Below are 72,089 nucleotides of genomic sequence, written 5' to 3' on the forward strand. Positions count from 1 at the left end.
AAAAAATTACAACTGTCTTTGTTGGGAAGAATAGCAGTAGTTAAAATGAATGTTCTGCCCAAGTTTCTATTTCTCTTTCAAATGATACCAATACTTAAAAAGGATGCAAATTTGGAGGAATGGCAGAGAGACATTAATAACTTTGTTTGGGTAGGGAAGAGACTGAGAGTTAAATTAAAAATAATGCAGGATATACGTGAAAGAGGAGGTTTGAAATTGCCCAATCTAAATTTGTACTATGAAGCAGCTGTTTTGTCAGCAATTAGTGACTGGATTAATTTAACAGATGAAAGAATACTGAATATTGAAGGGTATGATTTGCTATATGGTTGGCATGCCTACTTAGTTTATGAGAAGAAGGTGGATAGGACTTTTAAAAGTCACATATTAAGGAATGTCCTCCTGTGTGTTTGGAAAAAATACCAATATAAATTGAATGGCAAGATACCCATGTGGGTAGTACCCAGACATGTGATAGAAAATATAAGTATAGAACAAAGACAGGATGTAATTACTTATAAAGAACTTCTGATTACAGAAAGAAATGTACTACAGTTAAAGCCTCTGAATGTACTAAGAGAGGAAAGGGCAATTCAAACCTGGTTTCAATATGTACAGCTGCAGAATAGATGGAAAAAAGATCAGAAAATTGGTATTACACAAAGTGAAGAAAATTTGATAAAACGAATTAGGGACCAGAGTAAAATGAACATAAAAAGGTTGTATAATATATTGATAGAAATAAACTCGGAGACAGAGTTAGTTAAAGATTGTATGATAAAATTTTGAGGAACCAATAATGATGGAAACATGGGAAAGGATCTGGGTAAGAAATGTAAAATTTACACAAGCTCAAAATTTGAAAGAAAATTTTTATAAAATGTTTTATAGATGGCATTAGGATCCTAAAAAGTTAGCTTGTATGTACCCAAACCTACAACCCAAATGTTGGAGATGTGATTGTGTTGATGCTACCTATTTTCATTTTTGGTGGACTTGTAAAAAAGTTAAAGCATTTTGGATAAAAATATGGTGGATTATTCAAAATATTTTTTAAAAAAGGATAAAATTTACTCCACAGTTGTTTTTGTTAGGTATAATTACAGATTGTACAGTTATAGAGACTAATTTGCTTCTGAACTTAATAACTGCAGCAAGACTCTTGGTGGCGCAGTACTGGAAGAAGGAAGATTTACCTACTATTCAAGAGTAGACATTAAAAGTAGTAAATTTAGCAGAAATGGTGAAAATTTCAGCATATCTAAAGGACCATTGAAATGAGAAATATATGTTAGAATGGAGAAGATGGATTGATTATATTCAAGGCAAATATCGGACGAAAAAAATTTCAAATAGCTTATGAATGATCAAAGAGATTTTATAAAGTACTTAAATTTAGTTTAGTAAAAGGGGAGTTAAAAGTTCAAGAGGGGGATAGGAGGCTATAGATAATTAGCTTATGTTAGCTTATGATTGTCAAATGTTATACCCTGTATTTTGCTCTGGGAAGTGGGGGGGGGAGGGCCGGAAGGGGAAGAGGGAGGGGGAAGGGGAAATGTCTGTAAAACCTTTTAAAACTTTTCAATAAAAAAAATAAAAATAAATGGGTAGACCAGTGCTTCCAAAAAACAAATGAGTAGACCAGTGCCTGCAAAAATAAATGGGTAGACCGGTGCCTGCAAAAATAAATGGGTAGACCAGTGCCTCCGAAAACAAATGAGTAGACCGGCGCCTGCAAAAATAAATGGGTAGACCAGTGCCTCCAAAAAACAAATGAGTAGACCGGTATAGCTCTGCAAGCAGTTAAAAGCCTGGTAGACCAGTACCTCTGCTAAATCCTAAAGAATTGTCACATGACCATCAAGCCACGCCCACAAAATAAGCCACGCCCACAGAACCGGTAATAAAAAAATTTAGAACCCACCCCTGCCCTACACTATTTGCCATGGGATAAAACTTCCTAACAAATGCTCTCTTGTGCCTGCCTCAATATAAAAGCACCAGAGAAGAGGTAGTTAATTCTATCATCCCCTCCAACCAACTGTTGGTGCCAGCACGCATGAGATAGCCACAGAAGAGCCTCCCTCGATCAGAAGGAGACTCACTGATCCAGCAACTAAAAGAAGCCATGGGTGGGGATGAGTGGTTTCAAAAGTAGTGTATTCAATAAAGTATTACTTTTGGGGAAGAACAATGTTTCAGGAGTTCCTTTCTTGGATTCGCTAGCTGGACAGCTGTTAATAAACTTATTATTACCTATTACAATTACTGTATACTCTACTCTACTCTATCGATTACTAGTATGCATCAATATTTTTTTCTTAAATCTATTCTGTCTTAAATAACCTCTTTCAGATTTCTTTTTCTTTCCGTTAATTACTAATATGTAAAGCTCTTGTGCCATTTTAATTTTGTGCTTTGTCTTGCTGGGTATCTAGACTTCATTTTCTCTACCTTCTGACGGAAAAACATCTTTTGTTTTGCAGTTGTACTTTGCCTGTTGCTGCAGAGCTTCCAAAACACAATACTGGTCTCAAACTTATTGACAACTCTATCATGCTAGAGCAGATGTGGAAAGTGGGGGGCAAGGGAGGCTTAGATTATGGGAGGGAATAAGGCAGCACAGGTCCTGCCATTTATCTCACCAGCCTGCTCTTCCACAGGAGTTTCAAATTGTAAAACAGGGTGAACCAGTCTGAAATCAAAGGATGACTCTGCTGTGCCAGGAATAAGTTTAAATCTCCAAATGGAGGTGGTTCTGTTGCACAATAAGCAATTAATTACATACAAGAAGTTTATAAGAAAGGAAGCAGGGAAATTATTTAATCATGCTGTCTGTGTTTCTGGCCTGATGTAAATTGTACTTTTCTAGAAGGGAAAACCTCCAGTTTCTAGTGCACTTGCAAGTCTTTGCTGTTCCTGCAAAAAAGAACTGTCAAATTGTAACCAAAATCTATTAACCAAGCTGCCTGTACCCAAGATATTTGTCAATATGTCTATATCAGGCAAGGTGACACTGAAGTCATTTTAAGGATTTCTGCTAGATCTAGCAGAAGAAAATATATCAGTTTAACAGTGAAATAAACACAGACACTTTAGAATATAGAATTCAGCCAGGAATTCTAAATCTTATTTTTAGATTTATTTCTTATTCTGTACAGCAATACTCTGTTGACTTGACAATGCATGCCTTTCATAATTCATTCTGCTTGATTAGTGTCTTTGATGACTTGGAATATAGCTCCAACAGAATTTTCAGTGTAGAAAAAGGATACTCCGAGTTTTTTGTGTATTTTATTGTGCTAACTGGTTGTGATAGAGGTTAACTGTGCTTTTTTTTTGTTGGTATATAGTAGTATATTTTGAATTTTTTGTCCATGATCTAATACTGGTACCAAACTTTGTTTTCTGTCACAAGAATGTTCATTACTGCTGCTCTTCTGTCTCTTATTAACATAAGAATGTGTTAATTGCTATTTTGTTGACTTATAGTATCCATTTTCTTAATTAAGAGTACTCACTTATTAATTAATGCCCCACATACTTGTTAATTGTTCACTGTGTAACAAGTTAACTATGTTAATCTATAATACTCATATTAGCATTAATGTGACAGCTTTGGATGACCAAAACTATGATAAAGGATGGAAGTCAATATCTATAGGCCTATCAAGTAAAGACCATGGCATATGGGAAATTGTGAGTCGGAATATAAGATAAGGGAGGTAAACAGCATAAGTAAAGAAATAAATGAATTAAAAAAGAATAGATATTTGTGAAATTTAAACAAAGGTGATATGAAAGAAGGTGATATTAACTAGTAGAACAGAGTTAATTAATATATGCAGAGAAGCAAGGGTCTGTGTTTAATTACAGTATGAATGAAAAATGCTATACTATATCTCTGAATGAATTGGTGCCACCTACATTGTTGTGGATACCTATGAGAGACGATGGAGGGTGAGAATTACATGCTATGTAACAAAACAGTAAGCAAGTAAGTTATAAGTAGCAATCCATGTGCTTTCAGAAAAGATAATTCCTCAAATTAAGCCCTGGGCCTTCGGCTGATGCTATGCAATGCCAGGTCCGTGGTAAATAAAGCCCCCCTCATTTGTGATCTTGTTCAGGAGGGGGGAGCGGACCTGGTGGGTATTACAGAGACCTGGTTGGGCCAGGAGGGGGGAGTCCCTCTCGTAGAGATGTGCCCACCCGGTTTCCGGGCATTTCATCAGCCAAGGTCACAGGGAAGGGGCGGGGGGTGGCAGTTATCATTAAAGAGGGTCTTGGTCCGAAGGAGGCCACTGTTCCTCAGACGGCCGGATGTAAGTCCCTCCTTGTGAAGTGGGGTCATGGGGTGCAGATGGGCCTGCTGGTTACGTACCTGGCTCCCTGCCACGTGGCAGCGGCCTTGCCTGAACTACTCAACGTTATAGCCGCGGTGGCGATTGATACCCCTAGGCTTATGGTCATGGGGGACTTCAACCTGCCATCTGTCGGTGAGGCGTCTGAGGTGGCTCAGGAGTTCATGGCTTCCATGACGGCCATGGACCTGACCCAATTAATTCATGGTCCTACTCACACGGGGGGAAACATGCTGGACCTGGTTTTTGTCTCTGGTCAGTGGCTGAGTGGTCTCGAGATAGGGGATATAGCGATCGAGCCCTTGTCATGGTCAGATCACTCCCTCCTTCGCTTTGACCTTCAAACCGCCACACCCCGCTGCAGGGAGGCAGAACCGATGAGGTGGTTCCGCCCCAGGCGCCTGATGGATCCGGATAGGTTGCAGATGGAGCTTGGGCCATTTCCTGAGGCTCTGGCACACGGCTCGATTGAAGACCTAATGGCTGCCTGGGATAGGGTGGCCGCTGGAGTTTTGGACCGGGTCGTGCCTTTGCGGCCTCTAACCTGGCATCGATCTCACCTGGCTCCCTGGTTCACTGAGGAGCTGAGGGAGATGAAACGCCGGAAAAGACGCCTGGAGAGCAGTTGGAGGGCCAGCCGTTCTGAATCTGACCGAACACTGGTAAGGTCTCATATTAAGACCTACCTGGTGGCAATAAAAGTGGCAAAGTGTAACTATTTTTCCGCTCTTATTGCGTCATCAGATAATCGCCCGGCCACCCTGTTTAGGGTGACCCGCTCCCTGCTCCACCAGGAAGCGCGGGAGGACCCCTTGGAGGGTAGAGCCAAGGACTTTGTACAATATCTGTATGACAAAATCGCTCAGATTCGGGAAAATTTGGACTCTGACTGGGTAGATTCAGGAGGGAGGATGGAGGCAAGTCTTGAGAATATTACCTGGGAAGAGTTTGATTCTGTGACTCCGGAAAACATGGACAAGATACTGGGCAGACTGATAGCGGCCACATGTTTATTGGACCTGTGTCCCTCCTGGCTGGTGCTGGCCTCTCGGGAGGTTACATGAGGCTGGCTCCAGGGGATTATAAATGCTTCCTTGAGAGAGGGTGCCTTCCCCGCCGCCTTGAAAGAGGCGGTGGTGAAGCCGCTCCTCAAGAAGCCTTCCCTGGACCCAGCAGTGTTGGCTAATTACCGTCCAGTCTCCAACCTTTGCTTCGTTGCGAAGGTTGTTGAGAGTGTGGTAGCACGACAGCTTCCTCAGTACTTGGATGAATCGGCTTATCTAGATCCATTCCAGTCGGGCTTCAGGCCTGGATACAGCACGGAAACGGCATTGGTCGCATTGGTAGATGATCTCTGGAGAGCCCGGGACAGGGGTTGCTCCTCTGTCCTGGTCCTATTAGACCTCTCAGCAGATTTTGATACCATCGACCATGGTATCATGCTGCACCGGTTGGAAGAGTTAGGGGTGGGGGGCACCGTGTTGCGGTGGTTCTCCTCCTTTCTCTCTGATCGGTCGCAGGGGGGCAGAGGTCGACCCCGAGGCCCCTTGTATGTGGGGTGCCACAGGGGTCGGTTCTCTCACCCCTTCTGTTCAAAATTTATGTGAAGCCGCTGGGTGAGATCATCCATGGTTTTGGGGTGAAGTATCATCAGTATGCTGATGATACTCAGCTATACAGCTCCACCCCGGACCACCTTAAAGTGATGTCATGGTGCCTGGAGGCTGTACGGATCTGGATGGGGAGGAACAGACTCAGGCTCAACCCATCCAAGACTGAGTGGCTGTGGTTTCTGACGTCCCGATATAGTCAGTTGGTGCCATCACTGACTATTGGGGACGAGTCATTGCCCCCCACGGAGAGGGTTCGCAACTTAGGCGTCCTCTTGGACTCACGGCTGTCTTTAGAAGAACACTTGACGGCTGTGGCCGGGAGGTCTTTTTATCAGGTTCGCCTGATTCGCCAGTTGCGTCCCTTTCTGGATCGGGACTCGTTAAATACGGTCACTCATGCCCTCGTTACTTCACGCCTGGACTACTGTAATGCTCTCTACATGGGGCTCCCCTTGAGGAGCACCCGGAGGCTCCAGCTGGTGCAGAATGCGGCCGCGCGGGTAATTATGGGAGCAGCATGGCACTCCCATGTGGCTCCCCTCCTGCGTGAGCTGCACTGGCTCCCTGTAGTCTTCCGGGTGCGCTTCAAGGTCTTAGTTACCACCTTTAGAGTGCTCCATGGCTTAGGACTGGGGTACTTACGAGACCGCCTTCTGCCACCAATAGCCTCTCACCGCCCAGTACGCTCCCATAGAGAGGGGCTTCTCAGGGTGCCATCAGGCAAACAGTGTCGACTGGCGGCCCCCAGGGGGAGAGCCTTTTCTGTGAGGGCACCCACCATCTGGAACGAGCTCCCCCCAGAGATACAGAAGATTCCGGATCTGCGCACTTTCCGCCGTGCCCTCAAAACATTCCTGTTTCAGCAGGCCGGCCTGGCCTAACTTTCCCTTTATATTGCTTTTGATTTTATTTTAAACTGGGATGTCTTGAATTATCTAGGACCAGAGTGTTTAGTATATTTTTTAATTGGTTTTTTTTTTTAACGTTTGTATTACGTGTATTTTTATCGTTCAGTGTTCACCGCCCTGAGTCCCTCAGGAATAGGACGGTATATAAATTTAATAAATAAATAAATAAATAAATTAGTTGCAGGCGTGGAATTGAAGAGAACATAGAACCATTAAGATTAAAAGAAATAGAATACAAAGGTGCCTTTGATGGAAATAAAAAGTTGGTTTGGGGAGCTTAGTATTTCTTACTACTTTTCCCCACTGCATAGTATTGCTTATCCCAAAAGTGAACAATGTGATGAATATGTATAATACTTATGTCATTCTGTATGTGTCTTTGGGAATAGATTCAGACAGTTTGGTGTAGTGGTTAAGGCATCAGGTTAAGGCATCAGGCTAGATGCCTTAATCTGATGTAGTGGTGGTTAAGGCATCAGGCTAGATGCCTTAACCAGATGTGCTGTAGTAGGTAAGGCATCAGGTTAAGGCATCAGGCTAGAAACTGGGACAGTGTGAGTTCTAATACTATCTTAGACACAAAGACAGCTGGGTAACCTTGGGCCAGTCCCTCTCTCTCAGCCCTAAGAAGGAAGCAAAGGCAAACCACTTCTGAAAAATCTTGCCAATAAAACTTTAGGGACTTGTCCAAGCACTTACCTTGAGTCAAGATAGACTCAAAGGTATAGTGACAACAATTTTGGGATTCGAAGAAGATGCAAAAAAGAATATGCTAATTTATTTCATATTTAACATAATGGAAGGCAGATTTATCTTCTGTACGATGTCCTGGAACTGAAACCTTAGGGCTAGTACGTCTGGATTGCAAAACTCAAGATGATATCTGCAGTGGAACCAAGAATTAATGTTTTGTATATTTTCTTGAATCTGTCATATAGCAGTCATCCAGATTTTTGTAACTCACATTAGGAAACACGGTTCCTATGGTACAAGATGGCAGAAAATGCTGGGTTTGGGGGGGGGGAGTGGATTTTGGGGGGCTTAAGACTGCACTTCAAAGTTTTTATGAGATCAAGATTTATTTATTTATTCTTTTATTATGCCACCCTTCACATGTCTCTCCATTGCTTTATAGTCACCCAGATGCTTCCTGATTTGAAAAGGAACCCTGGAAGGAGTTTCCTCTATAAATTTTCCATTAACATTTAACCAAACCCTTCACTGTAGCATTGTGTCAAGTTACTGATTGCTGCAGGTTCATCATACAGTACAGCTCAAGATGCTTTCATACAGCAGCCTACATAGTAAACTGAGACAGAGCTAAAATGACAGTAAAATTGACTCAGCCTTCCATCCTTCTGAGTAAAATGAGGACCCAGATTATTGGGGGCAATATGCTGACTCTGTAAATCATTTAGAGAAGGCTGTAAAGCACTATAAAGCGGTATATAAGTGCTATTGCTATTCATGGTATGTTATCATGTAAGTGCCAGCATTGCACACTTATATCTGATGCAAATACATAAATAGTGGTATTTGTATGTATATTTAAACAATTTGTTCTCTTATTCAGAAAACATAAAAAAACAAACACTCATTGACAACTTCATTGATTCTTTTTCAGCCATTGTCAGATCCCTAAAAGTGATACTGCCATTCAATTGGAGGAAGGGGGAGACTTGGATTCGATTTACTAGCATTGCCTGTGTCAACAGATATTTTACAACCTATATCCTGGCACCAAAGAGCCCTGAGATCCTCTTTACCTGGAGGAATTTTTATGAGTGGGTTGTTTCACTGGGGGAGAACCCTGCAAAACCAGGCCGGCGTGGGAAGGAGACTGCCCTGAGGAGCAGGGAGACCGTAGAAGTTCCACCTCCTCCCCCCTTTAGGGAGGAAACCCTGGCATCTGAACAGGAAGAATCACACTATTTCGGAAGTGATCCAGATGATGAACCACTGGTAAGCAAACCAATTAAAGTGCTTACCCTCCCCTTAAGACTATTTATCCCAAACTAGGACAGGGAGATAAATATCTCCACTGTAGTGGATTCAGGGTGCACCCATTGTTTGATCAGCCCAACCCTAGTAGGGAAGTTAGGGATTAACATAAGAAAGCTGAAAAACCCCATCGCTTTCTGCCAACTAGATGGGTCAATAGCAGGAGGGAGCCAGCTTCTTTTGCTACCGAGCCTCTACATATAGGCATCAGAAGCCACGAGGAAATGCTTACATTTATAGTGGCACCTGGCATGGAACCCAAAAATCAATTGGAAACAAGAGATCATAAAATTTCAGATGAATGTGACTTTTGCTGAGAATCCACATAAAGAAACTGAGGGGGCAGAGAATCGAGAAACAGCCATGCCTGGTCACGCCATACTAACTGAGGGCATACCCATAGAATACAAGGATTTCGTTGAGGTTTTTAGTGAAAAAGCCTCAGATGAGCTCCCCCACCACCATGCCACCAACTGTGCAATAGAAATCGTACCCAGCACTAAACTCCCTAAACCCAAGATGTACAGCATGTCACCGAGGGAGTTGGAAGAGCTGAGAACATTTATTGAGAAAAACCTAGCAAGGGATTTCATCAAGTCAGCCCAACCAAAAATTGCAGCTCCAGTGCTAATTAGAGAGAAAAAAGATGGCTCACAACGTCTCTGTGTTGATTTTCGAAACCTGAATATGATCAGTGTGGAGAACATGTATCCCCTCCCCCTTATGAAAGATATGCTACACCTCACTAAAGGGAAAAAAATTTTTCAAAGCTGGACTTAAGGGAGGCTTACTACCGTGTCAGAATTAAGGAGGGGGCCAAGTGGAAAGTGGCATTTAACACCCCACTTGGCTGCTACCAATTCAAGGTGCTCCCCTTTGGGTTACAAGGAGCCCCTGCAGTGTTTATACAGTTAATAAATGAAGTGCTACATCAGCATTTATATAAGGGGGTCCTAGTCTATTTGGATGACATTTTAATCTATACCGAGACCAAAGCAGAAAATGTAAAATTAGTCAGGGCGGTTTTAAACAAACTCCGCTCTGCCAAATTTTATGCTAAACTTTCCAAATGTGAATTCCACCAAGAGAAAATTGACTATTTGGGGTACCACATTTCACACCAGGGGTTTGAGATGGATCCTCTAAAAGTGCAGGCTGTACTTGACTGGGAGCGTCCATGCACGCGTAAACAGTTACAAAGGTTCCTGGGTTTTCCCAACTTTTATCACCAGTTTATCCTTGCATTCGCTCAGATTGCCCTCCCCATCACCAAGCTCTTAAAAAACGAAGGGGGAGGACAACCCTAAACCAAAGCAGCCATTGAACTGGACTATGGAATGCCAGGCGGCATTTGAAAAACTTAAACAGCTGCTCTCGGCAGAACCAATTCTAAAACACCCAGACATGGAGAAACTATTTGTCATACAAGCAGATGCCAGCGATCTGGCAATAGGAGCGGTCTTGCTTCAGAAGAATGAGCAAGACCAACTACAACCCTGCGCTTACACATCCAAAAAGTTGAATGAGACTGAGCAAAGATGGGCCATTTGTGAGAAAGAGGCTTTTGCAGTACGTTGGGCATGTACATGCAGTAAGAGGCACTTCCTAGAAGGCAGTAAGACTCTTTTTGAAGTCTGGACTGATCATAAAAATCTAGAAGCCCTAAAGACCCAAGGAAACTCTCCCCTAAACAAGTACGATGGGCTCAGTACTTTAAATGGTTTGATTTTACTCTAAAATATCTCCCGGGGGGAAAAAACTTTCTGGCGGATGCGCTATCCAGAAAACTGCAATACAATAGTGCAAAGTCAGACGTAATCAAACCCATAGTACAAAACAATCAACTAGCCGCTAAAGTAATCACCAGATCCCAGGCAAAACAAAAAATATTGACGGACAACGATACCACCCAAACTTTTAAACAAGCATTGGCCACCGATGAATGGTTTTTGAACAACAAATCCAGAGGTCTGATGAAAGAAGACTTGGCTTGGGTGGGAGGGAAGTTGTATGTTCCTGCCAGCCAAAGACTATGCTTAATGGTAAGGTGCCACGACTCCAAATTAGCTGGACATTTTTGGTGGCCATCACTAAAAAAGGACATAGAAAGCTATGTAGCTAGCTGCCCCATTTGTGCAGCAGCAAAAAGATGTCAGGGGAAAACCCCAGGTCTATTGCAGAAGGTAGCTGAACCTTCAGTGCCTTGGAGAGAGATTGCTATGGATTTCATCGTAGAATTGCCAAACAGTGAGGGAAATACTGTTATTTGGGTCATGACAGACCTATTTTCAAAACAGGCACATTTTATACCTTGCCAAGAGATCCCAACTGCTAAAGGTTTAGCCAAATTATTCCTAATACACATTTATCGACTTCATGGAGCTCCACAAAGGATCATCTCCAACAGAAGGATTCAATTCACCTCCAAATTTTGGAGGGCATTTTTGGACTTACTTGGTACTGGCCAGGGGTTGAGCTTCTCTCACCACCCATCTACTAATGGAAATTCTGAAAATTTGAACTCGGTGCTAGAGCAATATTTAAGATGTTTTATTAATTTTCAACAGGATTACTGGACCAAACTTTTGCCTTTTGCTGAAGTTGCGTTTAATAATGCTGTACATTCAAGCACTGGTTTTACCCCTTTTAGAGTAGCAACAGGCCAGGATTTCATCCCATGCCTGAACTACCCACAGAAGAACCCACCATCCCCTCACTTAAGGAGTGGATGGATAATTTGCAAAACACATGGCCAGTGGTTAGATTAGCCTTAAAGGAAGCTAGAGAAGCTTTTAAAATTCAAGCTGACAAGAAAAGGATGGAACCCAAACCTTTTCATATTGGAGACAGAGTATACTTATGTACAAAATTCCTGAAATCATTACAACCATTGAAGAAACTAGGGCCAAAGTTCATTGGACCTTTCCCCATCATTAGAGTCATCAATCCAGTAGCAATTGAACTACTACTTCCAAAGACACTCAGACAAGTCCACCCAGTATTCCATATCAGTTTACTCAAGCGAGAAGTAATCTCATCCCTCAGACCACCTGCATCTACACCACCTGTTCCCATCAAGATTGAAGGTGAACAACACTTTGAAATCAAAGAAATCCTTGACTCTAGGATCCACAGAGGCAAAATCCAATACTTAGTCACTTGGAAACATTTACCATCAGCACACAATGAATGGGTCACTAAACACCATGTTAGGGCTCCAACCTTACTGAGAAAATTTCACTCCCAATACTCTAACAAACCTTATTAATATACTATCATGAAATTTTGTTATATTTGTTTTTTTTACAGGTGGACCCTTTCATTTTCTAAGGAGGGTAGCATGTCAGATCCCTAAAAGTGATACTACCATTCAATTGGAAGAAGGGGGAGACTTGCATTCGATTTAATAGCATTGCCTGTGTCAATAGATATTTTACAATCTATATCCTGGCGCCAAAGAGCCCTGAGATCCTCTTTACCTGGAGGAATGTTTATGATAACCATGTGGGTTGTTTCACTTTAAAAGATAACAGTGTGAATGCATGGTTGTTCGGGTTCTCAGGGAAACTGGGAAAGAAAGCATCTTCACACTTCTGTATTGGCTAAAATCTGCATTCTGACCTAAAGGGAGGGGTCTCTACTGATTTAATCCTACTTATCTTGCCTAAGGGTATTCAGATCTTGCTTTAAGTGGGTAGCTATCACTTCTGCTTAATAAAAGAATCCTTTTGAACAACCACGTTTCAAGAGTTCTTACTTTCTTAAATTGGAAGGAGAGGCAATCCTTACAGCCATTCAATTACATTAAATGATGACAAGGATGACAAGAAAAGATGATCTTTGGGGGCTTAAGATTGCACTTTAAAGTTTTTGTAGGACCAAAATTTATTTATTTATTCTTTTATTATGCCGCCCATTTCCCCTGCAAGGTGATTGAAAGGCATACATATGTGGGGCAAAATAATTGTTTCTTAATATTGGCAACTTTAAGATGTGTGGATTGTGGAATTTGGGAGTTGAAGTCCATACATCTTAAAATCGTTAAGGCTGAGAAATACTAGACCATATCATACAATTTGGATGTGTTCTTTTTCAATTAGTTTGAGTGTGTGGGACACTCACTATGCTATTTTAGACATACTCTGTGGCTTTCATGTGTTTTTTAGTCTCCATACAAAACATTTGTGACTGAAGAAAACTCCAATGTTTCAGGAGAAAGTGCTTCCAGACAGTGCACTGTCCAACCCTCTCTTGTGACACCCAGTGGAAGACCCAAGTTTGCAGTGGCTTACCTAAAATTCCCCAATCTCTTGCTGCTGGGTTTGGACTTCATTGCCCCAAATTTGAGACAACATGGCTAACATCTTACTCATTTCCTTCCTTGTATACACAGATATTTTTGGCCATCCAAATGAAAATGTAATTTGCAGATCAACGAACTGAGTAACAAATGTACCTTTATATTTACATCTCTCCAATTCAAGATGAAAAGATAAAATGCCATGGTTTTATTAAATTTCCATGGAATCAGTTTGAGCTTGCAAGGAGTAATCAGCATTTTAACTCTTGAACTGCCACCTCTACATACTTCGAAACATTGACATAAGCGGAAATGGAAGAAAAATCACTAAATAAAAGACAATCATTTGCCAAAAGCGAGAGAAATCTTTCCAGGGTTTAGGAACATTTCAAGAAATGGAACTATTAAACAATACCCCAAACTCTGAAGTATTTAATGGTTTGTCTTAAAATGAGACTATGAGAGATGTTGCAAATATAAAGGTACTATATTGCTGAATTTTCAAGTATTTATTTGGCTCTAGAAAGGACAGATCACTGCCAAATGATGGGAAAATGGTAAGTGTGTGTAAGCACACTTGTGTGTGAGTGTATCAGTTAGAAATATTTTTCCTAAACTCTATTTCTTTAGTTAAATTAACTGCTTTACATTTGTGTCACTGCTACACACTTCATATTGGATCAAGCTGAATCACATGAGTTCTATAGCTTGCTGGTAACGCCATATTGCATTATAGATTTAAAGAAATATGGGTTCTTTTATCAAGTAGGAGCTCAAAGTGCTAATCATCTGACAAGGCTTCTGATCTTCATGGAAAAAGAGCAGTAGTAAGATATGCCTATGGATAGCTATGAGTTTATGTAAACATTGTGCAGCAGAAGCTGGAAACAAATAGTGGCACTCCTTACAGCTGGCAAATCTTTCACTGCTTTCACTCTGATGTCTGCATATTATCACTTGGTGCAAATTATTTAGCAGCTGCCATCTTATTTATAGGTATGAACTACACAAATTAATCTCATAAATAATTCATTCCTTTACCTTTTTTCCTTCAGATTAAAATGCTTGCCACAAATTAAGAATCTCCTTCTGTCAAGCCAATATATATATTGTCTGTGAGGGTTTTCTTTTAATTTCCTGCAGCTAATAATATGTAAAGTAATATGTAAAGACCCATATATAAGTGATGATGAAAAGAAGGATGGATTAAACAAGAATTTTTCACTCTGCATTTTACCACAACAAGAATACAAGATGTTCACATCACCTGCTACCTGAGGTCTCGGGTAAATGGAGATGGGAGAAGTTGAATGTGGGTCCATCTTGGTAGAAAGCATGCATGCAAACAATGAACTATGATTTTGTTGTTAATAACTCCTTCCAAGACTGTCAAATTCTGCAAATTAGATACAAGTTTCTGATGATCACATTGTACATTGTGATTTAATGAAAAAAGGAAAGAATTAGATGGGAAAAGAACACGTCATCATATCCTTTGTAGAACAGGAGAATGTTCTTGCTATTACAACTGAACAACAAAAAGATGGTATCTTGAGTGAATAATGGCTCACTTTTTGAAGAACAGGACTTTTCTTCCTAATAAGACATAAAAATGTCACCATGGCCCAAATGGAAAGATGTTCATAAGTTTGTTTGCTAGCAGACTCCTAGGGAGCCAAACACAAAAATCTAGTAAATAATTAGCTCTCCTGTGACAGGCTTCTGAATTACTGTGATACATTAATTGGACAAAATTAGCATGAATTAAGGCAGATAAGTATAACATGTAATTTATTACTTACTAAGCATGGTGCTGCAGTGGAAGCCTCAGATTTCCCTTAAGATTGCTTTAACAGCTATAATGCATTCCTTAATTTACTCTGTGGAAAATCAATTTTTTCAGAGTTCATTAAGCACCAATATGTTACAATGTAAATCCCTAGAGCATAGAGCCACAATATATTATGCAAATTCTTACCAGCACAGAACCAATATGTAAATAGCAATAATGCCATTGTCAGCTTCTTATTGATAACTATACTGGGAAGGAATATAGTTGAAACTTTGTCAAATCCATTGACTTTTTTATTTATTTATTTATTTATCATATTTGTATACTGCCCTACTCCCGAAGGACTCAGGGCGGTGAACAGCCAAAATAAAATACAGAGACATACAAAAGTTAAAAAACTATTAAAAACAGATTAAATAATTTAGGCTCAAAAAACAAATTAAAAAACATCCAATTTATCTAAAAAACATTTAAAACCCAATTTAAAAGCCAATTTAAAAGGGAGAGTTAGGCCAGACCAGCCTGTTGGAATAAAAACGTTTTTAGGGCGCGGCGGAAGATGCGTAAGTCTTGGATCCTCCGTATCTCCGGGGGGAGCTCGTTCCAGATGGCAGGTGCTCCCACAGAGAAGGCTCTCCCCCTGGGGGCCGCCAGTTGACATTGTTTGGCCGACGGCACCCTGAGGAGCCCCTCTTTATGGGAGCGAATTGGTCGGTGAGAGGTTACTGGTGGCAGAAGGCGGTCTCGTAAGTACCCTGGTCCTGAGCCATGGAGCGCTCTAAAGGTGGTAACCAAAACCTTGAAGCGCACCCGGAAGACCACTGGGAGCCAGTGCAGCTTGCGCAGGAGGGGGGTCACATGGGAGCGCCACATCGCTCCCACCACCACCCGCGCGGCTGCATTCTGGACCAATTGGAGCCTCTGGGTGCTCCTCAAGTGGAGCCCCATGTAGAGAGCATTGCAATAATCCAGGCATGAGGTGACAAGGGTGTGAGTGACCGTGTGTAATGAGTCCCGATCCAGAAAGGGACGCAACTGGCGAATCAGGCGAACCTGATAAAAAGTCCTCCTGGCCACGGCCGCCATATGCTCTTCTAAAGACAGCCGCGAGTCCAGGAGGACGTCCAAGTTGCGAACCTCATCTGTGGGGGCCAACGACTCACCCCCAATAGTCAGAGATGACGCCAACTGACTATATCGGGATGTCGGAAACCACAGCCACTCAGTCTTGGATGGGTTGAGCCTGAGTCTGTTCCTCCCCATCCAGATCCGTACGGCCTCCAGGCACCGGGACATCACCTCGAGGGCATCATTGGGGTGGTCTGGGGTGGAGATGTACAGCTGGGTTTCATCAGCGTACTGATGGTACTTCACCCCAAAACCACGGATGATCTCACCCAGCGGCTTCACATAAATGTTGAACAGAAGGGGCGAGAGGACCGATCCTTGCGGCACCCCACATACAAGGGGCCTTGGGGTCGACCTCTGCCCCCTGTCAACACAGACTGCAACCGGTCGGAGAGAAAGGAGGAGAACCACTGTAAAACAGTGCCCCCCACCCCCAACCCTTCCAACCGGTGCAGCATGATACCATGGTTGATGGTATCAAAAGCCACTGAGAGGTCTAATAGGACCAGGACAGAGGAGCAACCCCTGTCCCGAGCCCTCCAGAGATCATCAACCAATGCGACCAATGCTGTCTCTGTGCTGTACCTGGGCCTGAAGCCCGACTGGAATGGATCTAGATAAGTCGATTCATCCAGGTACTGAGGCAGCTGTCGTGCAACCACACTCTCAACAACCTTCGCAACAAAGCGAAGGTTGGAGACAGGATGATAATTTGCTAACACAGCTGGGTCCAGGGAGGGCTTCTTGAGGAGGGGCCTCACCACCGCCTCTTTCAAGGCGGCGGGAAAGACACCCTTTTCACATGCTTTTAATAAATGGTTCTTTTGGAGAGTTTTAGTTCTCAAGAAGTCCCTATTTGTAAAGCAGAGGCATTGAATGCTTCTTGGCACTTCCTTGATCATCAGTGTTTTCTCAATGGAAATTCAATATTTTATATTAATTGAACTCAATGGATATTAAGGCTGGCTGCAATTCTCTTTTATACTGTATGACTCTGAATGTATCTTTATACTGCAAAACTGAAATACACTGTTTAAACCAGTGGTTCCCAATGTGGGGCCCATGCCCCACAGGGGGGCAATTTGATTTTTAATGGGGGCAATTCAGTGGTGGGTTTCAAAAATTTTCACTACCGGTTTGGTGGGCATGGCTATGTGGGGGGCATGTGACTGAGTGAGCAGGGCCAACTTGACATCATTCACGCCCATGCCCACTCAGTCTCCTGACCCCACCCCCACCTAGTCACACCCACAGGAAAAGGTAGGAAAATTTTTGGAATTTCCACCTATCTACCCCTTCCCTACCTTTGCCAGTTGCCCCCTTTTCCCCTCCTTTAGTGGCCCCAGCCCTAGCCCCGATTCATCCCCCACCACTCCCTCTTTGTTCGGGCTGCTTACCTTCCATGGTGGCTGGTCCAGAGTCCATAAGGTAAGCTGACTGGAGTTTTCGGCAGTCTCCAGCCAGCTGCTGCTGCCGCCTCTTTGAGAGCCTCTTTGCAACTGTGGTGGATGGCTGGGTGCTGCCGAAAAGTACCAGAGGTCATGGAAAATGCTGCTGCCATCACCGCCATGTTCTTCGTGCATGCACATCCCATTGGACTTGCAAAGCAATGGGATGCGCGTGCATGAAGAACATGGCGGCAATGAACATGGCAGGCAGGTTGAGCAAGTGGCAACTGGGAGACCAGTTCGGGGGCATGGCAGCCGGCCATTGCTACCAGTCCGGTGACCTTGGCCAAATTTCCATCAATGGTTCGTGTGAACCGGTGTGAACCGGCTGAATACCACCTCTGGAGCAATTGGAACCTCGTTTAAACCAAGTTAATGGCCTTTTAGCAGAAGTGGGATTCACTTACTTTCTATAGCAGTTTGCAAATGTGAGTGCATGCACACTAGCTTCGTTCATACGCGCCACCTCTGTGCATGCACAGTAGTCAAGCATTACGTCTGGGTAGGTGGGTGGAGCCTCCTGCAGTCACCGCTACCCGTTCGCTCAATCTGGAAAAAACAGGCTGGATCCCACCACTGCCTTTTAGACTTCCTCCATGTGAGTAGGAGTTCACTTTTTGAATATTAAGAATTATATGTCACGGTGGGGGGGCATCAGGATTTTAGAGATGCTTAGGTGGGTCATGTCCAAAAAAAGGGTGGGAACCACTGGTTTAGACTGTCATTATAAAAAGTAAATCTTTTATTTATTTCTTTTCTAGACTTTGTGTAGTCTAGAGAATCATAGATCATGCCAAAGCCAGTGGTTTTCCCACCACCAAAATGGGTCCTGAAGCCAAAGACAAAAATGACATTTGGTATTGTCTTATACATTTTGCCAACTCCTCACGGATTTCTGTTTTGGGTACAGTGGCTTTTCCAGGATGAAGGATGTCAATTACCATATGCTTACGCTGAAGCAGCCAGTTTGTCATGAACTTCCCCGTTCTGATGGTGACCATATTATTCATCTTGGCGGCCTGTTTCGCAGCCCCAGAGAGAGTGGTGGAAATTATGTGGCTCAAATTATGTGGCTCAAAATACTGGTGAATTATAATTCTCATTAAGTTTTGCAAATATCTAGAAGTATCATCCTTCACATATAGTCCAAGCCCCAAACCAAAGCTACTTAAGTCTTAAATTAGTAGTGTGGTTTGGGGATGCCAGTGAAGACAAATATATATTTAAGAGGATTTTTTTTCATTCTTACACATATTTAATTGGAATAAGTTCAGTATAAAAGTTAAAACATTTAGTACCCTTTCTGGTCTTTTGGAACTCAAAGTAGCATTCAATAGCATCAATCACTGTATGAAATTCACTAATAAAATTCAGTGTAGAGAAAAGTAAAGCCTTACTCTTAGGCAAGAATCTTTTAAGATTCTTAAAATATAAAATATTATTTTAATACATTTATATTATATTATAAAATATATTATATTTATATTATATTTTTATTATATATTTTATTATATATTTTATATTATAAAATATAGTATATTTTAAATAAGTATTTAAAATATAAAAAATATCTAAAAGAGGTATCTTTTAGAACCAGCTCTTTTCCCAACCTATGGTCATTAGCCACAGTCATTCCTATCTTCAAAAAGGGAGACTCCAGCCTAGTTGAAAATTACAGACCAATCTCATTATGTTGTGTCACCTGCAAAGTCATGGAATCAATCATCAACCAATCCATTACCCTCCACTTAGAGACAAACAACCTACTCTCTAACAAACAGTTTGGTTTCAGGAAAAATTTGTCCTGTAATCTACAACTCCTACACTGTAGAAACATTTGGACTACACAACTCAACCAAAGTAAAGCAATAGATGCAATTTACATAGAGTTCTGCAAAGCCATTGATTCAGTGGTCCACGACAAACTACTGTTAAAACTAAGATCTTACAGCATTTCTGGATCACTGCACAATGGATAGCTGCATTCCTGTCAAACAGGCAACAAGTAGTCAAAATAAGGAGTGCCCTATCAAACCCTGCACCAGTTAACAGCGATGTCCCCCAAGGTAGCGTTCTAGGACCCACACTCTTTCTAATTTACATAAATGACCTTTGAGATCGTATTATAAGCAACTACATTTTCTTCGCTGATGATGTAAAACTATTTAACACCATTGACAATACTGCTGCCCTACAAAGAGACCTTGACTAGGTGTCAGAATGGTCGAACAATTGGCAACTTCAAATCTCAACTAGCAAATGCTCTGTCTTACACATTGGCAACAAAAATCAGAACACTAAATACAAACTGGGTGAATACGTCCTCGTAGATGACCCTCACTCTGTCAAGGACCTAGGAGTACTCATTTCAAAAGATCTAAGCCCCAGAGCTCACTGTAACAGCATTGCCAAAAAGGCATTAAGAGTTGTTAACCTAATTTTGCGAAGCTTCTTCTCCGGTAACATTGTACTGCAAACCAGGGCATACAAAACCTTTGCCAGACCAATTCTTGAATACAGCTCATCTGCCTGAAATCCACACTGTATAATGGACATTAATACAATTGAGCGAGTCCAGAGGTATTTCACGAGAAGAGTACTCCATTCCTCTGCTCGCAATAGAATACCTTATGCCATGGCTTGAAATTTTGGACCTGGTCAACCTAGAACTACACCACCTATGGGCTGATCAAAGCTTAGTACACAGAATTGTCTGCTACAATGTCCTACCTGTCAATGACTACTTCAGCTTCAAAATAAATAATACATGGGCAAACAATAGATACAAACTCAAAGTAAACTGCTCCAAACTTGATTGCAGAAAATACAACTTCAGCAAAAGAGTGGTCAATGCCTGACTCTGTTGTTACATCCTCAAACCCCCAAAACTTTAACCTTAAACTGTCTACCATGGACCTCACTCCATTCCAAAGAGGTCTGTAAAGGGGCATGCACCAGCATGCCTACCATCCCTGTCCTATTGTTCCCATTTATTCATACTCATTTAATATGTATATACTTATACCTGTTTATATGTTATGTTTATATATTTTGTTCATACTTATACTTGTTTACTCATACATGCTTGACAAACTAAATAAAAATAAATAAATAAAAAGAAAAACCAAAAGTACACATATAGACTGGGTGAAACCAGGCTTAATAGCAGTAACTGTGAGAGGGATATTGGAGTCTTAGTGAACAACCAGTTAAATATGAGCCAACAGTGTGCGATAGCAGCCAAAAAAGCCAATGCAATCCTAAATTGCATTAACAAGATCAAGTGAGGTACTAATAAAGCCTTAGTAAGACCACACCTAGAATACTGCATCAAGTTTTGGTCACCACACTATAAAAAAGATGTTGAGACTCTAGAAAAAGTGCAGAGAAGAGCAACCAAGATGATTAGGGGACTGGAGACTAAAACATATGAAGAACTATTACATGAACTGGGCAGTTACAGGAACTGGGCATGGCTAATCTAATGAAGAGAAGGATCAGGGGAGACATGATAGCAGTGTTCCAATATTTGAGGGGCTGCCACAGAGAGCTATTTTCCAAGGCACCTGAAGGCCAGACAAGGAATAATGTTTGGAAACTAATCAAGGAGAGATTCAACCTAGAAATAAGGAGAAATTTTCTAACAGTAAGAATAATCAACCAATGGAACAGCTTGCCTTTGGAAGTTGTGGGAGCTTCATCACTGGGGGCTTTTAAAAAGAGATTGGACTGCCATTTGTCAAAAATGATGTAGGGTCTTCTGCTTGGGTGGAGGGTTGGACTAGATGACCTACAGTACAAGGTCCCTTCAAACTCTGTTAATCTGTTATCTGTTACTCTCCAGGACAAATATAAAAAGTGGAAAGAGGGGCAAATAACTAAGGCAGAATATCAGCAAATAGCCCGAGCCTGTAAAGATGAAGTGAGGAAAGCTAAGGCTCACAATGAACAAAGGCTTGCGACAAAAGTAAAAAATATCAAAAAAAGCTTCTTTCAACAATTTAAAACAAGAAAAAAGTGAAGGAAACAATTGGTCCATTGCTGGGAGAAAGTGGCAAGAAGATGACAAGCAACAGGGAGAAAGCAGAACTACTTAACTCGTTTTTTGCATCTGTCTTTACACAAAGGGAAAAAACAGTCCAACCTATCAAAAACAGCACTACAAAAAACAGATTAGGAACCCAAGTTAAAATAGGGAAGAAAATGGTAAGTGAAAATGGTAAGTCTACCCTAGATAAGTTCAAATCACCAGGACCGGATGGATTACATCCCAAGATTCTGAAGGAACTGGCAGATGAGATCTCAAAACCACTGAACTATATTTTCAAAGACCCTGGAGATCCTGGGGAACTGTCAGAGGACTGGAAAAGAGCTGACTTACTTACTTGGACTTAATAAGGCATTTGATAAAGTAGACCAGAACCTACTACTAAATAAAGTAGAAAAATGTGGGTTAGACAGCATCACCACCAGATGGATTCATAACTGGCTGACCAACCGCACACAACGTGTAGTCCTCAATGGAACTGCATCTACATGGAGGGAAGTATGCAGTGGAGTACCCCAAGGCTCTGTTTTAGGCCCAGTACTCTTCAACATCTTCATCAATGACTTGGACAAGGGGATAGATGGGGAACTCATCAAATTTGCAAATGACACCAAGCTGGCAGGAATAGCCAACACAGAAGATAGGCTTAACATACAGAAGGATCTTGACAGACTTGAACATTGAGTCCTATCTAACAAAATGAAATTCAATGGTAAAAAAAGGGTAAGGTTCTACATTTAGGCAAGAAAAACAAAATACACAGGTACAGTATATGTGGTACCTTGCTCAATAGTAGTAACTGTGAGAGAGATCTTGGAGTCCTAGTTGACAATCATTTAAATATGAGCCAGCAGTGTGCAGCAGCTGCCAAAAAAAGCCAACAGAGTTCTAGGCTGCATAAACAGAGAGATAGTATCAAGATCACGTGAAGTGTTAATATGCATGGAATATTAACCCATGAACAAAAGGGCGAGGATTTTATCATTCTACCATGCTGGTATCTATTTTTTTTTTTTTTTGCAAACAACTTTTATTAAAAGTTTTCTTTCATCATACATATTTTATGAACAGAGTGTTGATCAGGTCACATCTTATACATCTTACATATCTTAATTTTTATAATCTATTCCAATCTTCCTGCTTTTTACAAATTCATCCCTTTTATATAATTCTTTATCACAAATTCATCATTTTTCACCATATCTTGTTATTTCATCTCTCTTTTTTTCCCCAAGTACCTTTTACATATATCCAATTTCGGCCATAATATTCTTTTTCCATATTTCTTTATCTTATCTTAATCTCTTCTTAATACATAATACATAAACAGTATTACTATCTGCCCTTTAATTCCTAATTTCTTACAATAACTTCAATTAATTATCTTATTTTTCCATTTGCAAAATATATTTTTCAAAATCCCCATCCATTTTTTAACATTTCAATTTTGTCTCTTAATTTAACTTGTCTTCATAATTAAACCCCATTACCATTTCATAGTTCATCTGCTATTCTGTTTTGCTATAGGCAATATACATCATCATATTCACTTCTTACATTAAAAACCCTTTAACTTAATTGACCATCCACAATTAATAATATTAATACAGTTCCCTTAAATCAACTAATATATATCTTATTTAACTTCTTCTTTTCCACTATTCTCCCCCTCTTTAACCATTTTCTCTTGGTCTCTCCAAAATTCCACTTCTTAATAATTTCCTCCTTTTATCCCATTCTTTTTTCTTCTTTTTCTTCTTTTTCTTTTTGTATTTATTATATCTTTTCTCCTGAATCCTTTTTCTCACTTTTAGATATATTACTTGAGTAATTCTCCCCAAGCTTTCTCCTAATCTCTTTCCACTATTTTCTTCTTTTCCCTTTGATTGATTCTTTTTTGGGAGAATATTCCTCCCCATCCACTCTTTTTTTTGCCACTGTTAATCCCAGTGAAATCATCAAACTGCTTTTTGCTTTCAATTCCTTTTCATCCAATATTATTTTCTTGCTCCTCATTTATACTCTCTTTTTCCCGTTCTGTGTGTTCCAGCAAAATTTCTGACTTTTTATTACCCTTTAATGATTCACACGTTTTAAACATCTCAATTAATTCCTTCCACATCCAAGACTCCATATTGTCAATTTAAAAAATTGTTAAAACTTTTGATTTATATTTAATTAAAATTTTAGAGTCTATATATTCTCTTTTTAATTTCAAATAGTATCCAATTCAAATATTTATCAAATCCACTCCAAGTTAAGACTTTGTTATCTTCCACAACCATTGAGAATTGAAACCAAACAGTTCAAAAAAGCAAATACTCCTTAAAAGTTCTCACAGTTTCTGAATTATCTTTTATTTGTCAAGGTCACAGCTGTTATTTCCTCTTCTATCTTCCAACCCAGATTGCAGTTCTCTCTTTCCGCCAGCAGATGTCTCTCTCAAATCTACAATATTCTCAGAACAACTAAGTATCAAAGCTGTCAAAAATAATCTGAATCCACATAAAAAGGACTTTTCCTTGGGTTTCTTTTTCTTTTGCTATTTTTATTTTCTCCAAATTCAATTTTAAATCCAGTTATAAAATTTTCTTTCTTGGGCTTTGGTATTTTAACTTTCTCTTTGTTCTTCTCCTTCAAATATCAAAACTATCAAAAATATTTTTAATCCACATAAAAAGTACTTTTCCTTGGGTTTCTTTTATTATTTTTAATTTCTCCAAATCCAATTTTAAATCCAGTTGTAAAATTTTCTTTCTTTGGCTTTGATATTTTAACCTCCTCTTTGTTCTTCTCCCTCCATTAACTTTCCCAAGTGCCAATAAGCCACTCATTTCCACTCCGGGACACCTTTTAAAGTTATTAAAAATTTTCTTTTTTACCTGTGAATTGGCCAATCACTTACCCAGTACCAGCACTCCATTCAAACACTGCTCCTGCACAAAAGACCTAGTCTGATTGCCCCAGCTTCAGAGCAGTCATTTTTCAATGGCCGTCACCCCCACCGCCAGTTCAAAGAGCAGCCTCCAACCTTTTGAGGAACTTGCCTGTTCCTTTTTGGTCATCCGAGTCACTTCTCCTTCTTCATCATCATCATCAACCATAGGACGGTTCTGGTGCAAAGACCCCTTGACAGCTGGATTTTTGTGGAGCTCGTCGGAGCCCGCTATTTTTCCAGCCGGTCTTGCTGCAACACTTCTGGTTTCCCATGCTGCTGTCTTGATGTTTTTGGAATACTCCTCCATGGATGCTGCTATGAAGGTATGTGTACTTTATAGCACTGTAGTGTTATAACAAGTAGTTTTGTTTTCCTCACTTTCCACAATTCTCCCAGGATCCAAACACTCAAAGTTGTACTGTTAACCTCACAAATCAAGTTACTAATACATTTATAGATATGAGCTGCTTATTAAAGTAGCAATTTCCTTCTGTCTTTCAAAAACTGAGATAGAAACTCTAACATGGTTCTTATGTAAAGAGAGACATAGGCTTTCCATCTATTCCTTTAGTTCATTTTCATTATATTTGATCTGTAACTAATGATGTATTAAGTAGACCAGGATTGTGGTCTTCAGCAAATACAACTTTACAGAGCAAGAGTAGTCAGTAGTATTTTTTTTTTCCTCAGAGGCTTACATCAGTTAGCATTCTGGAATAATACTTCATATTATACTCTGATATTATAGTATAGTTAGGCCATGTATAACTGACAGATTGGATGCCAAATTGTGATTTTAATATAGACTATCTGTTATTTTATTTATTTATTTATTTTATTTTTATTGAATTTGTATACCGCCCTACTCCCGAAGGACTCAGGGCGGTGAACAGCCATAGAATAAAACATATAGATACAAAATTTAAAATAAACTAAAACGAATTAAATAATTTGGCTGAACAAATTTAAAACCCCAATAATTTAAAACCAAATTTAAAATTTCCATTTAAAAAGGGGAAAGACTTAGGTCAGGCCAGCTTGATGAAATAAGAAAGCCTTGAGTGCGCAACGGAAGGTACGCATATCCAGGATCCTCTGTATCTCTGGGGGGAGCTCGTTCCAGATAGTAGGTGCCCCCACAAAGAAGGCTCTCCCCCTGGGGGCTGCCCAGTCAAAATTGTTTGGCCAACGGCACCCGGAGGAGCCCCTCTCTATGGGAGCGTACTGGTCGGTGGGAGGCTATTGATGGTAGCAGGCGGTCCCGTAAATAACCAGGTCCTAAGCCATGGAGAGCTCTAAAGGTGATAACCAAAACCTTGAAGCGCACTTGGAAAACCACTGGGAGCCAGTGCAGCTCGCGCAGGAGAGGTGTTACATGGGAGCGCCACGTCGCTCCTGTCACCACCCGCACGACCGCACTCTGCGCCAGTTGGAGCCCCTGAGTGCTCCACAAGGGGAGCCCCATGTAGAGAGCGTTACAATAGTCCAGACAGGAGGTGACGAGGGCATGAGTGACCGTGCGTAAGGAGTCCCGATCTAGAAAGGGACGCAACTGGCGGATCAGGCGAACCTGATGAAAAATCCTCCCGGTCACGGCCGTCAAGCGCTCTTCTAAAGACAGCCGTGAATCCAGGAGGACACCCAAGTTGTGAGCCCTTTCCGTGGGGGCCAATGATTTGCTCCCAATAGTCAGCGATGGCACCAGCTGACTATATCAGAACGTCGGAAACCACAACCACTCGGTCTTGGATGGGTTGAGCCTGAGTCTGTTTCTCCCCATCCAGATCCGTACGGCCTCCAGGCACCAGGACATCACTTCAAGGGCATCATTGGGGTGGTCTGGGGTGGAGATGTACAGCTGGGTGTCGTCAGCGTACTGATGGTACTCCACCCTGAAACCACGGATGATCTCGCCCAGTGGCTTTACATAAATGTTGAACAAAAGGGGCGAGAGGACCGATCCTTGTGACAACCCACATATAAGGGGCCTTGGGGTTGACCTCTGCCCCCCCCGTCAACACAGACTGTGACTGGTCAGAGAGAAAGGAGGAGAACCACCGTAGTACCCCCAACTCTTCCAACCGGTGCAGCATGATACCATGGTCGATGGTATCAAAAGCCGCTGAGAGATCTAACAGGACCAGGACAGAGGAGCACCCCCTGTCTCGAGCCCTCCAGAGATCATCCATCAACGCGACCAATGCCGTTTCCATGCTGTACCCAGGCCTGAAGCCCGACTGGAATGGATCTAGATACGTCATTTCATCCAGGTACTGGGGGAGCTGTCGTGCAACCACACTCTCAACAACCTTTGCCACAAAGCGAAAGTTGGAGACTGGACGATAGTTAGCCAATACTGCCGGGTCCAGGGAAGGCTTTTCTGCCTCTTTCAAGGTGGCAGGAAAGACACCCTCGCCCAATGAAGCATCTATAATCCCCTGGAGCCAGCCTCACGTCACCTCCCGGGAAGCCAGCACTAACCAGGAGGGGCATGGGTCCAACAGACATGTGGTTGCATTCAGTCTACCCAGAATCCTGTCCACGTCCTCAGGGGTCACAGGATCAAACTCATCCCAGATAACATTCTCAGGACCTGCCTCCATCACCCCCGCTGGATCTACCCAGTCGGAGTCCAGATCTTCCCGAATCTGAGTGATTTTGTCATACAGATACTGAACAAAATCCTTGGCTCTTCCCTCCAAGGGGTCCTCCCGCACTTCCTGGTGGAGCAGGGAGCAGGTCACCCTAAACAGGGCAGCCGGGCGATTATCTGATGATGCAATAAGAGCAGTGAAATGGGTACATTTTGCTGCTTTTATCGCCACTAGGTAATTCTTAATATGAGATCTTACCAGTGTCCGGTCAAATTCAGCACGACTGGCCCTCCAACTACTCTCAGAAAAGGCGTCTTTTCTGGCGCTTCATCTCCCTTAGCTCCTCGGTGAACCAAGGAGCCAGGTGAGATCGGCGCCGGGTCAGAGGCCGCAAAGGCACGACTCAATCCAGAGCTCCAGCGGCCGCCCTATCCCAGGCAGCCACTAGGTCTCCAGTCGAGGCGTGAGCCAGAACCTCGGGGATTGGCCCAAGCTCCATCTGGAACCTGTCAGGTTCCATCAGGTGCCTGGGGCAGTACTATCTTGTCAGTTCCGCCTTCCTGCGGCGGGGTGCAGCAGTTCGAAGGTCAAGGCGAAGGAGAGAGTGATCTGACCATGACAAGGGCTCAATGACTATATTCCCTATCTCGAGATCACTCAGCCACTGTCCAGAGACAAAAACCAAGTCCAGCGTGTTTCCCCCCATGTGTGTAGGGCCATGAATTAGCTGGGTCAGGTCCATAGCCATCATGGAAGCCATGAACTCCCAAGCCGCCTCAGATGCCTCACCCACGGACGGCATGTTGAAATCCCCCATGACCATAAGTCTGGGAGTATCAACCGCCACCGCAGCGATAATGTTGAGAAGCTCAGGCAGAGCTGCTGCCATGTGGCAGGGAGCCAGGTATGTGATCAGCAAACCCATCTGAACCCCATGACCCCACTTCACAAGGAGAGACTCACAGCCAGCCGTCTGAGGGACAGTGGCCTTCCTCGGCCTAAGGCCTTCTCTAATAACAACCGCTACTCCCCCACCCCTCCCCTGTGACCTCGGCTGATGGAATGCATGGAAGCCTGGTGGGCACATTTCTACCAGAGGGATCCCTCCCTCCGGGCACAACCAAGTCTCCATAATACCCGCCAGGTCTGCTCCCTCCTCCTGAATAAGATCACAAATGAGTGGGGCTTTATTTACTATAGACCTGGCGTTGCACAACATCAGCCACAGGCCCAGACCCTGAGGGTCTGTGCAACCTGGAGAACGAGTGGAGCCTTGGGGGCCGGAGCACGCCACCGCTCAAAGACAGCAGGCGCGTGCTCCCTCAACATGATATGGCCCCTTGCTCCCGCCATATCTACCCCTCCCACTCACAGTACCGATGGTAAAAACACAATCTGGACAAGCTCGACCCCCCATCACCCCCGGATCCCCCCCCGCTGCACATCATGGCCAGGCCCGACCCTCCCCTTTGTGGGTTATCCCCCAAACCCACTGCTCTAGTTCAAATCCTACCCTCCCCCCCCCGGGACCCCTTAAAAATTTATCCAAAAATTTACATAGAAAACCCCTCAACCCCCTCTTCACCACATGCCACCTCTCTGGGATCCAAAACCTGTCATTGAGGTAGGCCCTCGATAAGGTGGAGGGCCAGGCTTGTGAGAGGGGGGAGTCTCGCAGTGCAAGAAGCTGAGACCTTAAATACATCAAAGCCCTGAGGCATGGCCAAGGGCTCCATTATGATAGTCCAAAATTGTCCGGGAAAACAAGGCAGGTTGACCATAAACGGGAGAGTCTCCACTGTCCTCTCACAGCAGTGGCAGAGTTCAATGTTCCAACCAGCTCGGGGTGATCCTCCAACCAGCCTCTCACGCTGGTCGGCCAACTGGCCATGGGGAAGATGGTGCATCCCATTCGGTGGTGAAACGATAGACACCGGCTCCGTTCAACCTCCTATAAACTGCCATTTTCCATACAGCCAGCGTACTGGATGACAAACAGAGCCAGGTCCAAAGTCTCCAGGAAAAAATAAGCTGTCCACAATGTTCGTACAGGCAGCGTATAGCTGGGTAGTATAGGCAAGCGGGTGGATGGAAAACAGGTGGGAACCACCTCCACAAAGCAGAAACCGGCAGGGCAAGCATGTTAGTTATCGGGCCTGGTAATGGCCCAGTGGGGGAAGGAGGAGGGAGGGGGGAGGGTTGTCCGAGGTGACGCAGTAGCCACTCCGACAGCCTCTCAACCCTCCTTAGCTACCCCCAGATCTCCAGCCACCCTATCTATGCCCAGTCTTAGCCCCCCACAATAGTTATAAAGGGGGCCTCACCATAGGGATTAAAAATTGGGAGTTACCCCAAAGCCCAATGGCAGCCCGAAGTTCCCAAGTATTACAGATTTATTACTTTATTCTAGAATTTTTAATTGGTTATTCCTTGAGTGTTTTTATTTGTTCTGGTCTCTGGTCTTTGACTGTAATAAACTTTGATTTGATTTGACTCTGGGATTTGCTTCTGGATTTAATTGATAGTGTTACTTACATTAAAAAAAACATTTAATGAATTGCTTTTTTAAAAATAGCAACATGTTTTTAATCTGAAAATCAAGGGGATCCATGCCATTTTGCCTGCTTCTCCTTCCAAGTATATATCTTCCAGAATTCAGAAAAAATAATGTATAGAACAATACTAACAAGTTAAAACCCTCTCCCATCTGTGGCCTGTAGGGAGTGTCAGATCTGCCTGGGTCGGCTTGAGGCCTCACAGGCATCCTGCCATAAAAAAAAGAACAGGAGGAAGGATGAAAGGGGGCAGAAGGGGAGAAGGATGAAAAGGGGAAGGATGAAAGAGCAATAAATCTTTGTGTGTATGTGATAGAAATTGGGAGGAGGGAATGACAGGTGAGAAGGACCAGAGCAGCCGGATCCTGTTTGTACCAGGATCCGATGGCCAGGCACCCTGAGAAATATGCAGATTCCCTCCCCCCCCAAAAAATCACAGAGTTGTCAAAATATCTTGGCAAGCTGTGGTTGGCTGGAAATGGACTAGTCATGGGGGAGAGGGATGTACTGAGGGCAAACCTACACCTTATTTTTGTATCCAGTGCACATGGTAATTTCAGAACTGAGTTGACTTTACTGCAATCAACACTCTTAGTAAAAGAACCCTTTGCTTTTTGGAGTTGAAGGTTTTTCTTTCCTAAGGGATCAGACTGGGGCAGTCTGACAGTCATCCAGCTCTACAGTTGGTCAACCCAGAGAGGAAACTGCCTCTATCGTGAAGACCATGCAAACAATGTTGGTTCAAGGTAGAGACCAGGAAGATATTGAGGCATGGGGGGGGAAGCATCCTTGAAAACATCTGGATCTATCCAAATGGCTGGGAAGGAATGACCCACCAAGACCCTGATGGTCCCTCAGGGTTGGGAAAAAGGAAGAATGGGAAGAGAAACTAATATTAGAAATGTTCACCCATGGGGGCTGGGGCAGCTGCCAGTGAGAGACCAGAGTGGAGCTGGAGAAACTGGAGGAAGAATCAAGCACAGGGGAGCTGAAGTGAGAGAACTGGATAAAGGAGCAAGCCATAAAGTTCCTGAAAAGCTTGAAAAGCCCTAGCCTGGATGGCACATCCTGCTGACCAGCCAACTCCACCATGGCAAGTGAGGAGGCAACTACCTCTGCCACTGAGTGGGGCAGCAGCAGCAGCAAGCTCCTCAACAACCACAATCACCCCAGTGCCTGGCTCTGCAGCTCAGCCTCCATTAACAGTAGGAGAAGTGCCAGCATGGTGGAGAGGATGTAAGACATGAGCCCTGGGAATAAAGTTCAACAGAGGTTGGGTTCTTCCTGGCACAGGTTTGGGCATACATGAAAGAGTATGGTCCAGAAATAGCCACCGAAGGGGCTAAGGTGCAGTGCGTGACTATGGTGTTAGAGAGGCCACAGTGGAATGGATGGTCACCATCCACAACTATGACACCCTGGAGCTGAGAAACTTTGACCACTTCATGTTTGCACTTCAGAAATGCTTTGAAGACCCTTTAGCCAATTGAAAAGCCAGGATCACATAAAAACCATCAGCCAAGGGCCCAGGGAGATGGTCAAATATACCCAGGTGATCTGCAACCTGGCCTGCTGACTGCCTGCTGGCCAGAAGACATCTTGATTGGATGCTTCTGAGATGGGCTAAGTGATGAGGTCTACAACGCCTGCATTTCCAGAGGTGCCCCCCCCCAACCGCCATGGCTGGTATGTCCTAGCAGAGGTAGTGGAAATTGACTTGGCTTGATCCAAATACTGGCTCAGCCATGGATGGTGAAGATTCCCCCACAAAAAAAGGTCTCAAAACCGGTGCCACATGAGCAGAATCCATGTTGATGATTCACTGACTGTTTCAGAAGTGTGAAGGAGAGACACCAAGCTGCCAACTCCCGAGCTGCATGTAAGTCACCCGGTCAACCCAGTGACCATTTCCATAGAATTGGTGATCCAATCCCCAGGGCGAAAAGGGAGCCTAGTAGCTCTCCTGGACTCAGGGTGCACCAGATGCCTGATCAACTTTGCCCTGGTAAAGCAACTGGGCATGAGATTCAAACTTTTTAAATTTCCCATAACTTTTTGCCACCCTCAGTGGCAGAAGAGGCCCCAGTGAAATTTGTTACCCAACCAATAGAGATGAGGATGGGTGCACACACGAAGACCTCTGCCCCAGAAATGGAAACCCTGTGTGAACTGGAGCAGGGGGCTGCTAAAAATCTGGCTTGCCAGCAGTGAAGGGGAGAGGGAAATGGCTGTCAAAAACCTATCCTGAAGGTCTGGCAGGCCATATTGAAGCATTAGATGAAAAAATGGAAGAAATTAAGCAGTCTAATGAGAATTTGGAAAATAAAATGGGAGAGGTTCAGAATAAGATGGAAAGAGCAGAGGCCGATGTAACAATGATACAATATAGAGATATGGAATTTGCTTTGAGAATAAGAGGCCTCAAGGAAAATAAGGAAGAGAATTTGAAAGAGATTTTTTTCAGAAACATTTGCACAGATAATGGGAAATCAAAAAGCAAATCTTGAATGGCAAATTGACAAAATTTACCGTGTCAATTCATGGGTCGCCAGACAGAAACATCTACCAAGAGACATTGTAGTCTATTTTACAACAAGGAGAATACGCAATGAAATCTTATAAGTCACTTTTAAAAATAAACTTCAAGTACAGGGGCAGGAGGTTTTAATACTGAAAGAAATCCGCCCCCAAAATGTTGAGAGCCAGAAGGGATTATGCCTTTCTGGTGGAAGAACTGAGAAACCATCAGATACAGTACAGATGGGAGGTTCCAGCTGGACTAGTGGTGAACTATTCAGGAGAAAGATATTGTCTTAACTCAGTGTGGAAGGCAAGAGATTTCTGCACCAATGTACTAAAGGCTGGATGCCCACTGTCCCCAGAAGCTAGAAGGAAGATGGAAGCAGAGGGGGCAAGAAAGGGGAAGAAGGAAGAATCATTGGCACAGGCCCAAAGGGGAGCTTTGATTACTCAAGAAGATTTAATACAACTTTCGACTATTGCTCAAGCTTTGGAGGTATTCGAAAAAATAGAAGAACCTAAGGATCAAAGACAGACCCGAGCAGCAGCCAAGCGTCAAGAAGAATTAAGAGTGCAGCAACTCCAGATGATTCAAGAAACTACAAAAACAGAAGCAGTGGGAGGAGCAAGGCCAAAAAGCAAAATGCATGGAGATTTCCAGCAGATGCTCTGAAAGCTTCAGGGTGCCAAGAATGGTAACTAGATTTCTGACTTGGAATGTTAATGGCCTAAATTCACCACAAAAGAGGAGAAAAATATTTCATTATTTGAAACAGTTTTAAAATGATGTAATCTGTCTACAAGAGACTCACATTAGAAGGAAAGATCAAAAATATTTAATAAATGCAAGATTAGGCATACATTTTGTTGCATCTGCTCCTGAGAAGAAGAATGGTATAGTTATATACCTAAAAAAGACTTAATTGCTAAATTAATTGAAGCAGATGATCAAGGAAGATTCATAGCAATTGAACTTTTAATAAAAGGAGAAAAATACTTTTAATTGGAGTATATGCACCGAACCAACAACAGGAAAAATTTTACAAGCTTTTACATTCCAAGTTACTACAATGGGATTATAAATCATGCATCTTATTGGGTGATTGGAATGGAGTTTTGGACACTAAAAAAGATAAGAAGGGGCTCTTGCAAAATATCTCAACGCGTGCCAGATTGCCAAAATCGTTTTTTGAAATGATGGATGATATGGAGTTGAGAGATATCTGGCAAGAGAGAAACTCTGAAGAAAAAGATTTTACCTTTTTTTTTGATAGACATCAATCTTTCTCAAGGATTGATTTCATATTAATTACTAATGATCTCTTTTCTAGGGTGAAGAAGACGAAGATCTGCCCAAGAGTTTTAATGGATCATAGTCCAGTTTGGATGGAATTAGAGTATGGAAAGGGATTTAAGAGGTCTTGGAGGTTAAATGAAAATCTATTTAGATATGAGGAAAATGTAAAAGAATGTAAAAAAATTATGAAAGAATTTTTCATTATAAATATGCATAAGGGTACATCTATGGAAATGGTTTGGGATGCAAGTAAAGCATATATGAGAGGTATTTTGATATATTTGAATAATAAACTTAGACGTAAACAGGAAAAAAAAGGAAGGACTTAGAAGAGGAAATCAAAAAAAAAAAAGAACAAGCAAAACAACAAAAGAACAATATTGAACCCAGCAGACAAAAAAATAAGAGGCAATTAATTTACTGCGAGGGCAGTTTAATATGCTAATGGCATATCAGGCTGCAACTAATTTGCAATATGCTAAACATAATACTTTTTGCAATGCTAATAAACCAGGGAGATGGTTAGCATATCTGTTAAGGAAAAAACAAAAGTCACGGACCATAGAGAAAATAGAATATAAAGGTAAAGAGGTTTATTAGCAAAATATGATTAAAAAAGCATTTTTAGAATTTTTTACGAGGTTGTATGCTAGCGATAAAATTCAAAGTATAGATATAGATAGATACTTACAGAAAGAGAATATTCCTATAATTACAAAAGGGAGGGTTTAAATCAACTAATAACTTCTGAGGAGATTATGTTTGCAATTAAGCAGTTGAAAGTGGGTAAAGCCCCTGGGACAGATGGTTTGACAGCTACTTATTATAAACACTTGCAGTTAGAAATGGTGAGACCACTTAAAGAATTATTTACTAACATACAATCTGGAGGAGATGTACCCCCATCCTGGAGGACAGCTTTTATTTCTCTGATTCCAAAGGAGGATCAAGACCACACCCAGCCAAAAAATTATAGGCCTACATCACTCTTAAATACAGATTATAAGATTTTTGCTAAAATACTAGCAAATAGGTTAATGACAGTCATGCAACAAATGATTCATAATGATCAAACTGATTTTATAAATGATAGAGAAATGAAGAGTAATGTAAGACAAGTTGTTAACCTATTAGAGTATTTGGGGAAGAACAATCAAATTCCTGCGGTGCTAATATTTCTTGATGCGGAGAAAGCATTTGATCGATTGAATTGGCATTTCTTATTGAAAATAATAGAAAAGATGCAACTTGGAGAATATTTCACACACTCTATTAAGGCAATATATCAGAAACAAACAGCGCAAATAATAATTAATGGTAGTTTAACAGATACCTTTAATATAGAAAAAGGAACAAGACAAGGATGTCCCTTGTCTCCATTATTGTTTATTTTGACTTTGGAATTTTTGTTGAGTAAAATACGGGGATCGGATAAAATAAATGGAATTAAAATTAGGCAGTATGACTACAGACTACGAGCATTTGCAGATGATTTGGTTGTTAGTTTAACCCAACCATTACAGTCAGTTGTAGGTTTAATGGATATAATTAATCAATATGGACAAGTAACTGGATTTAAAATAAATGCAGGGAAAACAAAGATAACTAAAAACATGACTACAAATCAAATAGAAGAATTAGAAAGACTAACAGGATTTGAAATAGTTAAAAAAGTTAAGTATTTAGGGGTTTACATTATGACATCAAATGCGAAATTATTTAAGCATAATTATGATTCATTGTGGCAAAAAATACAGAGAGAGATGGAAAATTGGAAAAAATTACAATTATCTTTGTTGGGAAGAATAGCAGCAGTAAAAATGAATGCTTTGCCTAAGTTTTTATTTCTTTTTCAAATAATACCAATACTTAAAAAAGATGAAAATTTGAAGATATGGCAAAAGGGTATTAATAATTTTGTCTGGGCAGGGAAGAGACCAAGAATAAAGCAAAAAATAATGCAGGATATACGTGAAAAAGGAGGTCTCAAAATGCCCAACTTAAGACTATATTATAAGGCAGTTGCCCTATCAGCAATGAGTGACTGGATGAACTCAACAGAAAAAAGAATATTGAATATTGAGGGATATGATTTGGTTTACGGTTGGCATGCTTATTTATTATATGATAAGAAAGTGGATAAGACTTTTTAAAGTCACATATTAAGGAATGCTTTATTGCCTGTCTGGAAAAAGTATCAGTATAAATTAAACAAGAAGTTACAAATGTGGGCAATACCCAGACATGCAATAGAGAATATAAGTGTAGAGCAAAAACAAGATGTGACTACATATAAAGAGCTTCTTAACAAGGAAAGAGGTATACTACAACTAAAATCTTTGAATCAATTAAGAGAAGAAAGGATAATTCAAACATGGTTTCAATATGGACAGTTGCAAGCTAGATGGAGATAAGATCAGAAAATTGGTATCTTGCAAAATGAGGAGAACTTGGTAAAACAAATTAGAGATCAAAGTCAAATGCATATAAAAAGGTTGTATAATGCATTGGTAGAAATAGATTCAGAAACGGAGTTAGTTAAGGACTGTATGATAAAGTGGGCACAAAATATTGAAGAACCAATAATGATGGAAACGTGGGAAAAAATATGGGTTAGAAATGTGAAGTTTACACAAGCCCAAAATTTAAGAGAGAATTTTTATAAAATGTTTTATAGATGGCATCTAGATCCTAAAAAGCTATCCTGTATGTATCCAAGTGTGCAACCTAAGTGTTGGAGATGCGAATGTGATGATGCCACGTATTATTATATATGGTGGACATGTAAAAAAATTAAGGCATTTTGGATAAAAATATGGTGGATTCCTTCTTTCACATGCGGTGGACATGCCCGGAAGTGAAAGGATATTGGAGTAAGATCAGGAGATGGTTACAAGAAATAATTGGGGAAGATATTGAATTAACATCGGAAATATTTCTCCTGGGAATAGTAAAGAAGCCATATGGAAAGGAAAGAATTCATTTAATGATACACATAATTACAGCTGCCAGATTGGCTTATGCACAATATTGGAAAGAGAAAACCCAGCCACCAGAAGAGCTTATAATTAGGAAAATACTGGAGTGCGCAGAAATGACTAAATTAACTCATGAAATAAATGATGATGAGAATTCAGAATATTATACTGTGTGGGGAAGGTGGTATGAATGGATGTATGATAAAATGAAAGAAAGAGAAAAAGGTGTGTTAAATAAAAATAAAAAATAATTTGAAATGTCACCAGAAATATATTCTGTATATAGTTAAAACCACTGCACATCTGATATTAATGGAAATGTCAATATATTTATGTTTTTTTAAACTCAATAAAGTTTTTCAAAAAAAAAATATGGTGGATTATCCAAATCATTCTCAAAAAGAAGATAAAATTTACTCCACAGTTCTTTTTGTTGGGTATAATTACAGATTGTACGGTCATAGAGACTAAATTGATTTTAAATTTAATAACAGCAGCCAGACTTTTGGTGGCACAGTATTGAAAGAAGGAAGACTTACCAACTATTGAAGAATGGACATTAAAAGTAGTGAACTTAGCAGAGATGGCAAAAATTTCGGCATACTTGAAGGACCATTCAAATGAAAGATATATATCGGAATGGAGAAGATGGATTGACTATATTCAAAACAAGTATCGGACTAAAAAGTTTCAAATAGCCTATGAATGAAACCAAATTTTTTTTTTTTGAATTATGTTTTGTTAGTTGAAAGGGGATTTAAAGAGCAAGAGGGAGTTTGGAGCCTACAGAAAGTTAGCATATTTTAGTTTATGTTTGTTAAATGTTATACCCTGTATTTGCTCTGGGAAGTCCAGAGCAGTGGAGGGAGGGGGTTGGAGGGAGAGGGGGGATGAGGGATGGGGGGTGGATGGAGGAGGGAAGGGGGGAGGAGGGATGGGAAAAATTGTTGTAATACCTGATAAAACTTTTTAATAATAAAAAAAAAAACCTATCTTGAAGCTGCAGTGGATGAAACCAAAAAGGGAGGTGGGAGTAGCCACCAAGGCTCAGCCCCAGGGATGTATGGGATATCTTTAGCAAGAAGGGGTCAGACACATTCCCACCAGGGGCCAAACTACCCAAACCTAAACTGTATTCCATGACCCCTAGGGAATTGGAGGATTTGTGGACTTTTATAGACAAAAACCTGAAGCATGGATTCATCCAAACTGCCAGACTGAGGATGGCTGCCCTGGTACAGTTTATGAGAAGAAAAATGGGTCCCTTCATCTAGGTGACCATCAAGGGCTTAACACTGTGTATGTGGAAAATGTTTACCCACTCTCCCTCATGAAAGACATGCTGGCCCACTTGGCCAAAGGAAAAGTCTTCACGTCAAGTAGGATTTGTGGGAGGCGTACTGCCTAGTGAGGATCAAAGCAGAGGATGAGTGGAAAATGGTTTTCAATTGCTCCTTAGGATGCTTTCAGTTTCAGTTTCTCCCTTTTGGACTTCAAGGGGCACCTTCTGTGTTTATGCATCTAATAAATGAAGTGCTGCATGAACATCTGTACAAGGAAGTGTTAGTTTACTGCATGATATTTTAATCTATATTGAGGCAATGGCAGAATATGTAAAACTAGTCAGAGCTGTGCTCAAGAAGCTTCTAGCAATTAAACTATATGCCAAGCTGTCCAAATGCCAATTCCACCATAGTAAAATCGACTATCTGGGCTACCACATCTCCCATGAAGGGATAGAGACAGACCCTGTAAAGGTGCAGACGGTGTTAGAGTGGGGTCCTCCCTGCACCCAGAAGCAACTATAAGATTCCTGGGATTTATGAACATTTACTGCCAGTTCATTCCCTTATTTGCCCAGATAGCCCTCCCCCACACTAACCTGCTAAAGACAAAAGAGAAACCCAAACCCAGCCAGTAGCTTAAATGGACTATGAAATGCCAGTTTGCATTCAAAAGGCTTAAGTGCTTGTTCACAGCAGAGCCGGTACTGAAACACACAGACCCCAGCACCCCCTTTATCATTCAGGCTGATACCAGTGATGTCACAGTGGGCTCAATGCTTCTACAGGAAAACGAGCAAGGGATCCTGCAGTCCTGTGCCTACACTTCTAAAAAGCTAAATGAGACAGAGCAGAGATGAGCAGCCTGGGAGAAGGAAGGCTATGCAATGTCCTGGGCACTCCTAACTTGGAGGCATTTTCTAGAAGGAGGGAAAACCCCATTTGAAGTATGGACTGACCATAAAAATTTAGAAGCATTAAAAAAAAAATCCAGAGGCTATCACCCAAACAGGCTTGCTGGGTCCAGTACTTCAACTGATTCACGTTAAGGTACCTCCCTGGGGAGGGGGACTTTCTAACAGATGCTTTATTCAGGCTGCTGCAATACAAAATTCAAAGCCAGAGATGATTAAACGTGTCATCCTCTCCAGGCAACTGATGGCCCAAGTCACCACCTGTGCACAAGCCAAAATGAAAATCCAACTAGCTAATGATTTAAAGGATACCCTAAAGACAGCTTTGGAGGAAGATGAGTGGATCCAAATGAACAAGGAAGAATGTACAATGCAAGATGGTCTAGCTTGGGTCAGAACTAAACTATGTATCCCACAATGCCAATGATTAATGGCCATGATTCAAAAGTGGTGGGGCACTTTGGCTTTGTAAAAATCCTACCCCTAATCAAGCAGTAATTTTGATTAGGACACAGAGAGCTATGTGGCTAGCTGCCCCATTTGTGCCAAGAGACGACAAGGAGAAATACTCATGCTTCTTCAGCCAGTAGCAGAGCCCAAATCTCCAAGGAAAGAGATATCAATGGATTTTATTGTAGAACTGCCCAAAAGCTTGGGGAATACAGTGATTTGGGTGATAACGGATCTGTTCTCCAAACAAGCGCACTTTATACCCTGTCCAAAAATTCCCCCCAGCACGCGCTTTGGCTAAACTATTCATGCAGCATATCTATTGGCTGCACGCTGCTACAGAAAGAATATTTATCTCAGATCGTGGAGTTCAAATCACTTTGTGGCTTTGGCAGGAGTTCCTAAAACATTTGGGAACCACTCCTTGCATCATCTGGCTACTAATGGGGAGTGCCAATGGCGTCCTGGAGCATTACTTCAGATGCTATATTAATTACCAACAGGGCAATTGGATTGACCTCCTCCCTTTTGTGGAGGTCACCTACAATAACTCAGTGCACAGTATCACTGGGTTCACTCCATTTAAAGTGGCTAGAGAACAAGACTTTGCATCTATCCCTGAATTATCTCAGGCCACCTCCATTGACTGCATTGTTGAAAGATTGGGTTGCCCAGCTACAGAACACCTGACCAAAGCTTTGGCTGAAGCTACAGAAGCATATAAAAAACAGACTGATAAAAAGCACATCAAGCAAAGGACTTTAAGAAGGAAGACAATGTCTATCCCTCTACCAAATTCCTACAATCTAGACAACTGTCAAAAAAATTGGGCCCAAAATACATTGGACTTTTCCTCATCAAGAGGATTACTAACCCAGTAACTGTAGAACTTGAACTGTCAAAAACACTCAGATGTGTAATACCCGGTGTTTCATTGTAGCCTACTGAAACCAGAAATCACATATCCTTGTATCCCAAACCGCAACCACCTTCCGACCCCATGATGATCGAGGGAAAGCAGCACTTTGAAGTCAAAGACATTTTGGACTCTTGCATATATTGGGGAAAAACTCAGTATTTGGTAGACTGGAGAGACTTTTCCCCCTCAGAAACTGAATGGGTCGACTCCCACATATTAAAGCCCGCAAACTGCTTTAAAAATTTCATGACCAATAACCATGCATTAACTGTTTACTAATTGAGAAAGCTTGTATATCTCTTCCTCTCCTCTCTCTTTTCTTTTTCAGGGCTAACCCCTCTGTCAAGGGAGGCAGAATGTCAGAAGTGTCTGGCTCAGCTTGGGGGCCTTACAGGCATCCTGCCATAAAAAGAAGAAGGAGGGAGGAAGGATAAAAGGGGGAAGAAGGGGGGGAAGAATGAAAGGGCAATAAAGCTTTGTGTGTATCTGATAGGAAATTGGGAGGAATTGCAGGTGATAAGGACCAGAGCAGACGTTCGTACCAATATCCCATAGCCAGGTACCCTGAGAAAATATGTAGATTACCCTCCAAACATCTCAGTTTTCAAAACATCTTGTTGAGCTCTGGTTGGCTGGAAACGGATTGGTCACAGGGGGAGGGATGGGCTGGGGGAAAATCTATACCTTATTTTTGTATCCAACAAATGCGGTAATTTCAGAGCTGGCTTGACTTTACTGCAACCAACACTCTTAATAAAAGAAATGGAGTTGAAGACTTTTCTTTCCTAAGTAATCGGATTGGGGCAGGTCTGACAGGGAGGTTGTGAAGAGGAGTGTATGTTTAATGTTTGTGCATAGATGCTCATGAGATTGGAATGTATAAACTCATGGGATTTGATGATGACAGAAGAGAAAGAACTTATACCTAATGGAGCTGTTTATTAGGACCATCAATGCTCACCTTATTCTTTTTACTTCTGCTTCATTCTGACAGTCTCCACCCACTGCTATTTTTTTTTCAAGATACCACCTAAAAATGCTGATTCCTATGTCAGAACTATCCATGCTTCAGAGTGTGGACAGACTAAAATAAGATGTTTATTAAAACAATCTGTAAATTTGGTATATAATTTTAAAATTAAATGAAAAAGAAATATTGCTTTACAAGTCTAGTTTATCTTAGGTACGTTTTTCATTTTGATACTGAAAGAGCTTGAATTGCTATGATTAGTTTGTCAACTTTGAAATGGATCAGACCTGCCACAGCCATCTTTCTGTTTCTCAGCTTGCCACACAGTATGGGAGTGGGGAGAGGTCTGGAATGTCAGACAGACAATCCCGTGGGAACGAAGGTCATCTCAACAGGTGCTGGCTAGAGACTAAGAGAAGTTGCCAAAGAGTTGCCAGAACATCTAATTGGACAACGTGACCTGTGACAATAAGGGAGGGAGTTATATATTCTTTTTTTAAAAAAAACATTTTTTTTATTTTAAAACAACAACAAAACATAAAAACATAATCATTCCAAACAATTACAGACAGTGTATCGATCGGTTAACATTCTTTTGTGCTCAATCCCATCTTCAAAATATCAATATCTGACCAAAACTTATTTTTCATAGAAAAAAAAAAAGAATTCACATATTTTATCTTAACTTCCATTTCATATTTCATATTTCATCTCCATATTTTATTATATATCCATTGATAAAATAAGTCCCATATCAAATAATATTGTTTATCTTCCTGTTCTCTTATTTCAAATGTCAATTTACTCATTTCAGCACAGTCCATCATTTTCTTAATAATTTTTTCATCAGTAGGTATCTTCTCTCCTTTCCAGTTTTTGGCAAATACAATTCTAGCCGCTGTTAAAACATTCACAATTAAATAATGCAATTCTCTATTATATGTCTCTGGTAAGATCCCTAATAAAAATATCTCTGGTTTAAAGTCAATATGTCTCTTTGTCATTTTTTCCAACCACGTGTGCATCTTAGTTCAAAATCTCTTAGCTTCTACGCATGTCCACCATATATGGTAGTATGATCCTGGAGTCTGATGACACTTCCAACATTTCTCTGATTTATTCTTGAACATTCTGGCTATCCTCGTCGGGGGTAGATGTCACCTGTAAAACATCTTATACAAATTCTCTTTATATGCTGTAGACATTGTCATTTTATAGTTATGTGAGCACAATTTTTGCCATTTCTCTAAATCAATACCATGACCAAAATTCTTTCCCCAAGCTATCATTGATTCTTTAACTTGTTCTTCTTCCATTTTTAACTCTAACAAATATCCATATAATTTTTTAATTACATGATCATCAGAACCTATTAAAATCTTATCTAAATTAGTCAAAACATTATAAATACCTTCTTGTTTGAGATCTTCTTCATATCTAGAACTTATTTGCATGTATGAAAACCAATCCATCTTACATCCCTGATCTTCTAGGTCTTGCTTTAATTTGAGTTCACCCAATAATTCACTATATCTTACAATTTGTTCCTTTTTAAATACTACTGAATATGAAAAGGCTTCAATTGTAGATACCCAGACTGGAATCTTCAAATAATAATATTTTTTAACCTTCTCCCAGTTCAACAATAAGGCTTCTTGTATCTGGTGTCTTCTAAAGTACCCCTGTATTTTTGTTCCTTTGTACCATAAAAAGGCATGCCATCCCATCAACAAATCATGTCCCTCCAAATTCAATAATCTAGTATTTCTCAAAGTTATTCATTCTTTAATCCACATTAAACTCACTGCTTGATAATAAAGTTCAAAATTAGGCAGGCTAAAACTACCCCTCATTTTAGCATCTTGTAATAACTTTAATTTTATTCTCGCCTTCTTTCCTGCCAAATATATTTCAACAGCATTTTATCCAAATCTACAAAAAAATCCTTACCCAACTTGATTGGAATCGTCTGGAATAGGTTCATAATTCTAGGCAAAATATTCATCTTGATAGTTAAGATCCTACCAATCAAGGATAGCTGCAGATTTCCTCATTTCACCAAATCTTGCCCTATCTGTTGCTTAAGCTTGTTATAATTATTTTCTTTAAGTGCTCTACATCTTGCTGTCAAATATATCCCCAAGTACTTTACCTTATTTGTGACCTGCATCTTTGAAATCTCCATCATTTCCTCTTTTTGCTTTTTCAACATATTTTTAGTCATTATCTTCGTTTTATCTTTATTAATTTTCAAGCCAGCTACTTTCCCAAACTCTCCAATGTTTTCTATCAATTTATTTATGGTTATTAATGGTTCTTCAATAATAAAGATCAGGTCATCTGCAAAAGCTTGTAATTTATATTCTTCTTTTTGAATTTTCATACCTTTTATCTCTTTTTCTTCTCTAATAATTCTGTTTAAAACTTCTGAAGTAATAAACAACATATATAAACAACAGTGGGGACAATGGGCATCCTTGTCTAGTGCCTTTTTCTATCTCGATAGAATCAGTCAATTCTCCATTTATCATTAAATTTATCCATTTATCATTCTCCATTTGCCGTTTGCTTAAAATATATAGCTTCAATTGCCTGAATAAATTTCCTGCCGAAACCCATCTCTTCCATTTGAAGCATCATGAATCGCCAATTTACATTGTCAAAAGCTTTTTGTGCATCTAAAAATATCAAGGCCATCTGCTTTTCAGGATGCGCCTCATAATATTCTAAAGTGTCCAGAATTATTCTTCTATTGTCTCTAATTTGTCTTTTTTGGAGAAATCATTTTGATCTGTATGTATAAAAATATTCAGATATCTCTTAAGCCTTTCTGCCAATATTGAAGCAAAGATTTTATAGTCTGATTTTAGTAGGGATATAGGCCTATAGTTTTTGATTTGTTGTGGGTTTGTATCTTCTTTATGAATCAATGTAATATACTCCTCAGTCCATGATTTGGGTATTTTCTTCTTTGTCATCACTTCATTCATAACGTCCAATAATGGGAGACTTAAGGATTCTTGTAATGTCCTATAGTATTCAACAGGTAAACCGTCTGGCCCTGGTGCCTTTCCATTCTTTTGCTTCTTGATTGCTTCTGTTACTTCCATCATTGTTATGTTCCCCTCCAACATCTCCTCGATATCTTTGGGAATCCGAGGTAATTTTGCATCTTGTAAATACCTTGCCACTTTTTCCTCCTCTGTCATCTCTCTCTTGTAAAGTTGTCTATAATATTCTTGTATTATTTTTCACTTCTCTTTATTTCCAAATTTACTTTGCCCTTGTTCATCAATTAGTTGTGTTATTCTTCTTGATTCTCTTTCTTTTTTCAGTTTATATGCTAGCCATCTTCCTGGTTTATTCGTATTTTCAAAATAATTCTGTTTAGCACTTCTTATTTTTAGGCTAATTCTTCCTTCTCCAGTAAGTCCATTTTGTGCTTTATTATATCCATTTTCATTTTTACATCTTTCTTGCATGGATCTTTCTGGAGTTCCTTTTCACGTCTCTTATATTCACCAATTAATATTTTAGAAGTTTGTCTTTTCTTCACATTTCTTTTCCTTGTATAATCCATTATTAGACCTCTGGCATAGGCCTTCATTGTATCCCAAAAATTTTGTGCCGATATATCTTCTTTCTTATTCTCCTTAAAAAAGAAGGCCAACTCTCTCTCCATTTTCCATACAAAGTCTTTCTCTTTTAGAATTGTGTTATTTAGAGTCCATCTGGATTTTCTTTTTTGACCTTTCCAGGTAACTATCACAGGATTGTGGTCAGCCCATAAATTTGTATCTAATTCCACATGTTCTGTATTCAAAGTCAAATACATTGTTGTCCATATCATATCTAGCCTAGACCAGGATAGATGTCTGTCCGTGTAGAAGGTATATTGTCTGTTTGTCCCATTTCTATCTCTCCATACATTTTTCAAATTTATTTTCTCTATCATCTTAAAAAAGGGTTTCGGTAGTGTCTTTCTATTATGTCTTACTGTTTTGTGTGTTTTATAGTCCAAATTTTCATCCACTATTCCATTAAAATCACCCATCATACATATATTGTCATACTCCATTTCAATTATTTTCATGTGTAATTTTTTATAAAAGTCACTTTGATTGCTGTTTGGAGCATATATTGCTACCAAAAGGATTTTCATATTATTGTCAATTATTTCCACCATCAAAATTCGACCTTCTGAATCTGCATATATTTGTTCCGCAAGTATTGAATTTCTAATATATAAAACAATTCCTCTCTTTTTACTTTGTGACAATGATAAAAAGGTTCTTCCAAATTTTGGTTGCATCAATAATTGTTTGTGTTGCTTTTTAATGTGCACTTCTTGTAGACAAATTATGTCAAATTTTAATTTTTCTAATTTATGAAACACCTTTTTCCTTGTTCTGTCCCCCATCCTCACACAGACAAATGCAATATCAAACACGCCTGCCAATAATTTTTGTATAAACAGACCAGAATTCCTGGCAGATGAGAGTTCTGGCAGCTAACTGTAAAACACCTGCCCAGTCCAATTAGTGCTCCCAAAAAGCAGGAGAGGCCTTATCTGCGGTCCATTTCCAGAGCGACAAATTATCCACAAGAGTTTAGTCCAAAATATATCTCAGCCGAAGTGCAGGATTCACGATGTGACTCTTTAGAGTTTAAACTTTTGTCCGTCACAAAGCCTGCTGAGCAATCATGCCCCCTTTTATTTCTTGTGGGGCGTGGCTCAGTGACTCAGCTCAATCCCTGGCCCTCCCATGCCTCTTCGTTTGCTGCACACGCTTCTCCCTCCGACGCTGCCTGGGATCAAGCCAGGATTCATCATTATCACTCTCTATCAATGGGTGCTCTGAAATGCCTTCCTCCTGGTCCATCCCAGGCTGTTCCTCCTGGCCTTTGGATGGAACCTGAGGCATTGCCAGAGAGGAGGGTCCTGGAGAGGGAGGCCTTGTCAATTCTGCCCCCTCACCTTCTGAGTCCTCTTCCTCCATGAGGACAGGCTCGGGAGTCGGAGTCACAACACTCCTTTTCACTACCGAGTTAAGTCCATTTATGTTTATTGAAATTAATTTCGTTTCTTCCATATTCATACTTTATATGTAGGTTTTGTTGCTCTAGTTGATCTTACTTCACGTTGTTCCTTGTATTCCACAATCCCACCTATGTCGCCTTCCGTTGATTCAATCATTGCCAATTCCTCTTCTGTAAATTTTAATGGCACTACTGTAGCTTGGGTTTCCGTTTCCATTTCCACTACCTTTTCTTTAAGAAATTCTTCATGGAAGGCTCTCGCTTTGTCAATTGTATCCAACCTATATCTTTGAAGTTGCCACGTTAAGACTAACCCTTCTGGTATCAGCCATCTGTAGTTGATTCCTTTTTGGATTAATATTTTGGTCAAGAATTGGTATTCTCTTCTCATCTCTCTCACTTTTCTTGGTATTTGTTTCAAAACCACCACTTCTTTCTCTTTGTATTTCAAAGTTTTTCTTTGGCCACCTGAAGAATTTGGGCTTTAATCAATTTCTTAGTAAATCTTATATGTACTTCTCATGGCAGCTTATTACGCATTGCATATCTAGTGTAGACTTGATATATGTCATCCACACCAACCATCATCTTCTCTTTGGAAGTTTCTAAACCATCAGCCAGCATGTCAATCATAATGTCGGCTAAATTTTCTCCCTTTTCTTCTTCCACATTTTGAAATCTAAGGTAAAATTCTGCTTTCATTTCCCATCCAATTAAACCACTCCTTTTTCGTTCAACCTCTCCCAGTCTATTGTCTATATCTTTCATTTTTACCTCTTTTTGATCATCCTTTTTCTCCAATTTTTGCAGCCTTTCTTCATATTTTCAGATTTCACTCTCTCATGGTATTTATGTTATGACTTCTTTTAATATCTCTAGAGGAATTGGAATAAGGTTCTGCCCTGCCTGAACCTTTGCCAGGATTTTAATATTCAGAAAATAGTAGGAATATACATGGATATCAGAAAAGAACCTGAGGCCAAAAGAGACCCTGTTTCTGTTTAGCTATCCACCTCACCTGAGATAGCGAAGGTTGAGAAGTGTATTTCAGCCTTTGCCTTAGAATACAATAGAATAGAACAGGGGTTCTCAAACTTTTTTAACAGGGGGCCACTTCACAGTCCCTCAGACTGGCGGGAGGCAGGACTGGCTAGGTGGGTGTGACTGAGTGGCCATGTGACTGGGTGGGTGTGGCTTGGTGGTCATGTGACTGGGTGGGCATGGTTGGGTGGGCGTGGCCAATTTAGCTGTCCATTTTGCCAATTTAGCAGTCCATTTAATAATACACACAAATTAAACTTTAATTTGTTTTCCTCCTGGGGATGTTTTATTTGCTTTTGTTTGACTTTTCTATTTACTAGATCATTTTTAAAAGTTGTTTATGAGTCTAGAGGTATGCTAGAAGAGCAAATAGGGGTGGGGAAGAGAAACCTTGCTGAATTCCATTCCATTCCATTCTCTCTCTCTCTCATCTCCCTGGCAGGAAAGAAAAGTCTTCAAGAAGAGCAAATGGGGGTGTGGAAGAGAAACCTTGCTGAATTCCATTCCATTTGCATTGCAGTGGTCTCAATCTGCTTTTGGAATCTCACTTGCCGGAGCTTCATCCGCACGTGCCAAACACATGCCATAGGCTCAAGCAAGGGCTCCATACATCTGGCAGGCAGAATTGGACTGTGCAGGGATTGCTTGGAGTGGATGTGGCAAGGAAGCCCCAAGATGGGGGCTCAGTAGTGCTGATCCGCTGGCCAGCCAGCCCTTCCCACCTCCCTCTGCAGTGGCGGAGACAACTGTCCTCCTTCAGGAGTGGGCAGCCAAGCAGGAGAAGGACGGGCAGCCAAGTGGCAGGGGGGGAGAAGGCAGTGGCTGTTGCTGCACCCACTCCCTAGCTCGCTCGCATCACACCAGCCCCACTTTGCCAACAGGCACAAAAGCTCAGAACAGAGATGTGGTGATGGGGTCTGCAAGGCAGAAGGCTGCCTTCAGTCCAGGGAAGGGACTGCAGCCTCGGGGTTCCATCTGAAGGAGCTGCATCACTCGGGCACTGCTCCAGAAGCACTGTGGAGCTGCTGCCATGCAGGACAGGGCAGGGTTCTGCTCTCCTTGCCAAACAGCCCTGGTGAAGGAGACACATCATCGGGGGTCTCTACCCCTGGTAGCTCCTGGGTGGCAACTTCACCACTGCTCAGCAGACCTATGCAGCCCGAAGGAGGCAAAGAGGCCAGTTAGAAAGGCGCATTCCCCTCGCACACTATCAAGGCTGTCAGCAGCTTGCGCAGACCCATTAGGCTGTGGCCACCACGAGTGGGGAAAGCCAGATCCCCATCAGAGCCCTGGCTGCCAAGGCCCAGCAGAGATGGGGGGAGGAATGCAATCCCAGTTGGGCTTGGGCAGCCATAGCGCTGATGGGGATCGAGCTTTCCCCACTCACAGTGGCCTTTTGCCTGCTGGAAATGGGCATGCTTTTACCACTTCTACTCAGCCTTTCTAGCTGGCTGTTTTGCCTTGGTGATGGCACTGGCCTGAAGGAGGACAGCCATCTGGAGTGGGAGGGCTGCAGCCAAATTCCAAGAAGGCGCGGCTCGTGAGTAGCCAGGCTCATGAGTGCGAGTGGGGGAGTTGCCAGGGCACTACCCAAACTGGTACCTGGGGCTCAAAGGCCCTCTTCCTCCAGCCTTGGGGTGGGTGCCGCTTCCTACCCAGCCCTCCGCATGCTTCAGGGAAGCCCAGCCAGGCGCCATGTGTTGGGTCTGGTAGTGGATGGGGAAATGCCATGCTTTCCCCCTTTTCCTGCAGGGCCTGCTGGCATAACACCCCTCTCGTGCACCCACAGCTGCAGTCGGGTGCTCAAGGGGAACATGCTTCACGCGCAAGCCAAGGGCAAGACCCACAAGGGGGCCAAGGAGATGACCAGTGGTGACCAGATCTCCAAGCACAAGCCAAAAGAGATTGGAGGCAGTAGGCATCAGCCACTTCACACCCTACTCACCTTGTTTTCACCCGCAGTGGGAGTAGTAGCCAAAGGCAGAGGCACAGGGGAGAGGAATGCAATCCCACAGGCTGGATGTGTCAGGCAACCACATGCCTTGTCCCAGCCACATGGGATGGAGCAGGTGCATGATCTGCATCACGTGTCTCACCCACCCCTGCCACTCTGCCTGCTGCTGATGCAAGTGCTGCCGCCAACATGCCTGTTTCTTGGAGGGCCAGCTGCAGAGTCCCTCTGCCAGACAGGGACCTTGCAGTCCCTGGCCATCCCCCAGGTCCTCTGGCAGGTGAGGCATCTCTTCCCCAGGCCCCTGTCATCCGGGAAAAGCCAGCTATGCGAGGAGTGGGTGGGAATGTCCAGGCAGGGGCTGGGGTGGGGCAGGAGGTGGGGCTAAATCCCACCACTCTGCGGGCTGGATACATTGTGTCAGTGGGCTGTATTGAGCATACCTGGAATAGAATAACAGAATTTGAGGTCTTCTAGTCCAACCCCCTGCTCAGGCAGGAAACCCTATACCATTTCAGAAAAATGGTTATCTAATCTCTTCTTAAAAACTTCCAGTGTTGGAAAATTCACAATGTCTGGAGGCAAGTTGTTCCACTGGTTAATTGTTCTAACTGTCAGGAAATTTCTTCTTAGTTCTAGTTTGCTTCTTTCCTTTTTTTTTTATTGAAAAAGTTTTCAAATACAAGTTTTTCCCCCTTTCCCCCCTCTTCCCTAACCCCCCCTCACCACCCATCCCCCCCGTGACTTCTTCTTCACAACAATAAGCTAATTCATAATTAATTACATAATATTTTACCATGCCCTTACTCACTCCTCAAAGTACTGACCCTTAGCATAATATTCTTATAACTCCGCTTTTCTCCGCTTTTTGCAATAATCTACCCTTTTTCTCCTCCACCAAACTTATAAAATATTATTATTATTACAACATAACCTTTAATCTTTTATATATATTAGTATAACATTTCAAAGCAGCCTTCTCCAAATTTAACATTTATTCAGTTCTATCCAATTCTTCCACTCCCCAAAATATATGACTTAAAAATCCTTTTTCTTAAACTAATCAATCACTAAACTAGCCTATTTCAACCCAGTTTCCTGCAAGATTACCATACACTACAATTCTAAATATAATCCACTGCCCACTCTGCTAAAATATACATATGTCTATATATACATTCCATTTTATAAAAAGAGAAAAGACAATAACTTTAAATTTATAATTCATTTAGTATCTTCTTTGATGTCTTTCCACTAGATTATTAAATCCATCATCCATAATAGGGTAACATAGCATCCTGGTGCAACAGTTTATTCAAAATCTTCAGTCATCTTCTGCCCCCATCAATAATGAATATCCTCATGTATATATAAAAGTAAAAACAACCACCCGAGTGACATTATAATTATATTCCATATAGTTGTAATTGTGGTTTTCATCAGGATTATAAATTCCCATCATCTTAGTGGGTAACAGCCAGATCTTCTGCATGCCCCAGCATGACTCTCTTGCCTTGTAACTCAAAATAATTATAATATATTTATCGGTAAAAGAAATCCAAAATAGATAGTTCAAATCCAACAATGTAAGGCTCTTTCCACATCCCAAAATCACGGCATTGCAGAGATCTGCCACTTTTCTCAAGATAGTATTAAACGATAATTCGCCTCCAATATCTTTTCACATATTCATTTATTTTTTAAAATCCCTGGCTTCACTGTTGCTTGGTTTAGAAACTACTATTTCTACGAGATCTGTTTCTTTTCTTTTTCTTTTGCGGGTTGCATTTCCATCCAGATTTCCTTCCTACAAGTTGTGTATCAGCTGATCGGTTGTCATTCTGCTTTGTAAATTGATCTTGTTGGTTTTGTTTTATTATCTCATATGTCTTTTCCATCACTTGTATATCAACTGGTTGATTTACGCACTTGTCTGTAACTTGATAATTCATCACATTAGAATCAGATGACACTGCTCTCAAATTTATAGACAGTCCAGCTGGGGTATCCAAGGAGTCCGAAGACAGTTTATCTACCACAGCCTCTGTAATTTGATGTTTTCCCTTTATTTCCAGCTCCTTTTGCTTGTCCTGTGTTATGCCTAAAGATGTTAAATTTATTTTTAAATTTTTTTGATAAAATTCTTCCGCTTTTTCGACAGTATTCAATTGGTATCTTACTCCTTGGTGTCTCGATATTAAACCAACTGGGAAATAGAATATTCCTTTTTTTTAACTCATTCACTAGAAAACCAAATTTCTTCCTCTCCATTAACATCTTGGGCGGGAGTTCCTTAAAAATCCAAATCTTTCTTCCACGAAATTGCAAAGTAGAATTATAAGAATTCTGCACAATATTATTTCTAATTTCTTTGTCTGTAAAATAAATCACCACATCTCTAGGCAATTGCCTTTGTTTTGCAAACCAGGAGTTTATTCTATAAATTCTGTCAATCCTGCAAAACACTTCATCAGGTTGAACCTTTAAAATCCCAGCCAGAATTTCAGAAGATATCTTCCTTAAATCATCTCTGTCATTTTCCTGCAGACCTCTCAGTCTAATTGCATATTCTGTAAAATTGTGTTGGATCATTAAAACTTCTCTTTCAATCCTCTGTTGTACATTTTCTTCATTACCAGTCTTTTGATCAGCCTCCATTTTAAGTTTGTCTTCTGAACTATTATCCTGAGTGTTTGCCAAATCCTTTTTAATTTTTTGGATCTTGTCATCCAAATTCTCCTCAGTTTCTTTCATTTTAGACTCTAATAATTTAGTATTTGCATCCAACTGAATCACAAAGTCTGCTAAGCCATTAGCTGTTCTTAAAATCTTTCAATCCAAAAAGCCAAACTTAGATTTCACCAATTCACCAATTTCTTTGATTTCCAACTTAAATTTTTCAAGTTGCTGATTCACAATCTCATCCCTTCTTACAATCTCCTCAAGAAGAAATTCTATTATATTAAAGTCAGGTTTCTGAGACTGGAGAGTTAAAACTTGTTGATGTAATTTATTAATGGGGGAATCCCCCCCCACTGCCTGTTTGTCTAGCTTTATAAGTCTCAGTGCCATTTTTCCACGCAGACAAAGTTTACTGGAAAAGAGAAAAAAAAACTTTTTTCCAACCAAGATCAATATCAGATCCCCAAGGGAATAAAAAGGAAAAAAAAACAGAAGTGAGAGTGAGGTTTTGCCTTCAGTTACAGCCAAAAGTATTCATTCCGCTACTTTGTAATTGAAAACGGAAGGAGTTTCCCTTTCAGCCTCTCTTCAAGCCGCAGCAGCAATCGCCATTTTAAAAGACTTTTTTCCCTTCACTTCACTTCTTAGGCAAAATAAAATAAAAAGAATACTTGCGCTTCAGGATCAGAGGTCCAGCTCATATCTTCTTTAATTAATTTATTTGACAGATTTACAGGCTTGCTTTTGCCCCCTAGCTCTGCGTGTAGCAGAGATTTCCCAGAGCCCGAAGCATCGGCTGGGGATGCGGGGAGTCTCTTCCGCTCCCTCCCAAAAGTAAATAAAAAACTTTTGGGATTAGGCAGAGGACTCTACCCACCCCAGCCGGCTCTATCTCCGTTTCCTAATGGAAACGGAGTTTTTTCGAGCCGCCATTCCACTGAAAAAGGCGGCTCTTACAGGCAGTGGGTTCGACGATCCCGAAGGAACGTCCAGCGGGGACCTAGTTTGCTTCTTTCCTTGATTAGTTTCCATCCATTGCTTTTTGTCCTGCCCTCAGGTGCTTTGGAGAATAGCTTGACTCTCTCTTTGTGGCAACCCCTGAGATATCAGAACACTGTTATCATGTCACCCCTAGTCCTTCTCCATTGGGGGCTACATATATCTATTTAAAAGGGAAATGTCTTTTGTTATGAATCTAATTTTGGAGGGAAAATTAGAGCAGGAAAAAGCTTGATGATCATTGGCTAACACACTTAGCAAGTAGCTATATAAGGAGAGCTGTTCTACTGTACATTTGCTGGATTCTCACTGCATATTAAACAGTTGTTGTTCACTTTGACGTGGCTCCTGTCTCCTCACTCACCCGATCTAACACTGGCGACGAAGATGGGATTGAGGTAGACAGGTTGCGCAAATAAGAGCTGACAACAGAATCCAGCCAGGCGGGAAAGTCTGCAAGAGCCGAGCACAGCAGAGAAATGTCTGCCTTCGCACCACCAACGCCATTCAATCCCAGAAAGAGAAGTGGGGATCGTACATGATGCAGTTTGAATGCTTCCTCTAAGCAAATGACCTCCAAGGGCTGTCCGACAATAGGAAGCGAGCTGTTGTGGCTCCGTCCTCCGAGCCTATCTTATCGGAGGAAGAAGGCTCCGAACATGAAGGAGAAGAGATGGCCAGGCCTCCCTCTCCAGGACCCTCCTCTCTGGCAATGCCTCAGGTGTCTCCCGAAGGAGAAGAGATTGGCCAGGAGCCAGGTGTTTCCAAGCTATCAGATAGTGACGAAGAAACATTGTGGTTGGACCCACGCCAGCGTCGGAGAGACAAGCGTGCGCAGCAGAAAAGGAGGCGTGCCAGAGATTAAGCTGAGTCACTGGACCACACCCCACAGGCTATAAAAGGGAGTGTGGTGGCCATTCGGACTCTGTGACGGACAAAGCTAATCTCTGGCGAGGCACTTTGCACCTTTGGACACAACGCCTATTTGCTGTGGATTTAATTACAAACTGGACTATTCAAACTGTGTGTATTTTTATCTGTGTTATTGGAGTAAAAGTTCTTGGCAGGCAGCCACGGAGTTGCTGCAAAGTTCCTTATCACTGACGTTGAGTGTTTGAAGAGTTTATTTAATCCTCGGCTGGCTGGTTGGGTGTGTGCGTGGTACAGGGACAGAACACGAACCTTCTTCTTGAGTCACTATGGCCCCGAAGTGTTTGACATGGCCGAATCGCTGTCAGAGCCAACACTGGTGCAGTCTGTGCTATGGCAGGTCCTGCAGACCACGTTGAGGACGCACTATGCCCCTGTGCCATCCAAATTCGTTCAGCGCTATGAGTTCCGGCAAAGTCTCCAGAAGGATGGTGAGCTGATAAACTCATACATGGCAGCGCTACGCAAGGCCGCCATGCACTGTGAGTACCGCAATCTACCGCAAGGATACCCTCCTAGAGCAACTAATCTGCGGCGTTAGAGATATTTGCCTACAGAGGTGGCTACTGGCCAAGACAAACCTCACCCTGCACATTGCCCTAGAAGAAGCCAGAGTGCATGAATTGTCTAACAAGGCAGCAGAATCCCTGGAGCGGCCAGTGCCAACCCAGGCGGCACAAAAGTCTACCCCTGTCCACAGAGAATCAGCCCTGACTGATAGCGATGAAGAAGGTGATGAGGACATCTTCAAAATGGACAGAAATAAGAGGGATGATGATGGCTGGAAAGAGAGCTGTGCTAGCTGTGGGGGATTCCATCAGAGACAGACGTGCCGATTCAAAGATGCCATTTGCAGGTGCTGTGACAAAAAGGGACATTTGGCACAGGTGTGCAGGATGAGTCAACTGTCCAATCACAAACAGAGAGCATTCACCAATCAAGCCAGCCAGATGCGAACGCATAAGAAGGATGGAAACGTCCAGCAAAAACGAGGCGCCGATTCCAAAACACCCGAGACATTCCAGACCCGCATTGGCCAAGCTACAACGTCCCCAGAGAAAAAGCTGCATGTAACCGTCGAAATTGAGGGATCCCCATGCCAAATGGAAATAGACACTGGCTCGTCCATCACTATCATGTCCTGGGCCGAGCTAAAAGCAGCAATCCCGGACATCAAGAAACACCATCTGAAGCATCAGCACCTAAGACTGAATGACTACCAAGGAAATCACATTCCCGTTGAAGGCTGTGGGATGTTCCAGGTGAAATTCGGCCATTTTAACAAGTGGCTGCAGACTTCCGGTTGGCACCGCAGGCTTCATGGACAGTCTCCTTAGACCGCCAGCCCCCTGACTTCGTAAAAGCCGCTTTGACAGCGCAAACCGGCTGTCTGGTGGCTGAAAAACCTCACCTTCGGGAGAAGAAGGAGAGGAGAGCCGGTGGGTGAGAGTAGAGCTCCCCGAAAGTCCTCTGGAATAATTCCAGAGGCTTGGAGGGTGAGAGCTCCCCACTCAGCCCGCCAAGAAGCTCCGAATCCAGGACAACTCTGTGTAAACAGAGCTAGAAGCCACGTCTGATCCTGCTGTCAAAAGTGAGTCTGATTGATTACAAGCGCAGGCAGAGCAGAAACAGGAGAACAAGCCTTAAGAGTAACAGAGCTTAACTCCGGATTTACTTTGTTTTAAATTGAATTTCTTTGAGCTGGAGGCTGAAGATGGCATCTTTGTTATGGTTTTGAAAGTGAAAGTCAGAAACAAAAGTGCTTATTGAGAACTTTCCGTGACAGTGGATTTAAGCTGCTGGGAATTGAGAGCTTGTGGAGAAAAGACTATTTTGCCTGATAAATTAGAGACTATAAATTACAAGCTTTTTAAAGTTGTTCAAGGGACTTTGTGGCTTTGAAAGGGGAAAAAAAGATCTTTTTAAAGGAAGAAAAAAAGATGGCTTCTAAACAAGTTAAGCCAGGAGTTGTTAAAGGAGGGGGAGGTTCTCCAGTTGTGTCAGTGGTGACACAGAAAGCACAACTTCCAGCTGATTCACAGAGTCAGGAGGCTGCTCTTAATGATCTTAAAGAATTTATGAAAGAAGCCATGAATAATCAAGCTGCAGCAATGAATAACCTAATAGTAATTCTGGAAGGGAAATTAAAGAAAGTTGAGGAGGATATAAAATCAATTAAAGAGGTTGTTGCAAAAAAGCATGATGAAATAAGAGATGATATTGTTTTTGCAGTATCAGGATTGTCAAAACTTGTTATTCAGGTGGACGAGAGAGTGGAAGAAATTAACGAAGCCAATTTAAATTTGGAAAGCAAAATGGGAGATATCATGACTAAAACAGAGAGAGTGGATGATGAATTGGTAATGTTACAATACAGATCTATGGAATTTGCCTTGAGACTGAGAGGCCTGAAAGAAAACAGTAAGGAAAATCTAAAGGATATTTGTGCTGAAGCTATTGCAGAAACAATTAAAGAATGACCAGAAGATGTGGCAAGTCGAATTGATAAAATCTATAGGGTTAATTCCTGGCTGGCAAGACAAAGACAGCTGCCAAGAGATGTGGTGATTTATTTTACAACCAGGAGGATCAGAAATGATATTTTACAAGCTTTTTACAAGAATAAGGTTCAGGTGGCTGGGCAAGAAGTGGTAGTTTTGAAAGAGATCCCTCCAAAAATGTTGAGAAGTAGAAAGGACTTTGGTTTTTTGGTAAATGAGCTGAGAAACCAACAAGTGGCGTACAGATGGGACTTTCCAACTGGTCTAATAGTGACTTATAGTGGAGAAAGATACCAGTTGAACACAGTTTGGAAGGCAAAAGATTTTTATGTCAATGTTTTAAAGGCTGGATACCCACCCTCACCAGGGTGGGGTAGAAAGAAAATGGAGATACTATAACAAGAAAAAGATGGAAAGCAGATACAAACTTATGCTGAAGTTGCAGCTGGGGGAATCACCATGGAAGAAGACCTGGATCTTGGGGGCCCACCCCCAACTCTGGAACCACTTAAGAAGGGAGAGCCAAAAGAACGACGACTGACCCGATCAACTTATAAACTTCAAGAACAACAAAAAATGCAACAATCTCAAGATCTATCTCAAGAAGTTCAAAAAACACAAGCCGGGGGGGGGGCGGGCTAGGCCAAAGAGTAAGGTGGAGGAGGATGTTCAGCTGATGCTTATGAGGCTTCATAAGGCTAAAGATGGCAACTAAATTCCTATCTTGGAATGTTAATGGCCTAAATTCACCACAAAAAAGAAAGAAAGTATTTCATTATTTAAAACAATTTAACAATGATGTTATTTGCCTGCAAGAAACACATATTAGACTATTAGATCAAAAATACTTGATAAATTCAAGATTAGGCACACACTTTGTGGCATCAGCATCAGAGAAGAAAAATGGGTTAGTTATATATGTAAAGAAAGGATTATCAGCTAATTTAATTGAGGCAGATGATCAAGGGAGATATATTGCTATTGAACTATTAACGCAGACTGGAAAAATGCTTTTAATTGGAATATATGTCCCTAATCAGCAACAAGACAAGTTTTATAAATTTTTACATACTAAAATAATACAATGGGATTATAAATCTTTTATATTAATGGGTGACTGGAATGGAGTAATAGACACACAGAAAGATAAAAAAAGTTTATCAAAGATCTCAACACATGCAAAATTACCTAAATCTTTTTTTGATATGATGGAAGATATAGAATTGAGAGATATTTGGAGAGAACGCAACGTGGAGGAAAGAGACTTTACTTTTTTTTCTGATAGACATCAATCCTTCTCCAGGATTGATTTTATACTAACCACAAATGATTTTATTTCCAGGGTGAAGAAGACGAAGATATGTCCAAGAACTCTAACTGATCATAGTCCGGTTTGGGTGGAATTTGAACAGGAGAGGGGAGAAAGGAGGTCCTGGAGGCTAAATGAAAACTTATTTAGATATGAAGATAATGTGAAAGAGCTTAAAAACAAATGAAAGAGTTTTTTGCTATTAATTAAGGGTACTTCTATGGAAATGGTTTGGGATGCTAGTAAGGCTTATATGAGGGGTACGTTAATACATATGAATAATAAACATAGATTAAAACAACAAAAGAGGCGGAAAGAGATAGAGGAAGAAATAAAAAAGAATGAACAATTACTTATACTCAATCCAGGAGATAAGAAAGTGAAAGAAACAATAAATATACTACGAGGGCAATTTAATATGTTAATGGCTGATCAAGTGGCAATTAGCTTACAATATGCTAAACATAATACATTTTGTAATGCCAATAAACCAGGTAGGTGGTTGGCCTACATTTTGAGGAAAAAACAGAAATCACGAGTCATTGGTAAAATAGAATATAGAGGTAAGGAAGTTTACCAACAGGATATGATCAAAAAGGGTTTTTTAGAATTTTATACAAAGTTATATGCTAGTGACTCAATACAAGGTACATATATAGATAGATACTTAAAGGAAGAGAATTTTCCTGAATTAACATTAGACCAGAGAGAAGGATTGAATCAGCCAATAGCTTCTGAGGAGATCGTTGCTGCAATTAAGCAGTTAAAAACAGGGAAAGCTCTGGGAACAGATGGACTAACAGCTGTTTATTATAAGAATTTACAGTCTGAAATGGTAGAACCGCTTAGAGATCTATTTTGTAAAATTCAATTAGGGGGAGGAGTTCCACCCTCTTGGAGAACAGCTTTTGTTTCATTGATCCCGAAGGAAGATCAAAATTGTACCAAACCTGAAAATTTTAGGCCAATTTCACTTTTGAACACTGATTATAAAGTTTTTGCTAAGATATTAATGAATAGACTAATGCCAGTTATGCAGCAAACAATTTATAATGATCAATCCGGTTTTATAAAAGGGAGGCAAATGAAATATAATGTTAGACAAATTATAAACTTATTTGAATATTTGGAAAAAAACAACCAGGTCCCTGCAGCGTTCATATTTTTGGATGCAGAGAAAGCATTTGATCGACTGAATTGGCAATTTTTGTTTAAAATAATAGAAAAAATGCATTTTGGAGAGTATTTTACACACTCAATTAGAGCAATATATCAGGAACAAACAGCACAAATAATAGTTAATGGAGGCCTAATAGATGTTTTTAAAATTGAGAAAGGCACAAGGCAGGGTTGTCCCTTGTCGCCATTGTTGTTTATTTTAACTTTAGAAGTTTTGTTGAACAAGCTACGTGACTCTGATAAAAAAAGAAAAAGGAATTGTAATTAGACAGCAGGATTATAGACTAAGAGCATTTGCAGATGACCTGGTTGTTACTTTATCGCAACCTATAGAAGCGGCTCCATATATGTTGGATATAATAGGTCAATATGGTAAAGTATCTGGATTTAAAGTAAATCAACACAAGACAAAGATGATAATTAAAAATATGTCCATATCTCAAAGAGAAGATTTAGGGAGAATAACGGGGTTTGAAATAGTTAAAAAGGTTAAGTATTTAGGAGTATATATTGCAGCCTCAAATACGAAATTGTTTAAAAACAATTATGAAGTTTTTTGGCAAAAAGTGCAGAAAGAAATGGAAAACTGGAAAAAGCTACAATTATCATTACTGGGAAGGATTGCTGTAACAAAAATGAATGTATTACCTAGGTTTTTATTTTTGTTTCAAATGATATCAGTGCTTAAGAAAGACGCAAATTTGATGGAATGGCAGAAAGGGGTTAATACCTTTATCTGGGGTGGGAAGAAACCAAGAGTGAAATTGAAAATTATACAGGATGTACGTGAGAGAGGAGGTCTTAAAATGCCTAATTTAAGATTGTACTGTGAAGCAGCTGTTTTATCTCAAATTAGCGATTGGTTTAACTTAACTGAAGAAAGAATGTTAAATATAGAAGGTTATGATTTATTATATGGATGGCATGCTTATCTGTTATATGAAAAAAAAGTGGATAAAGTGTTTAAGGGTCATATACTTAGAAATGCGTTGCTGAAGGTTTGGAAAAAGTATCAATATAAGCTAAATTATAAAATACCCATATGGGTAAATCCCAGACATGCAATAGAAAATATAAGTATAGAGCAAAAAACAGAGGTGATTACTTATAAAGAGCTCCTTTTTTGGAAAGGGGTAAACTGCAATTGAAATCTTTAGACGTATTAAAAGAAGAAGGGATAATTTATACTTGGTTTCAGTATGTTCAGCTTCAAGCTAGATGGAGGGAAGACCAAAAAATTGGTGTTATGCAAAATGAGGTAAATCTGGTGAAACAGATTAGAGATCAAAGTCAGATGCATATTAAAAGGTTGTATAATGCTTTATTGGAAATAGATTCAGAAATGGAATTGGTTAAGGATTGTATGATAAAATGGGCACAAAATTTTCAGGAACCAGTGATGATGGAAACATGGGAAAAGATTGGGTTAGAAATGTTAAATTTACGCAAGCACAAAATTTGAGAGAAAATTTTTATAAAATGTTTTATAGATGGCATTTAGATCCTAAGAAATTATCATGTATGTATTCGAATTTGCAAGCTAAATGTTGGAGATGTGAATATGATGACGCAACTTATTATCATATATGGTGGACTTGTAAGAAAATCAAGGCATTTTGGATAAAAATTTGGTGGGTGATGCAGAACATTTTGAAAAAAAGGTTGAAATTTACTCCTCAATTGTTCTTATTGGGCATAACGACGGATTGTACAGTATTAGAGACTAAATTGATTTTGAACTTCATATCAGCAGCCAGACTGTTGGTAGCGCAATACTGGAAGAAGGACTCTTTGCCTACTATTGAAGAGTGGATACTGAAAGTAATGAATTTGGCAGAAATGGTGAAAATTTCAGCGTATTTGAAGGACTATACACAAGAAAGATACGTATTGGAATGGAGAAGGTGGATTGATTATATTCAAAATAAGTATCAGACAAGAAAATATCAAATAGCTTATGAATGAATGCTAAATACTAGAAGTATTATGGTATCTATAGTGGAGTTAAGGCTTCGGGGGGGGGATCTAGTAGTCTAAGAATAGATAGTTTAATTTAGCTTATGATTGTTAATTGAAATATCCTGTATTTTGCTCTGGGAAGTCAGGGGGGGAGGGTGGGTTGAGAGGAGGGAAAGGGTGGGGGGAATATTGGGGAGAAAAACTTTTTCTTTTTGTAAAACTTTTCAATAAAAAAAAAGAACAAGAGGCTGCCTATCACCGTGGTCAGCAGACGTCTACTGAGCCTCCTAGGACTTGACTGGTTCAAAGCCCTGGGCATGGGGGTCATCCATTCTACCAGCGGTGGCCTGATGGATGACCTACTCCACAAGTTCCAGGATCTTTTTGATGACCGCCTTGGCAAGTATGTGGGGACCCCTATTTCTTTTAACCTGGACCCTAAAATAGCCCCCATAAGAATGAAGGTGAGGAGGGCTTCCGGTTTGGCTTCCGTCACCATCACATGGTCTTTCGAGACCACCAGCCCCGTCGCCCGTAAAGAGCCGCCTTTACAGCTGAAAGGCGGCTCGAAAAACTCCATTTCCTTAAGGAAATGTGAGATAGAGCCGGCGAGGGCAGGTAGAACCCTCTGCGAAGTCCCCAGAGTTTTTGTTTTACTCTTGGGCACGAAGCAGGATGAGGCTCCCTATTCTGCTCGCCGCTGCTCCGGGCTTCGGGAGAACTCTGCTTTTTGCAGAGCCAGGCGACGGGACCAAGCCATTCAATGAAAATCAACAGATTGTTTAAACAAATAGGATGAGATCCGGACTTTGGACCCTAAATCGCAAGTATTTTTAACAATTTTATAAGCGATTTTAAAAGCGAAGGAAAAAAAGTTTAAAATGGCGACTGGCTGAGGCTTGAGAAGAAGAAAGCTGAAAGCGAAAGTCCTTCCGCCTGAATAGTTTAACAAGCTACAAAGTAGCAGAAATAATAGTGCTGGCTAGAATTGAAAAGAAAAATTTCTACTTTATGCTTCTTTCTTCTTGGAGATTTGATATTGATATTGTTTGGAGAGAAGTCTTTTTCTTTAAAAAGAGTTTGTCTGTGTGGCAGGTTGGCGTTAAAACTGACAAAGCCAGACAAACAAGCAGCGGGGGGGGGGTGTCTCCCATTTACAAACCACATGAACAAGTTTTGAATTTGCAGACTCAGAAGAATGGTTTTAACCTAAAAGAATTTGTCTTGGAGGAGATGGCAAGACATGATGAGATTGTGAACCAGAATCTTGAAAAATTCAGGCAGGAAATTAAAGAGTTGGTACAACAAAAATATGCCAATTTGAAACAACAGTTTGTAACAGCTTTGAAAACTTTTTCAGAAATAGTTATAAAGATGGATAAAGACACAAATTTAGAACTAGAGTCTAAAATGGAGGAAGTTGATCATAAGATTTATAATTTGGACAATAAAATACAAAGAATTGAAAATGATTTGATAAATATTCAAGACAATAGCTCAGAAGTAAAGTCTAAAAGGGAAGCTGATCACGAGACTTACAATGCAGATAATATAAAACAAAGGATTGAAAAAGAAGTTACAATGATGCAATACAGGTCCATGGAATTTGCGGTCAGAATGAGGGGATTACAGGAAAATAATAATAGAGATGATTTGAGAAAGATGTCTGCTGAAGTTCTGGCTGTAATTTTAAAGGTTCGTCCTGAAGAGGTATCCTGTAAGATTGACAAGGCCTACAGAGTAAATTCTTGGATTGCAAAGCAAAGCAGTTGCCTAGAGATGTGGTGATTTACTTTACAGATAAAGGAACAAGAAATGATATTGTGCAAAAATCTTTTAACTCTACTTTAGAACTGAATGGAAGAAAGATTTGGATATATAAAGAGCTGCCGTTCAAGATGTTAAAAGATAGAAAGCAATTTGGATTTTTGGTGACTGAGCTAAAGAAACAAAACATCCCATTTAGGTGGGATGCTCCAGTTGGTATAATATTGAGATACCAAGGAGAAAAATATCAATTAAATACTGTTGAAAAAGCGGAAGAATTTTACTACAAGGTTCTTAAAATGCCATCATGTATGCCATCAGTGTTAGGAACACAGGAGGGGAATAAAGAAATGCAAAATGAACAAGAGACTGAAACCCAGGCTAAGCAGATGGAGATGGAGATAATGGAAAAACAACAAGTCACAGAGGCTCCTTTGGACAAGCCGCTTTTGGATTCTCCTTTAAAGGTTATAGCTGGATTACTTACAAATACAAGAGAGGCGGCTTTGGATTTTAATGCGATGTTGCATCAAGTTACAGACCAGCATGGAAATCAATCAGCTGATATACAAGTTCTAGAAAGGCATCCAGGATGGAGATCTAAACCACAAAAAATTAAGAGAAGAAGAAGCAGGTCCTACAAAACTAAAAAATCTTAGACTAAACAACAGTCTAATGCCAGTTACTTAAGAGACGATTAAAATGAAAATATAGCTGAAGTAAATTATTGACTTGTACTATTTTGAGAAGAATGACAGATCTCTGCAGTGCTGTGCCTTAGGGATGTGGAAGAAGGCCTCTAACTGAGTGGATTGGAACTTTCTATTTTGTACTCTTTGTAAAACGGATTACGTATATGTTGAGCTATAAGGCACGAGAATTATGGTGGGGCATGCAGAAGATCTGGTTGTTACCCTAACACGGTGGTTGGAATTAATAATCTAGATGAAAGACACTACAGAAGATATTATATGGAATATAAATATAAAGTCACTCGGGTGGTTTTTTATATACGACAACATTTATTACTGATGGGGGCAGATGGTAATCGAAGATACTGAATACACTGTTGGAAACAGAACTGGATGTTACCCTAATATGGGCGATGGAATTAACAATCTAGCTGAAAGACATTACAGAAGATATTATATGGATTACAAATTTAAAGTCATTTGAGGATTCTGTTTATATATGGAAATATTTTTTAGTGGTGTGGTGTGGGCAGAAGAACGAAGATATTAAAATATCATGTATGGTAGACGTGTAGCAAATTGGGTGGAGATAGGTTAGGTTACTGATTGTTTAGCTTAGTAAAAGGGATGTTATGTTTAGATATAAATATATGTAAAAGATTTGAATTATGGGGGTGGAGGAAATGGGTAGATTATGAGTTGAATAAATGCCAAATTAGGAATTATTATAAAATTTTATAGCTGAAGATTGCTTTGAAATGTATAGTATAAGGGGGATATAATAACAATGTTAGAAAGAAATGGTCAGCATGTGGGGGTGGTGCAAAAGGATGGTAAAGTATTATTCAACTTGATATTAATGATTTTGTTTTGAAGAAGCCATGGGGGGAGGGGAGGGGGAGGGGGGGTTAGAGAGGAGGGGGGGAAAGAGGGGAAAAACTTGTATTTGAAAAACTTTTTCAATAAAAAGAATGAAGGTGAGGAGAGTGCCATTTGTGCTCAAGCCTAAAATAGATCAGCAGCTGGATAAGCTCATATGGCAGGGCATTCTAATACCGGTCGACCATGCAAAGCGGGAGACCCCGATAGTCACCCTTCTCAAATCTGATGGGTCAATGCACATCTGCACTGACTATAAGTGTACCCTAAACAAAGCCCTCCAGCAAAGCACCTATCCTGTCCCCATTGTGCAGCACCTACTCCATTCCTTGGGCCCCAGCAAGGTTTTTGCTAAACTCGACCTTGCACAGGCATACCAGCAACTGCCAGTAGATGGCGCTACCATGGAAGCATAGACTATAGTAACACATAGAGGTTCCTTCAAATACACAAGACTACAGTTTGGGGTTAGTGTTGCTCCCGGACTATTCCAAAGCGTGATAGAACATCTGCTGCAAGGACTACTGGGGGTCGTCCCCTATTTCGATGACGTTCTTGTCACTACAGCAGATGAGCAACAACTAGGGGACCATCTAAGGAGGGTGCTGACTATTTTTAGAAATGCGGGACTGCGAGTTAAAAGAGACAAATGTCAAATAGCAGTGCCTGCTGTTGAATTTTTAGGGTACAAGGTCGATGGGGCAGGCATACACCCCACGGAAAGTAAAATCAGAGCTATCCACAATGCACCAACCCCAAAGAACAGGGTGGAGCTACAGGTGTTCCTGGGACTTTTAAACTTTTATTCGATTTTCTTAAAGGACAAAGCCACAGTGGCTGAACCACTCCACAAACTGTTAAGCGAAAAAGTCCCTGTGGGTTTGGGGTAGGGCAGAAGCTGAGGCGTTTGCAGCTGTCAAAAGACTCCTCTCAGCCAACAGCCCGCTCATCCAACACAATGAACTGCTTCCCCTTGTCTTAGTCTGCGATGCCTCCCCTTTTGGTGTGGGGGCTGTTTTGAGTCATAGACTGCTGAATGGGCTAGAAGCCCCCATCGCCTATTCCTCCCATACCCTGTCCAGTGCTGAGAGAAATGACAGCCAGCTGGACAGGGAGGCCCTGGCGGCTGTTGCCGGGGTTAAAAATTTTCATGAGTTTCTGTTTGGGAGGACTTTTGAACTTGTTACTGATCACCAACCCCTGCTAGGACTTTTGGCTGGGGATCGCCCCACTCCGGCAGCCATGTTCCCCTGTCTGACTAGGTGGCCTATTTTTCTGGCTGCCTACTCTTATCGACTCATCCATCACCCGGGTCAGAGCCTTGGGCATGCCGATGCCCTCAGTCGGTGCCCGCTGCCAGACTTGCTGGAGGACCCAACTCCAGGCATTCCTATTCTGCTTATTGACTCTATGGACTCTGGCCCTCTCACTTCTGCTGAAGTTGCAAGGGCCTCTGCTAAAGACTTTGTGTTGCAAACTGTTATTGGCTGGGTGTGTAGGGGATGGCCAAAAGGCCCTGTTGGCGGGGAATTTAAACCGTTTATCTGTAAACAACATGAGCTGTCTACACAAGGGGTTTGCTATGGGGTGACCAGGTGGTTGTTCCACTGTGCTTAAGAGAACAAGTATTGACCACATTGCATATTGGTCACCCGGGAATTGTGAAGATGAAGGGATTGGTGAGGAGCTATGTATGGTGGCCCAATATGGATGACAGCATTGCTGAATGGGTGGCCAAGTGTACCTCCTGTCAAGAATCTTGCCCCGCTCCCCCGATGGCCCCATCCAAAGAGTAGGAAAGGCCCTGAGGACCATGGTCCCACATTCATATCAATTTTGCTGGCCCATTCCATGGTCAAACCTTTCTAATCATGGTGGATTATTCTAAGTGGCTGGAGATCATATTAATGCACTCCACCACTGCGGAGGCTGTAATTAAAGTGCTCTGGAAACTATTCACCACGCATGGGCTACCGGACACCCTAGGGTCAGATAATGGGCCTCAACTCATGACTAGTCAATTCGAGGGGTACCTAGAGGAGATAGGGGTCCATCATGCACTCACAGCACCTTTTCATCTGGCCAGTATTGGGCAAGCTGAAAGATTTGTGAAAGCCAAAGAGTCATTGACCAGACTTGGGCCGGGGGACTGGCAAGCCAGGATTGATACTTTTCTGGCAACCCAACATGTTACCCCATGCATGGCAACGGGACAAAGTCCCACAGAGGTCTTAATGGGCCGGAGACTGCTGCACCCTAGATAGGCTGCACCCCAATTACTCCCCTGAGGGAAGTCAAAAGTAAGACTAGAAGTTTCTCTATAGGGTCCCCGGTCTTTGCAAGAAATTACGCGGACAGTCCCCTCTGGGTAGCTGGGCAGATCTCTGACATTACCGGGCCCAGGTCATATATTGTCAAAGTCAGTAATGAAAGGGTATAGCACAGACATATAGACCAGTTAAGGAAATGTCTGGGCCAAACAATGCCCGATGAGCCAAGCTACAAAACAGACAAACCAGTCCCTGATTCACCAATCATTCATCCAACAGCTAACTCAATCCTGAAGTGGCTGGAGGACTTACCTGATGACTTTGGTGTCCAGTGCCGGCCACTCGAGAAGCCAGGCCCATCCGAAGAGTGCGACGCCCATAAAAAATTCGAGGAGGTTGGCTGGGTTGGGAGAGACAAAAGGTCCCTCCGACCAGCCCAAATCCCCACCTCAGACTGAATTGTGCAGGTCAACTAGAATCAGGGAACGCTCTAGTCACCTGCGTGATTATGTATGCAAATAGTTTGGTTAAATACCTTCTGGGAGGGGAGGAGTGTTATGTATCTAATTTTGGAGGGAAAATTAGAGCAGGAAAAAGCTCTATGTTAGCCAATGATCATTGGTTAACACACTTAGCAAGTAGCTATATAAGGAGAGCTGTTCTACTGTAAAGTTGCTGTATTCTCACTGTACATTAAAGAGTTGTTGTTCACTTCGACCTATCTCCTGTGTCCTCACTCACCCGATCTAACATCTTTTTAGTGTCTTTGGTTGTAAATCTATCCATTTGCCTGAAAATATCTTCTGAGCTTATTTTCTATCTGCCTTGCAGTAAGTAGAAAACAAAACAAAATAAGAATTCTGTTCGAAAGATTCTGAGACATAACAATGAGCATCATTGAGAAGTATGGTTTACTTTGTACTGGACAGGAATATGCAAATCAAATTTTTGCTCTTGAACAGGTCACTGAATAAATGTGAGAGAGGATTCTCCCCCCCCCCCAGACATGTTGAAAATAAGAACAGTATGTGATAAAAAGAAATGACTTGAATGACATCTCCTCTCAATCACCATACTGCCCACAACAGTAACTCAGTGGATCTTCTTGATAATTGTCCTGGTTCCCACTGTACAAGTAGTGCTCGACTTACAACAGTTCATTTAGTGACCATTAAAAGTTACAACGGCACTGAAATAAGTAACATAGAACCATTTTTCACAGTTACAACATTTTCAGCATCCCCATGATCATGTGATTATTATTTCATATGCTTGGCAACTGATTCATAATTAAGACCATTGCAATGTCCCAAGGTCATGCGATCCCCTTTTGACAAGCAAGGTCAATGGAGAAGCCAGATTTGCTTTACAATTGTGTTACTAGGTTAACAACTGCAATGATTCACTTAACAACTATAGCAAGAAAGGTCATAAATTGGGGCAAAACTCACTTAACAAATGTTTCACTTAACATCAGAAATTTTTGACTCAATTGTGGTTGTAAGTCAAGGACTACCTGTATTGAGGGGTCTTTTGCTGCAAATCCCAACTTGGATAGTCTGTTAATTGTATTTAAATAAGAGAAAAGGACTTCTGTGAGGATTAAGTTTACCATTGGATACACAGTTTTACTCCATTTCATGCTAGGATCCAATCTGGGTTAAGTATGATGGACTAGATAGTTATAACCAAACAATACTTTCCCTCAAGTATAAATAAGATTAATTAAAATAATGATAAATATAGGGCTTAGTAGGTTCCTACTGCAAAACAAGGTCCACAAACATGACTCTTCCAGGTATATTAAAGTAGGTGAAGTGACTGGTCTAAATATTTTGCATTCTCTAGTACAGGCATCCTCAAACTACAGCCTATGGGACGGTACAGCCCGCCGAAGCCATTATTCCAGCCCGTGCGGGACCACCAGGGTGCCCCACCCACATCGCCCTGCCCACCCATCGGCCCCCACCAGTCGGCAGAGTGCAGGACTTACCTTTGCGAGGCTAGAACTGGAAGGTAAGTGTTAGATAGGTGGATTGAAGAGATTGGAGACAGGCTTCAGACAACAGCTCTTTATTCATCAACTATTTACAATCCAGCAGCCAGCCCCTCTAACAGCCAGCCCTTTTATAGGGAGCTGTCAGGGAGCCCAGCCAATCATATTCAAGTATTCTTCCCACCCAAACAGTGGACCAGAGGGAGAATTATCCTGTAAATATCTAACACCCCTCCCTCCTAGATGGAGCAATCCATTTTACATACGTAGTTGCGCAGGTAGGCAGGGCATTTACTAGTTCTACTTGACCTGCACAGTTCAGTTGGCATGGCGGTGGCAGGCTGAGAGGTTGTGCCTGCTGCTGCCTCTTGCTCCGCCCCTGGAAAGTCCTGGAAACTTTCAAGTGGGGCCTTGGATTCTACAGGAACTGGTTCGCTGGAAAAGCGTCGCCGGATTCCCGGTTCTTCAGGTGTGTTCTCTGGTTCTATCGGGCTGGAGTCTGTTAGGAAGGGATTAGAATTAAACTCTTTTTGTTCAGTTTCTAGACTTTCACTGTTTGAGCTGAGGCAGCTGCATAATTGGTCTATGTGCCACCTCTATTGATGCCCATTGTTTAGTCTAACAATATATGACTTGGGCCCTGTGATTTTCTCTATTTTGCCAGGTAGCCATAGAGGTCCTTCGGCAAAGTTTTGTGAGTGAACCAGGTCCCCGATGCTAAAGGACCTGGTGCAGTTCTGCATTTCAATTGTTGTTTCATGGTGCATAATTTGGGTGCAGGTGGTCTAAGATTGATCGAAGCCGGTGACTCATCAATAGCTTAGCTGGGCTTCTACCTGTGATCACACTGGGGGTTATGTGTTGGTACAGGAGGAATTTGTCTACCCACTCTTGCCAATCTCCTGGTGCCAACCTGCCTAGTGCCTCTTTGGCAGATCTTACAGATCTTTCAGCTAATCCATTACTGGCCAGATGAAAGGATGCTATGAGGGCATGGCATATACCCAATTCAGCCAGATAATCTTCAAATTGTGTGGCTGTAAATTGCGGGCCATTGTCCAATACAAGGACATCAGGCAACCCGTGAGTTGTGAATATTTTGTGGAGGACTTTTATTATTGCATCCGCTGGGGTGGTGGCCATTAGGATTATTTCCATCCATTTGCAATAGGCATCCACGATTATTAAAAATGTTTGGCCATGGAAGGGCCCAGCAAAATTGATGTGGATCCTCAGCCAGGGGGCTCTTGGTCAGTCCCACTCTTTGATGGGTGCTTTAGGAGGAACAGGCCATGATTCTTGGCAGGGTTGGCATTTGGCTACCCACTCTTGTATCTCTTGGTCCATATTGGGCCACCACACAAAACTACGAGCCAGGGCTTTCATCCGGACAATCCCCGGATGACCCTCATGCAGTGCATTCAATACAGAATACCTTAAACTGGGTGGTATAATTACCTGGTCCCCCCACAGTAAACAACCCCTTACACCAAGATCTCATGTTGCCATATTGCAAATGGCTTAAACTCTGTGCCAAACGGGCCCTTTGGTCAGCCCCTCCAAACCCAGTTCAAAAGTTATTCGAACGTTGCATTTTTAGCCGAGTGCTTTGCCACAGCGGCAGAAGTCACAAGGCCAGAGGCCAGGCAGTCAATGAGGAGAACAGGAATGCCTGGGGTCAGGTCCTCCAATAAGTCAGGCAGAGGACATCTGCTGAGAGCATCGGCATGTCCCAAGGTCTTTCCAGGCCGGTGAATCAATTTGTAGCAGTACACCGACAGGAAAATGGCCCTTCTCGTAAAATGGGGTGACAATGCCACCGATGTGTGGTGGTCCCCTGCCATAGAGCCTGGATAGCTCTGCAGACAAGGCACTGCAATTTAACATCAGCTGTCTGCAATTAAAGTAAGTTCGAATCTTGCCAGGCTCAAGGTTGACTCAGCCTTCCATCCTTTCTAAGGTAGGTAAATTGAGGACCCAGTTTGTGGGGGCAATAAGCTGACTTTGTATAAAATATACAAAAGTATGAAGGCTATTGCTTAACACACTGTAAGCTGCCCTGAGTCTCCGGAGAAGGGCGGCATATAAATCAAATTAAAAAAAAAGAGAGAGATCCAAAAGGGGTTTGTGGTCCATCACCAATTCAAAATGCTTCCCAAACAAGTATTCATGAAACCGCTTGACCCCAGCCACCGCAACCAGTGCTTCCCTGTCCAGCTGGCTATAGTTCCTCTCCGCACTGGAAAGTGTCCTGGAGAAATAGGTGACCAGGGCCTCGGTCCCATTAGGGAGACAGTGGCTAAGCACAGCCCCCACACCAAAAGGAGAGGCGTTGCAAACTAGCACCAATGGTAGGGTGTCATTATACTGAATTAAAAAACTGTCAGCAGAAAGGAGGCGTTTTACCGCAGCAAAAGCGGCAACCTCCTTATGTCCCCAGACCCAGAGGCTCTTCTTTGCCAATAGTTTGTGGAGCGGTTCAGCAATGGTGGCCTTATTCTTTAAAAATACACTATAGAAGTTGAGCAAGCCCAGAAAAGCCTGCAATTCCATCTGATTTCATGGAGCTGGGGCTTCCTGGATTGCCCTGACCTTGCTTTGGGTAGGATGAATGCCTTCTCCATTTATCCCGTACCCCAGGAACTCAACTTTGGGAACCCCGATTTGGCATTTGCTGCCCTTTACGCGGAGCCCTGCAGCCCTCGATTTTGACAGCACCTCCCTCAGATGGGAGCGTAGTTGCTGTTCATCACCGGCAGTAACTAAGACATCATTGAAGTAAGGCACTACCTGTTGTGGCTCCGACCCCCAAGCCCATCTTATCGGAGGAAGAAGGCTCCGAACATGAAGAAGAGAGCCAGCCAGGCCTCCCTCTCCAGGCCCCTCCTCTCTGGCAATGCCTCAGGTGTCTGCCGAGGGAGAGGAGATTGGCCAGGAGCCAGGTGTCTCCGATGACAGCAATGACAGTGATAAGTCGTTCCTGGATCCCCGCCAACGAAGGCAAGATAAACGTTTGCAGCAGATGAGGAGGCGTGCCAGGGATTAAGCTGAGTCACTAGACCACACCCCACAGGCTATATAAGAGAGTGTGGTGGCCATTTAGACTCTGTGATGGACAAAGCTAACTTCTGGCTAGTCACTTTGTACAATGCCTAAATCTGCTGAAGGTTTCTGTTTGAGCTGGACTGTTTTTGAAAACTGTGTGTATTTGTTGGTGATTATCTGGTGAGGAACACTCCCTCTTCTTGAAGTAAAGCACTTGGCAGACGGTTATCGTATTGCTGCCAAGTTCCTGATAACGAACCTTGTGTATGCCAAGTAATTCTTTAACCCCCGGCTGGCTGTTTGTGTGTGTGGGGGGACGGGGACAGAACACTACCCTGGGAATTTTCTGCAATAGTCTTTCCATCACATTCTGGAAAAGACCCAGGGCAACGCTAATGCCAAATTGTAAATGGTGACATTTGAATGCCCCTCTACGCGTTACAATGCTTTGGGCCTCAGCAGTAGCACCATCTACAGGCAGCTCCTGATACGTCTGCATGAGGTCCAATTTTGCGAAAATCCTTCCAGGGCCCAGGGAATGAAAAAGGTGCTGAACTATGGGCACTGGGTACACGTTCTGCTGGAGAGCCTTATTCAATGTGCACTTATAATTAGCACAGATGCACACAGAACCATCACTCTTGACCGGGGTGACAATAGGAGTCTCCCACTTAGCGTGGTCAACTGGCTCAAGAATGCCCTGCTGGATCAGTTTATCTAGTTCTCTGTCTATCCTGGGTTTTAGGACAAATGGAACCCTCCGGGGTTTCAACCTAATCAGTGCCACCTTGGGGCCCAGACTGAATGATATTGGGGTGCCCACATACTT

Source organism: Pantherophis guttatus, chromosome 7 (assembly GCF_059756535.1).
Source record: "Pantherophis guttatus breed Tessera chromosome 7, ASM5975653v1, whole genome shotgun sequence".
Taxonomy (NCBI): Eukaryota; Metazoa; Chordata; class Lepidosauria; order Squamata; family Colubridae; genus Pantherophis; species Pantherophis guttatus.